General features: G+C 47.1%; 6 protein-coding genes and 2 pseudogenes across 13 annotated transcripts; 4 read left to right on the plus strand and 4 right to left on the minus strand.

Annotated features, from left to right (window-relative positions):
- Positions 1-4,939: 4,939 nt before the first annotated feature.
- On the minus strand, positions 4,940-6,825 carry LOC120681432 (annotated as a pseudogene).
- A 93-nt stretch (positions 6,826-6,918) lies between these two features.
- LOC120681433 (ubiquitin carboxyl-terminal hydrolase 3-like) lies at positions 6,919-16,970 on the minus strand. Of its 6 annotated transcripts, none has more exons than XR_005677869.1 (11): positions 16,817-16,970; positions 16,606-16,737; positions 15,935-15,979; positions 15,702-15,816; positions 15,532-15,590; positions 15,363-15,437; positions 14,575-14,623; positions 14,417-14,493; positions 13,968-14,061; positions 8,687-8,824; positions 6,919-6,957 (listed from the first exon to the last, which is right to left on the minus strand). XR_005677869.1 is itself a non-coding variant. In XM_039962928.1 (10 exons), the coding sequence occupies exons 1-10, from the start codon at positions 16,913-16,915 to the stop codon at positions 6,931-6,933; spliced, it is 777 nt and encodes a 258-aa protein (XP_039818862.1). In that variant the 5' UTR covers positions 16,916-16,970; the 3' UTR covers positions 6,919-6,930. The 6 variants fall into 6 exon arrangements, 4 of the variants coding, with proteins under 4 accessions (XP_039818862.1, XP_039818864.1, XP_039818863.1 ...); XR_005677870.1 differs by having other exon boundaries at positions 6,919-6,962; XM_039962928.1 differs by lacking the exon at positions 8,687-8,824 and having other exon boundaries at positions 6,919-6,962.
- Positions 16,971-17,823: 853 nt separating this feature from the next.
- LOC120682882 (heavy metal-associated isoprenylated plant protein 39-like) lies at positions 17,824-19,608 on the plus strand. The gene is made up of 3 exons (XM_039964907.1): positions 17,824-18,012; positions 18,151-18,232; positions 18,388-19,608. The coding sequence occupies exons 1-3, from the start codon at positions 17,995-17,997 to the stop codon at positions 18,897-18,899; spliced, it is 612 nt and encodes a 203-aa protein (XP_039820841.1). The 5' UTR covers positions 17,824-17,994; the 3' UTR covers positions 18,900-19,608.
- Positions 19,609-31,289: 11,681 nt separating this feature from the next.
- Positions 31,290-32,692, plus strand: LOC120682567 (heavy metal-associated isoprenylated plant protein 39-like). The gene is made up of 3 exons (XM_039964526.1): positions 31,290-31,584; positions 31,711-31,786; positions 31,959-32,692. The coding sequence occupies exons 1-3, from the start codon at positions 31,573-31,575 to the stop codon at positions 32,246-32,248; spliced, it is 378 nt and encodes a 125-aa protein (XP_039820460.1). The 5' UTR covers positions 31,290-31,572; the 3' UTR covers positions 32,249-32,692.
- A 243-nt stretch (positions 32,693-32,935) lies between these two features.
- LOC120681384 lies at positions 32,936-34,257 on the minus strand (annotated as a pseudogene).
- Positions 34,258-34,977: 720 nt separating this feature from the next.
- On the plus strand, positions 34,978-39,957 carry LOC120682487 (actin-related protein 8-like). Its single transcript, XM_039964422.1, has 12 exons — positions 34,978-35,601; positions 35,698-35,783; positions 36,117-36,187; positions 36,355-36,422; positions 37,562-37,623; positions 37,718-37,815; positions 38,182-38,263; positions 38,453-38,595; positions 38,793-38,941; positions 39,022-39,155; positions 39,306-39,424; positions 39,519-39,957. Exons 1-12 carry the CDS (start codon positions 35,252-35,254, stop codon positions 39,609-39,611), a joined length of 1,455 nt encoding a protein of 484 aa, XP_039820356.1. The 5' UTR covers positions 34,978-35,251; the 3' UTR covers positions 39,612-39,957.
- Positions 39,958-40,506: 549 nt separating this feature from the next.
- Positions 40,507-42,657, minus strand: LOC120682489 (ubiquitin-conjugating enzyme E2 28-like). The gene is made up of 5 exons (XM_039964426.1): positions 42,505-42,657; positions 42,325-42,404; positions 41,347-41,474; positions 41,052-41,156; positions 40,507-40,906 (listed from the first exon to the last, which is right to left on the minus strand). Exons 2-5 carry the CDS (start codon positions 42,392-42,394, stop codon positions 40,763-40,765), a joined length of 447 nt encoding a protein of 148 aa, XP_039820360.1. The 5' UTR covers positions 42,395-42,404; positions 42,505-42,657; the 3' UTR covers positions 40,507-40,762.
- A 1,663-nt stretch (positions 42,658-44,320) lies between these two features.
- Positions 44,321-47,920, plus strand: LOC120682488. 3 transcript variants are annotated; one of them, XM_039964424.1, is made up of 7 exons: positions 44,321-44,516; positions 44,603-44,691; positions 44,766-44,976; positions 45,369-45,461; positions 45,856-45,943; positions 46,430-46,724; positions 47,223-47,920. In XM_039964424.1, the coding sequence occupies exons 1-6, from the start codon at positions 44,422-44,424 to the stop codon at positions 46,706-46,708; spliced, it is 855 nt and encodes a 284-aa protein (XP_039820358.1). In that variant the 5' UTR covers positions 44,321-44,421; the 3' UTR covers positions 46,709-46,724; positions 47,223-47,920. The 3 variants fall into 3 exon arrangements, with proteins under 3 accessions (XP_039820358.1, XP_039820359.1, XP_039820357.1); XM_039964425.1 differs by having other exon boundaries at positions 47,329-47,920; XM_039964423.1 differs by having other exon boundaries at positions 46,430-47,810.
- Positions 47,921-51,274: the final 3,354 nt, after the last annotated feature.

The following is a 51,274-nucleotide window of genomic DNA, read 5'->3' on the forward strand; positions in this document are numbered from 1 at the left end:
AGGTACCTGATTTCTGATTTCTTCTCTGGTATTTCCATCCTCTTTTCTCACCCATGTAGTCCGGTCCGGTGCGTGGGCAGGTAGCCATATGAGCATAAAATGCACATTCAAACCTTAGCGCCCACTCCAAATTCTGTTGAATTTTCTGCAGCCAAAACACACCGGCTTTGTTGAATTTTTTTCCAACTGAAAACAGACAACATCCCTGTCCTGAACTACTGGCATATGGAAACTGCCTGAAAGTGACCTTTGTATGTGCCTTGTACCATTACACTTCTCTTTACATCTTTCGTTTCCCTTTCTTATAGTACTCCCTCCGTATCGTTTTAAATGTCGTCCACAGTTCAATAAAAAAGGATCCAAAATAGATGTCGTTTATAGTGTAGGCATGAGTGATTGGTCATTTTTGCCCTCCTCCTCTTCGGCTGCTCCTGGAAAGCCTCCCCTGCCGTGCTTGGATACCTCTGCCGCCTCCCGTCGATTTGATGCTTCCGGCCGCTTCCACCTCTCCCCATCCACCTCTGCCTATCCCATGGCTGCCTCCACTTTATTCCCACGCGTTTCTAGATCCTGCAGCACCCGGCGACGTCGACGATGGGCACCGCCGGAGAGGCAAGCAACGACCAGGCGGAGCATGAGGAGCAGGCCGAGGGCGCTTTTCACGCTGGCGCTGGCGCTGCTCTGTGTGTCTGCGCGCTTCCAGGGCGCCTCAAGCCAGCATCCAGCATCTGAGATTTGGACTCAATTGGAAAGACGAAGCACAGGCTTGGACTCAATTCACTGAGACTTTTGCTTTTATCTTTCTTTGACTTCCTGACAAAATTATGGTTCAAAGGATTTCTGAAATGACATACGAATTGACAACAAAAAGATCAATTGAGCCACACTAGAAACAAAAGAAAGGTCAAGAAAGTTCAGGTTTAGGTTCTTGGTTCAGGTTCAGAAAGTTCAGAGTTTTTTTGGTTCTTGGTTCTGGCTGCAACAGAGAAGAATGCTTATGAAGCTTTGACCTATGAAAGCATCTCTAAATATTGTTTCCTGCAACAACAGACTTTAGGTGTATCAGGTAAAACTGGTAGAGCCCATCAATTAGGCAATTGATACATTAAAATAGACTTGCCACCTATACTGAATCGGCAGCTTGGAGAAAGAATGATTAGCAGTGGCCATAAAATTCCAGTACTTCTAAGTGAAGCACCACTACCAGATCCACTGCACATACCAAAGTAAGGTTCACGTTAAATCTTATTCACATCAAAGCAACAGATATCTAATTCAAAAGCAAGACTTCCAGTTTGACATTATAATTTGAAACAGCTTGCTCATACAGCTAGTAAATACTCCCAAGACCAGTATCAATATAACAATATAATATTGGTAGTGCTCATAACAAATGTTAAAATCACACTTTGCAGTTTAACACTGCCTTTGCCGGTCCCAAGCCCGGATGAGAAAATGTGGAGGGAACTGCAGCTATGGTGCTGAGATTGACATTTCTTGAACTAACTTGTCTTGAAGCATATCTTTGCCATCCTGATCTGAACTGATTCTTCCATCTGATGCAAGCAGCTGCTGAAACATGACATGTATGTGGCGTCATGAGTTTGTTCTTCATTTCGAATGTCCAACAGCACCTGTAAGTAGTTAGTTTCAGCAATAGCAGCTACTCCCATCACAGGAATAACAGAACCTACTCCCATCACAGCAATAGCAGGACCAAAAGTTAGTGAATCGGGCTACAGTCATTCACATCACAACCACGAGTTTCTCTTTCAGCTGCAGTCACTCACATTACAACCACGAGTTTCTCTTTTAGGACTACCATTAATTCAGGAACAGCAGAAGTTAATCCAGGAATAGAAAAAAAATTAAGTTGATAAATTGCACTGTGGCAAAAACATCGAGCCACCAATAGTAGCAGCAGGAATTATTCACAAAATTACACCATAAATGACACAAACTATTTGATAAACTGCGCAAATCATTCTTCATTTAACTGAGCCATAGCAGCTTCGACCAAAGGCGCATCACAACGCAGCTGCAAAGGAAGACACCCTTCTCTTTCAAGCATGCCTTTTCTGATATGTGGCACATCATATTCATTGCCTCCACCAATTTGCATAACTTCTTTCATGCATCCTTGGAGAGTTAAAAAGATTTTGTTTGATTGGCCAACATCATAATTTTCGAAAGCCTGCTTCATAGCATGAAGACATCAGTTCATAATACTGAAAAAGTGGAAGTTACTGAATTTACAAGACAAAACCAATGGTAAAAGAAGTTGATAATTACCGTGTTAACAGCGGCTACAAGTTCTTCGGTTGTTTTAGCAGTTGTTTTGTACTGTATAGACTTAATAGAATTGAAGAAACCAAGATCCAGTACGTTCAAATCTGGTGAATTTGCTGGCTGGCAAACAAGCCTTATGTCAAACCCATCTTGCTTAGCGGCCTCACAAAACTGTCTGTCATTAGGCGAAAGATGAGGCTTAGCATTATCTTGCTGTATATAAATAGGCTTGTTGGCATCTTCATGTGGCCACTTAGCTCGGATAGCTGGCAGAACCTTCTCAATCATGAACTCTCTAATAGTTTCCTTTTTAATCGACTCAATTGGTTTCATTTCTATGGTCCCAGCTGGGCGATTGATACTTGATCTTCTGGCAGGCACATATGTCACAAATGGGAAGCAACCGATTTTTCCATCGAAGGTGCAATTCTTATTAGAGTCAAATCTTGGTCGGCCAAGAACAGTCAAAATCTGAATCTTTGGAATGTAATTCTTGTTCTTGCATGTCCTTGCAAGTTGTCCTTCATCTGCACCTTTATAATATCGCAATGTCTTCCTGGTGATGTAGTACCATTTCTCATCAATAAAGACATAATCAAACAACCCTTTGAACATTGGATCGTGTGGTGCACTCCTTGGGTCAATCATCAATAAACACCACCTTAGACGATCCTTCTTGTTCTTCTCAGTCAAGTACGGCTTTATTGTGTTGGATACACGTTTTATCACACCTTGTTTTTTCATTCTCTGAATCTTGCCCTTACTGACACCTAAGTGTTTAGCCACATCAGCTATTGTTGCGCGACTTGACACAGGAATATCTCGAAGCTTTGAAACATCCACCACTTTCTTCTTTCTACCGCATCGTTTCTTTTCATTACCAACATCAACTACAAGGCCTTGGTCTATACAACTTTTTCCTTTTTTTCCAAATACGTTGGACTGTACGAAGAGGTACCGAGAATTGTATTGACACTTCCTTTGTATCATTGCCCTTCAGATTACCGTTTCTTGCCCTTCCAAGCAAAGTTTCAAATATTACTCTCCGTCTCATGTCATCAAGTACTAGCTTCCTGCGGGCATTCTCTTGAACAAGCTGATCATCCACATTCTCTTGACTAAGTTGAGTGTCCCCATTCTCTTGACTGAGCTGATTATCCCCATTCTCTTCACCAAGCTGATTATCCCCATTCTCTTGAACGAGTGGATTGTCCCCATTCTCTTGACCGAGCTGATTGTCCCCATTATCTTGACCGAGCTGATTGTCCCCATTCTCTTGACCAAGCTGATTATCTCTGTTCTCTTGACTGCTATCTCCTGGTGTCATATTTAAATCAATTTCACCCATCACTCTTTGGCCTTGACCATATGGAGTATCACATGTTGAAGTAGATGGCGATGTCTCATGCCTAACCGATGGGGACCTCAACCATGGTGCCAAAAGTTGGGTCTTTGGCGATAGCATCATTCGGCTCAATGGAAAAGGTGGCATGACCACACAAGGAGATTTTCTCTTCTTGCTCTTTTGTCCTCCTCCCTCTTGAACATTTATGTCCCCTAGTGCAATCCTGCAAGTTGGCACAGTAAATAATCTTGCAAGTTGCTCAGTTGTGCTAGTGTAACTCTAGCACTACTAATGCCAACCAGTGCACATATCCATACAGAGTTCCCAGGTGCAAATTTCACATAATCTACTCCAACGCACAAGAAAGTTCAGGTTTAGGTTCTGTTGGTTCTTGTTTCAGAAAGTTCAGAGTTCTCTTGGTTCTTAGTTCAGGTTCAGAAAATTCAGAGTTCTAAACACAAAAGTTCATAGATACATAATCCAATGCACATGAAGCTCAGAGACTACCTCGGCGAGGGAGAAGTTGAACCTTGGCGCATATGCCGGTGCCTTCCCGACGATGTAGACTGGTGCGACGACGCCGCCGCATCTGCCCGTGTGGCCAAGGCGGCAAGGCGTGATAGGCGGTACTGTAGAGGAAGACCGGATCCACAGATGCTAAGCCATGACGAAGGACCAGCGGCGGCGTAGGGCTCCGACGAGGCCGTGGCATGGAGAAGTTCGGACAGGGCAGCCGTGGGGAGGAGCTCGGATGGGGCGGCCGATTGGAGCAGCTTGGATGAAGCGGCCACGGGGAGCACCTCGGATGGGCCGACCGCGGGGAGCAGCTCCGACGAGCCGGCGGTGGGAGCACCAGGCGACCACTCACCTTGTGGTGCCATTCTCCACCCGACGCAGGCGGCGGCCGCCGGTAGCAGCACGAAACGGATCCGAGCAACAGAAACAGAGGACACTACCGTGGGGCTGATTGGAGCAAGGGTATCGATGGAATTTCACAGGTTTTTTATTTTTCCTATAGCTGTCGGAAACGACATTTAAAACGATACGGAGGGAGTAGCATTTTACGCCTTTCACTTTGGCTTGTCGGCCAATAATTCTGACCACATCTCGAAACTCATAATTGATTGCATTGACAGACACATAGTCTAAGACCAAACAAACTACCTGAAACGCTTAGCAGGATTCCCTTGATCCTCCTTTTTCATGAAAGGGACATGCAGCTATGCAGCATAAAGGCATAAAAGACAAGCTTGCTACACTTTTTCTATCGAGCTCTACCAGAAGTCTGGTACAATACTCCCATACTTCTCACTATTGTTAACCATATATATACTCGTATGTATAGTGAATTACCAATATATACAAAGGTACACAACATGATGGTAAATATGTACAATCCTCCGTAATGGACATCAATGAGGAGAGGAGCTTCACAGTGCATATCCGCAGCAACTGCGTTTTCTATATTATGATTTATGAAAATGTAGCAGCATTGCATCATATAGATACTCCCGTTGAAGATGCAGTTGAAGATACCTAAAATATATCTTAGATAGTTTACACTCTTTTCTGAAGAATGCAATTTAGATATGTTCTGGTGCAGCAGAATTACATTTTTTGTTATTCATCTCTGTCAATCTTGAGGCTCTCAACAAACCTCTTATAATTGTTCATGTTAGATGGCAGGAAGTCAAGGAAGTCCTGGAAGCTGCTTTCCTTGTACATTTCCGGGTGCTTCTCATCGACTAGCTCCTTGGCACAGTGGACTTTTTCATCCATGGAGAGACCATGGATGCTGGCAATAGAAATTCGTGATTCATCAGGATTTAGAATGGCCCGGTGGACAAGAGACTTGAGCTGTCCATTGCTCAAAACTTCCAGGTTGTCCCCGATATGAACGTGGAGGGCTCCAGGGATTGCAGGGACCGCTGTCCAGGTGTTGTCTTCATGGTGCATGACTTCAAGCCCTGCGGAGCTCTGCAGAAGGATGGTTATGAAACCGTAATCGGAATGAGAAGCCAATCCGACCTTGTCACCGCAGAGTGAAAATTGTGGATAGTTATTCAAGGCCAGGAACTGCACTCCATTCTCAAGTTTTTCTTGGAGGTACAGTGGTCCTAACCCGAGACCTTCAAAAATTGCTTCCATAAGTTGCATTGACACTCCTTGTATCTCAGCAGCATAATCCCCCATCTTCTTCCTAGTGAGAAATTTTATTTGAAGAAAAACAATTGGGCCACTGGAGTAGATGGCAGATCAAGATGTGCTGAAGTGAAAGAATTCTGCAGATTACCTGTATGTTGGCGGGTTTATTGGCCAGAATTGGACCCAGTCTTCCAGGGGATTAGCATAGTGCTTCAGGAGTGATCTGGCCGTGCTGATCCCATCCCTTGAGCTTGTGTCATATCTGATAGGTTGTTGGATGTCAGCTGACGCAAACATCTCTTTATGCTCCGTGGAAAGTTCAAAGAACTCTGAGGCAGCTTCGAGGGCGCCCTTCATGACAGACTTTTTCTGATGCCATGGTTTACCACCTGTTAGTGTCAGTAAGATGGTATCAGCATCGACATCCAGCCATCTGAATTTTCTGCTGCATGTGGATTTTTGTTCCTTGATCAGTACTGACTTTCTTTTAACAGTGATTGTAAGCAAGTTGGTCAGGTTGCATCAGCTTTCCAAGTGCAGCTGGAGTTCAGTGCCATTGCCAGCGACAAGTGTTTGGGAGGGCAGAGCAACAAACAACAAGCTTGCACTAACCTGGAAGCATCCCTGCTCGCGGCATGCCAGCACAATCTCCTGGATGACAAGCGCCCTCATTGCCTCGCCAATGCTCAGCCGGTCAATGTTGATCACAGGCAATGTGTGCGACGACAGCCATGACCCACTTGGCAGCTGCAGGTGGCTTGCCATGTATATTGGTGAGAAGCAGGCCAGGCCTCACCCTGAAACTCCAAACTAACAGGTTGACAATGCGTACTCTAATGCTCTTCCTTGAAGTGTTTGTGTTTCCAGTACAGCAAATGTGCATCCCAAGGGTGGTATTTATAGGCCCTGCTGATTACTGAATCTGCAGCCAAAGAAAGCAGAGAAAAAGTATGCAAGCGAAAGAGAGAAGAGAAAAGTACATGAGGCAAGAGGCATCCACATTGCAGGGTTGGGTTGGCACCGAAGAGCCAGCCGAACCAGAGGCAAGTGGGGGGGGGGGGGGGGGGGGGGGGCATCATCAGTTGCAAAGAGGGATGTCCGGTTTTGGCTGCTGAAGCTGACAAAACTGCTCTTTTTTGGGGTGACTTTAGTCATGCCTTTTGGCACCTGCAGGACAACTGAACTGGAGACCTTTTAGTGTATATTTTTATTTTAGAATATAATATATAATTTTATTTTAGAATATAATAACGGAAACATTCAGTACTGCAACACAGACACGCAACCCTTGTTGCGCTAGTGGCTGACCTGGTTCAATGCTACAGTGGCAACTGGGCCAGATGATCATGGCCACTGGCCCCGTGGTCTCTAGTCGCATGTGTTGAGATGGGCTGGATGCATTGCACTGATCGCTGGGGCAGAAGAAAACTCATCCATCCAGGTTCCAGATGCTCAGGCACAGATTTAATGGACAAACCCGTACCATAGAGACTATGATTATGGAGACCTGAAGCACGGATGAATTGGGCATACCGTACCTTGGAGGAGATGATTATAGGGATCTTCTTCACGCATGGGTGGGTGTTTATTAACAGGCTATGAGATTGGGATTTTGCTTTGGTTTTAGTTACTTGGAGCCTCTGCTATCTGTTGAAGTCCTGATTCGCTTATATATTTATTTCTCTAGTTCTACACCACAGCTATAAGCAATGACTCTCATAAGGAATGGTTAAGTGCATGCCTTATGCAAGGCCAGAACAAAGAATTCTTTTATCTAAAAATGTGCCTGATCTCAGGTCATGAAAATCCATAATCTGGTACTGATTCAGTAGTGATTATATACAATTCTGATCTGATTATGATATCTAAAAGGTCGATTACCTGGTAGTATAGCCCAGTATAGTACAGCTAGTATGTAGAACACGTGCCTTAGGACCCAACATGCCAACAAGTGGAGGTGCTTGAGTGAACACACACGACCACAGAAAAGCAACAGGGCCAATGGATAGAGCCTTGATGATCGTCGAAGGCTCACGGCTATATCTTCTCGCCCAGATAATTGCCCTTTTCTGGCAATTGCCGCTAAAAAATGCGACACACAAACACAGGAGCCCTGTGGCTGTGTGGCAACTTCATAAATTCACATAGGCAGTCTGGTCGGCCAGCCAGTGAGTAGTTGATATTTTCACCACCTAGCTCCTATGCTAGCAATTTTATTTTTCCATGACCAAACAGATGGATGTATTCACCTCAGAATCAAATGGATCTAAGTGTGAATGTATCAGGATATTTTTGGTATCCTCTTGCAAACTAATGTCATTTCTACTCCCTCCGTTCCAAATTATAGGTCGTTCTGACTTTTCTAGATACATCAATTTTACTATGTATCTAAATATAGTTTATATCTAAATGCATATCAAAATTTATATATCCAGAAAAAAACGACCTATAATTTGAAACGTAGGGAGTACTAGTCAAGGTCAGCTTGGTCCAGTTATTAGCTGCACAAAGACTAGGGATCTACCTAGGATGCTGAACTGGTTCCCACTGAAAGAGGTGACAACTGGTGGAGGCTGAAGCCTCATCTATGTCTAAAGTTTTAGTACTCTGTAGAATCTGAACCAAAGTAAGGATACATGATTCTCAGACTTCTCAAGCTAAGTTTAGACTGTTTCAGAAGCCTTGATAAAACTAATAATGAACAGAGTCATGCTCTCATGCTAAAATAAGGCTTCTGCGGACTTCATCAAAAGCATAGTGACTAGCTTTGATATCAAAAGCATCACGAGAATAACTCAATTTAGGAGATAACTATTAACCAAAAGCCATTTGCATTCACCGAGATCTGCCAACTAGAGTAAATGTTGCTACAACCAGAAATTTGACTGAGTTTCATCTAAATAGTACCTTTAAGACGGAGAAAGGAGAAAGGAAAGTTCATAGCAGCTCAATCCCTAACACCCATTCTTTTAATTGCATTCTTCTTGTTGGCCCAGTCATGAGAATTTGGTGGAAAGCCCGGAGGTCAGCTTGACCAAAGGGCCGCTTCATTGAATCAAAGCAACAAATCAGTGCATACAAGGGAGAGGGCTGCTGCTTATATAGGCAGAGCCTTCACCTACTCCTCACAAAAGCATAAAGCTTGACACTTCAGCCAAAAGCATCTCACGATCAACTTGAGAGCCAAGGCAACTCACACTGCAGAAAGTAAATGCAGGAAAATAAGATACAAGTGCTAGCTTAATCCTATCAATCTCCCCCTTAAGCCTAGCACTAAACAATCTTCTTCAGGCCAATCCTCTCCCTCATCTCCTGGAACTTGGCCTTGCCCAGAGACTTAGTGAGAATGTCAGCCAGCTGGTCGGCAGTGGGAATGTGGCTGGTCTTGATGCTCCCCTCCTCCAGACAGTCCCTGATAAAATGGAACTTAGTCTTGATGTGCTTGCTCCTGTCGTGGAAGACCGGGTTCTTGGCCAGGGCGAGTGCAGACTTGCTGTCCACCTTTAGCTCCACCACCTCCACTTCTCTGCCCAGGAGCTCCCCGAGCAGCCTTGCAAGCCAGAGTGCTTGTGTTGATGCAGTGGTGGCGGCAATGTACTCAGCTTCACAGCTTGACAAGGCCACCACCTTCTGCTTGACGGACTGCCAGCACACCAAGCAGCTCCTGAGGAAGAACATGGTGCCGCTGGTGCTCTTGCTGGTGTCGACGTCACCGGCCAAGTCGCTGTCGCTGTAGCCGATGAGGCGCACTGTGTTCGGAGCCCTCCCGTAGTCCAGCGTCCCGGCCACATAGCGGAGCACGCGCTTGGCGGCCTGCTAATGCTCCACCGTGGGCCGCTGCATGAATCGGCTCAGGTACCCGACGGCGAACGCCAGGTCCGGCCGAGTATGTACCAGGTACCGCAAGCTCCCCATGAGTCGCCGGTACAGAGTCGCGTCCACCTCCTCTGCGGTGCTCTCCCTGCTGAGCTTCAGTTTCTCCTCCATCAGGGTGGCCGCAGGATTGCAGCCCTGCATGTTCCCGAGCTCGAGGATGTGCTGCGCGTAGTTGGATTGGCACAGCATGATGCCCTTGGCATCCTGGCGGATCTCGACGCCGAGATAGAAGCAGAGGCGGCCGAGATCACTCATCTCGAAGCGATCCTTCATGGCGGCCTTGAAATCCTCCACCCCTCTTCCATCCGCGCCGGTGATGATGAGGTCGTCGACGTAGACGCCGACCAGCAGCAGATCCTCCCCGTTGCCGCGCCTGTACACCGCCGCCTCGTGTGCGCTCTGCTGGAACCCCATCTTCTTCAGCGTGATGTCCAGCTTCGCGTTCCAGGCGCGCGGCGCTTGCCTCAACCCGTACAACGCCTTCTTGAGGCGGTACACCTTCCCTTCTTCTCCGGCGACGGCGAAGCCAGGCGGCTGGCGCACGTACACCTCCTCCTTGAGGTCGCCGTTGAGGAAGGCGGACTTCACGTCCATGTGATGCACCTTCCACCCCTCCTGCGCCGCCAGCGCAAGGAGAACCCGCACTGATTCCATCCTTGCAACCGGCGCGAAAGCATCATCGAAATTGATGCCTTCTTGCTGCACGAAGCCGCGCACCACCAGCCTCGCTTTGTGCTTGGTCACCACCCCCTTCTCATCCTTCTTGAGCTTGAAGACCCACTTCAGAGAGATTGGGCGGTGGCCGGCGGGGAGGTCCACGAGCTCCCAGGTCTTGTTCTTCTCAACAGCCTGGAGCTCCTGCTTCATCGCCGCCTCCCACGCTGGATGGCCCCTGGCCTCCGAATGGTTGGTGGGCTCCCCGGCGTGAGGTGGAGCTAGGCGCAATGGCGGGACGCCATGCCTGGTGGCGACTCGTCCCCGACAATGTTCGTCACCGTGCGGTAGCGCAGGGGCTCGGCGTCATAGTAGGCGTCCAGCCGGTCCTCGTCATCCTCCAGCGGCGTAGCCAGCTCGATTGGAGGGATTGGAGCAGAGGAACCCGCCGCCGGCGTGATCGGGGACGCCTGGAGCAGAGTATCCGCCTCTTCCTCTGCTCCGGCACTGCTCTGCTCCCCAGGAGACAGAACAGAGGACGGCGAACGCGACGCAGCAGGGGTCGAGGCCAGGCCCGATGAAGGCGTGCACGCTCCCCCGGAGCCGAACTCCTCGTCTGCCGGAGCTTTGCCCGCCGCCGGCCTTGATCCAGTCCCACCCGCGACTCTCGTCGAAGACGACGTCGCGCGAGACGCGCACGCGTTGCGTCTCGGGGTCGAGGACGCGGTACGCCATGGCGCCATCAGCGTAGCCGATGAAGATGCCGGGGCAGCTGCGATTGTCGAGCTTCTTGAGCTGCAACAGATCCTTGGTGTAGGCGATGCAGCCAAACGTGCGCAGGTGCTTCACCTGCGGTGCCTTGCTGTGCTAGGCCTCGTAAGGCGTCATGCCCTGCAGCGCCTTGGTCAGAGCCCTGTTCAGCAAGTGAACGGCGGTCACCACCGCTTCTCCCCAGAAGCGCGCTGGCAGGCCTCTCTGCTTCAGCAGAGCCCGCGCCATGGCGACCACGGTCTGGTTCCGGCGCTCCACGACGCCATTCTGCTGCGGCGAGTAGGGGACGCTGTAGTGGCGCTGAATCCCCTCCTCCGCGCAATACGCCGTGAACTCGCCGACGGTGAACTTCCTCCCGTTGTCCGTGCGCAGCGTCCGCAGTTTCTTGCCGCTCTGCTTCTCCACCACGGCCTGCAAATGCTTGATCGCGTCTGCAGTCATGTACTTCGTCGTCAGGAGCGCCACCCACATGTACCGCGTGGCGTCGTCGACCAGCAACAGGAAGTAGCGCCTGCCACCGGGAGTCGCCGGCGAGATGGGGCCACACAGGTCGCCGTGGACGAGCTCCAACGGGTCCTGCGCGCGGTACTGGGCCTCCGACGGGAACAGGGCGCGGGGGTGCTTGGTGATGACGCACGTGTCGCAGAACTGGGCGACGTGGTCGATCTCCGGCAGCCCGCGCGCCATGCCGTGCTTGGACAGCCGGTGCAGAGCGTCGAAGTGGAGGTGGCCGTACCGCTCGTGCCAGCGCCAGGCTTCATCATCCTTGCGGGCGGGAAGGCACAGGGGCTTGGCCGTGTTGATGTCGAGGACGTAGAGGTGGTTGGCGCCGCGCCGTACCTTGACGAGAAGGCGCCAGCGGTGATCCCAGATCCTCAGGATGCCGTGCTCGATCAACACCTTGGATCCTCCTTCATCAAGAAGCCCCAGGCTCATGAAGGAATTGCGCAGCGCCGGGATGTAGTACACCCCGTGGAGCACCCTGTGCTCGCCAGTCTTGGCCTCGAAGATGATGGAGCCGACACCATGAATCTCCACCTTTGACTCATCGCCGAACCTCACCGTGCCTCTGGATGATGTGTCCAGGTCGGTGAACAGCACGCGACGGCCAGTCATATGGTGAGTTGCACCGATGTCCAGGTACCACCCATCAAGCTTCTCGCCGCCACCGGTCTCGCTGTGCAGGAAAGTGTTCGCCTTGGGCTCGTCGATGGCGAGGTTGGTCGACTTGGCGAAAAAGGTCGAAGCTTGCCCCTCGCCGCCGTCCGCATCGAGCTCCGGGAACCCGCACGCGAGGAACAGCGCGTGGTCTTCCTCAACCTCCGACATGTGCGCCGCACCACCACGATCGCGACGAGGTTGGGGGCAATCGCGTGCCCAGTGGCCGGCGCGATTGCAGTTGAGGCAGAGGTCGTCGCAATTCTGCCGCCGATCGCCTCCAGCTCCCACCTTTCCCCCACCTCGATCTGCGCCGCCGCCTTGATCGTCGCCCTTGGCCTTGTTCTTCTTGCCACCACGGGGGCGACGCCGGCGATCACCATCCCTCGACGACCCGGCGCCCTCCTCCTTCTCGAAGGCCCGCCACTGCTCGGCAGTGTACAACAGCTTGCCGGAGGCCGCCTCCGTCTCCGGCGCACGATCACGATCCTGGACTACCTTGAGACGCCCAGTGACACCCTCGATGGTGAGCGTGTCGAGGTCGAGGAGGGTCTCGATGGAGATGACCAGCAACTCGAACTTCTTCGGCACGCACCGGAGGAGCTTCTCCACGTCACGCCTTTCGTCCAGGTCGGTGTCGCCGTTGATCGCCATCTGCTCCTTCAGGTTGGTGAGGCGGAGGGCAAAGTCCTCGACTTGATCCCCCGGCCGAAAGGTGAGACTTTCCCACTCACCTCGGAGCCGCTGCAGAGTGGCGCGCTGGACGCGCTCGCCGCCGACGCCTCGTCGCGATTGCCTCCCAAGCATACTTCGCCGTGGGCTTGTTGGCGATGGATGCCCCCACCTCCGGCGGAACGGTGGCGCAGAGGGCCTCCAGGGCGCGCCGATCCTCGTCGTAGTCCACGTTGCCGTAGCGGACCGCATCCCAGAGTCCCCGCGCCTGGAGCTTCACCTTCATCAGCAGGCTCCAGTCGTGGTAGTTGGCGTGTGTGAATTGCGGCCATCCGCCGCCGGGATCGCGGTACACCTGCACGATCGGAGAGTGCCCGCGACGACCGCGACGGCACTCTGGCGACGGCGAGACGCGACGACGGCGCTCCGGGCTGGGCGATCCTACAAACCCCTCCGCCTCCAGCTTCACCTCCTTGCGCAGCGCCGCCGCCGCAGCAACCGCGGCCTTGGCCGCTTCTGCTGCCTGCGCGGCCGCCACTGCTGCCTCCGCAGCCACAGCCTCCGCGGCTGCCAGACGCTCCTCCAGGGTCGCTGGACCCTCAGCGCCGGCATGCTTGCCGCTGGGAGACTGAGGCTTCTTCCCCTTGGCTGCATCGGCAGCACGCCGAGCACGCTCGCTAGAGGTGGGGACATGGTGGCGGCGGCTAGGCGGAACAGCTAAAACCCTAGGCTCTAGATACCAATTGTTGGCCCAGTCATGAGAATTTGGTGGAAAGCCCGGAGGTCAGCTTGACCAAAGGGCCACTTCATTGAATCAAAGCAACAAATCAGTGCATACAAGGGAGAGGGCTGCTGCTTATATAGGCAGAGCCTTCACCTACTCCTCACAAAAGCATAAAGCTTGACACTTCAGCCAAAAGCATCTCACGATCAACTTGAGAGCCAAGGCAACTCACACTGCAGAAAGTAAATGCAGGAAAATAAGATACAAGTGCTAGCTTAATCCTATCACTTCTCAACCATGTTTTCCACCGGTCACTGGCTTAAGAAGCGGTACCAGCATTATTTTGCTTTCTTGATAGCACCATGAGATTGAAGCTGATGGAATCAGGAATGTTGCGCATGATGCCCTTAATGACAGTTACAGCATCCTGGTACAATACAGTATACAGTTATCATTGTAGGCAGGAAACATATAATTGCAAATTCTGATGACCAACATGAAGGCCACAAGTTTATGTTATCTATTTCGTATGTTCAGATTTATTTAACCTTTATAGTCTAACAATAAATGGATCGCATATGCAAACTTGCAAAGTTTTGAGGCAACCATGATTTGGAGGTTGGAACCATAATATTGAGTAGCATGCACCAACCAATTCAACCCAAAAGCTTAAGCTGATGGGAAGAGGTGGGCAATTCACTTATATTCCAACACATAGTAAAGGAGCACCCAATTTAAGGAAATGCTACAGGAAGTGGAAACAGAACCTAAACTTGCAGTACCTGCAGTAAACTTTTAGAAGAAGATGAGCCATGCTTTATAGGTCCATCCTTCATTCCATCAAGCTCATTAAGTGTTCCTACAAGTCAATTGAGTTCATTTCTTTGATGTGCAAATACATGAAAAACTGACAAATGGACATTAAAAAGTTTGGCCTAACCATTGACAGCCACAAAACAAATGTAGTGCTCTTCCACAACATCACAGAGCTGGCAAAAAGAGACCCAAGTCAATATCAATGAAAAATGGCAACGAAAAAAATCAGAGAAAATATCTCGCTTATTTTTTTCTTTACTTCTTGAAAACTCAATGTGAAACCCGTTGGTAAGCATATACAAAGTACAAACTGTAAGCATACTGTGTATAAAGTACAAACTTGTGTTGATAAGCATAACATGTACAAAGTACAAACTGTAAGCATACTGTGTATAAAGTACAAACTTATTTATTTATCTTCGACTTAAGAGCGCTAATAACCTCCCCCAGACCCCGCACAGTGCGGGAGCCTACGGCACTGGGTACGTCCTTTTTTTTAAGAGTGACAATAATCATGACAATACTTCCTCTATACAGATTGTTTATATTTTTTGAGTCAGTGCCCCAGTAGCATGTATGTTACTAAACTGTTAACGGTTGGGGTTGATTTTGTACTTGGTTCGTTCTTCTCTTTAATAACATATACACCAAGGTGTGAAAAAAACTTTATTTATAAACTAAAATGGCAGGTTTAAGCTCACAGACACTTTTTCTGTCCCGCCCAGCACCCAGAAATTTAAAGTTATACTAACATAACACATGAAAAAGAAGGTTTCAAGGATCAAAGAACTGTATAACTGTATACCCCTATGGACCTATACGCAGATTGCAGAGGATATCTGTTCTTTAATGTCTCCCAGTTTCAAGTTTGAAACCCAGTTCACATACACAAGGAAAGTAGTACGGCAGTACCTCTGTGACACCAGCACTGGCGGCCAATGAGTGAGCCTTTGCCATGGCATCATCCTTCTCAAGAAACAAAGCACGCTGAAAAGCATGGCATGGGGTAAAATGAAAAAACTGTAAGACTGATCAGTGTAACCTGGTAATGAGCACAGATTCTGACGAAACAAACAAGAACCTCGTATGGGTCCATGCTAGCAGTTGATTTGAAGAACACGTCCAAGCATGAATTCTCCACTACAATGGACCAGATAGGTTCCTTCATTTAAGAAACAAGGGGGAGAACAAGAGAGATACCAAGTATATTATAAAGAATTTGGTATGCTAGATATAGTAGTTTGAAGTTACCTAAATTGATTTCTGAATACGAATTTCCAACAGCATGGATTAGAGCGATAGTTCCACAAGCATTTCCCAATGATTCAATCTGTTTAATGAAGTAAACCTGATCATGTGTTTCCTGCTATACAAGATATGAAACAAATATGAGCAATAAGGGAAAAGTGCTGGTTTATGTAAACCATCTGGAGTTTGCCATGATATGAAGAAAACTGGCATCTACAAGGAACATAATCACTCACCTTCTCTCCATAAGATGAGAGTAGGTCTGAAGAGTAACTTGCATCCTGCAGTGGAACAAGATTGCATTTCAACAAAGGACTGAACTTGCCTACTAGCTCAGAAAGTCAGAAAAAAGCAAAGGAAAGTTATGCACAATCCACATTAAAAATTAATACATCTCTATACAAAACAAAACAGTACATCCATAATCGGATGAGTTTTGTTGCACACACATCATGGGAAAACTTGTCTGTGTGTGTACTTATCAGTCATCACTAACATGCCGTGCCAAGACTGCCAGTGTTCAGGGTGATATCATTATCATCTGAGGGTTTATATACTTACAAGCACAAGTTATAGTAAACTTGGTGACAAATCAGGCGACTGCACTCCAGCAAGAGGTGTTGCCTCAATGCCGCATCATTGCTTGCACTCCTGCAATTAGAACACCCCCCCCCCCCCCCCCCCACCCACCCTTCCAAAAAAAAAGGGTATTACATTCAGCACTGGTTTGGGGACTGGCAATGGTGAGGCTTGATGAGTAATCCGGAAACTGCTCATGCTCGCGCTGGTTTGGGTGAACAAACGGATCGGAGCCCTAATTTCCCCAAAATCGAGAGGGAAATAAGTTTCTCGAGCATGTCCGATGTGCCTACTTTCCTGATTCGGGGAGGAAAAATGTCCAACGTACCTGGGGTGGATCAGGGAAGCAGAGAATAACGGCGAGCACGGGCTGGGGCACCATATCCAACGCGTCAGCGTCGATACCGTACACGTCGTGGAACTCCGCCTCGTCCTCCTGTGCGCCCAGCGACCACATGAACTGCGCTCGCGCGCGCGCGGCCGCAACGAGGTCAGGGAGGCGAGAGCGAGACCATCGAATTGGTAGCCACGGATAGTACCTGTACCTGGTTGAAAACTTCGGGGCTCGACTCCAGCGGCGGCCACCGCTCGCCGGCGGAGGCCGGAGCCGAGGCGGCGGGGGACGCCGGCAGCTCCATGGCTGTGTTTTGCGCACGGTGGAGCGTGTAAGTGGGCTCACGGATCTTGAATGGCCATTTGTAATCTGGGCTATTTCGGCCCATATTCACGGGCTTAGGCCGTGTTTAGATCAAAAATCCTAAAATCTAAAATTTTTGTAAATCATCTGCATGGTGTATTAAATATAGTTGAAAAATAAATTGTATTACACAAAAGAACTGTAAATCACGAGACGAATCTAATGAGCCTAATTAGGGCGTGATTAGACACTATATTGCTACAGTAAATCTACAGCAAACATATGCTAATGATGGATTAATTAGACTCATTAGATTCGTCTCGTAGTTTACAGATGAGATATATAATCAGTTTTGTGATTAGTATACATTTAATACTTCAAATGTTGAAAGATTCCCTTCCAAAATCCAAAATGAACTAAACAAACCCTAAGCCTTTCCATTTGAATTGCTACAATACAAGCCAACCTACTACCCTACGGACGCTGGTGTACGGTGAATTCAGTTGTACATTTCCTTCTCCTTAGCATAGGGTGAGTGTACGTGAACGTGAGTCGTAAGTGTTCGAGTTGTATTGTGTAATTTAAAAAAATAAAAGCTAGCCATGTCGACTCATGCCGGCATTCGTCATCTAACTCAATTTGTACGTAGGAGTAGCAAATTAGCAATACCACGTGCAACTGTCCAGTTGCACGTTGTCCTCCGTTAAAAAGGCCGGCCACTCGTGCCCATCATTTGTTAATTGCATGTCATAATAAGGAATCTATACTCTAATGATACATTGCACTACGTGGAGCCTTACTTTAGCAGTATAATAAACTAGCAATGCCAATCAACCAGCTTGATATTAGTATTGCCTGTTGGCCCTGCGAATCCAGGTTTGGGAGTTTTGCATTGGGAAAAAGGTGTGGTGTTCTAGAACGCGAATCCGATCTCTCCACGGGCGAATGGGGAGATTTGGTGTGCAGAATATATAACTGGAGTGCTTGGACGTCGCGGCTGGAAAAAACATTCTGCCCCTGATTTGCATATGTGTGTAGCGGTTGTGGTTCAGATAGGCTGATTGCTTCATCCCGGTTGGAATGGCTATGGCCGCCAAGGTAACCATTTGGGATTTCTTGCTTCGTTACTCTGAAGTGAAGCTGTACAGTTCTCCGGAAGCTTACGGCCGGCTTTACTTTTGGATGCTCGTGGTTGCTTAACGAGATTGCTGATGTGTTGTCCTGCTGCATCCGCAGAAGGTGGTGCTGCTGCTGAGCCTGCACGAGAACGACGCCAAGGAGAAGCGCAAGGTGCTCAAAGCAGTTTCCAATTTCCCCGGTAGTTTCGCGCCCTTCCTTTACCCGCTGAGATTTTTTAAAAAAAAAAAATTGGACGGAATTTCACTGCGCTGTTTTATTTCCTGTTTGTTTTGTACAAGCAAGCCCGAATATGATCTCAGCTCTGCCTCTGACAACGGCAACCTGATCGCGCAGGCCTCGACCTGATCGCCATCGACATGAAGGAGCGCAAACTGACGGTGGTCGGCCTGGTGGATCCGATCGAGCTCGTGACCAAGCTGCGCAAGCTCTGGCACGCGGACATCCTCTCCGTCGGCCCGGCCAAGGACGGCAAAGCAGCAGCCGAGGACCAGAGAGACGGCGGCGTAATGGAAGAGGGCGACAAGCAGGGGCACCAGGAGGTGACGCCGGCCAAGCAGGTGGAGAGGCCCGCCGACGACATGCGCTCGTGGCCTCAGGCGGTGGTCTACCCACCGCGGTACCCGCCCCCCTACCACCAACCCCACCAGTACGTCGCCGGCGGCCACGGCGCGCAGGAGAACCACCCCCACAACGTCGCCGGCGGCCGCGGGGCGCCGGAGAGCCACCCCACCTCCTACGTCGCGCACGGCCACGGCGAACGGGAGCTCCTCCCGAACACCTACCCCTACGCCGCCCGCGGCTACGGGGCGCAGGAGAACCCTCCCAACGGCTGCGCCATCTGCTGATGATGAACTGATCATGAGCATGTCGCGGCTACGGGGCGCAGGAGAACCCTCCCAACGGCTCCCTCGGAAAGAGGCTGGGCGAGCGGGCGGCGCGGTGACGCCGATGGTGCGCGGGTCGCGGCCAGCGCTCAGGAGAACAGAGGAGTCAGGGCCCGCGATTGGGTCGATCGCGGCCGCAGAGATCCGATCCAACGGATGATAACGATCCAGGGTGGACGGTATTTCATTTACCGTCCACCCCGGACGGTATCTCCTTCACCGTCCACCTGGTAGTAGCCGCGCAACGCCAGGCCGGGGCATTGGAGCATCACGGGCGTCCTCCGGGAGCAGAGTCCCACAGGTACGGCCTGGCGGCCGGCTCCGCAGCGTTCAAGCGTCCTCGCCTGCTTCTGTTGCGGCTCACTCGCGGTGTGCGGGCAAAATCGTCGCCGGCGGCGGTCCAGTCCAGAACCCGCCGCCGGCCGGGCGCTCCGCGAGTGCGCATCGCTGGCATGTGGCTCCTCGAGAGAGGCGAGGGATCTCCGTGTCGGGTTGGGTGGCCGCGCAGAGTCTCTGCCACCGCCATCACAGGCCTCAGTCCCTTGGCCGAATGGCCGTACGTGCTAGCGGGCGTCGGATGAACCACGGACGCCAAGTTGCCAATGGAGGGCCAGTAAAAAAAGCGACAATTTGTTGTTTGTGTTTGGTCGACGATCCCCTTTTATGTTTGAAGTGATGAACTCATCGTATCTGCAGCTATCAGAGACTAAAAAAATACAATAGCGGAATGATCCTGTTTGTGCAGGGCCGTCGGAAGCCAAGCGATACAGCATGCGTAGCTCAACGTCGTATCCATGGCCGTCTGCAAACTCTGAAGCTATAACTCTGCAAACTCTGAAGCTATAACAAGATCAGGATCTTGCTGCGGGTCCAACAGTAGATTGCTGAAAACATCTTGAGAATTCAGCATGACTGCAGTGCCGGCTACTCCACATTTGCATATGGCCCGGACTGTCACTCTGTCAGGCGAAGATCCAACAGCAGTTTCAGGCACTGCAGGCAGTACTCATTGTTCGATTACTACATCCTGCTAGTATCCGAACAAGCTGACCGTCTAACTGAAGCAGGGTATCGCCGGTGAGGCCCAACGAGCGCATCTAGCTCGATTGGGAGGTTCCTCCGCGCAGACGGTGGCGACTACATGGCCTTGCCCCGGAAGGGCGCCGCGGCGGACCGGAGGCAGGCCGCCCGGGCACTGCCGTCGCGAACGCGGCCTGGCATGGCGCCGGCGGCGTCCTCGCAACTCTCAGCGTAGGGCTCCATTAGGCCGCCGAGTGTGAAGGCCACGGCCGCCACGCCCCGGCGGATGGAGCATTCAGTCGGCGCCAATGGAGCGCGCTCGGCGCGGCAAGGCCGGCCTGCAGCTACGGGCCGCGCGGGTCGTGGACGGCGCTCTTCAGAACAGAGGCGAAGGCGGGGGCGGGGGCACGGGGCCAGGGATTGGATAAATCAGGGCCGCACACATCCGATCCCACGTACGGAAACGATCCAGGGTGGACGGTATTTCGTTTACCGTCCACCCCGGACGGTATTTCAATCCCCGACCACCCTGATCGTAGCGGCGTGCGCATCAGGCGGCGTCTCGCCGGAGCGTCCACGCCGCATCCGCTTCGATGGCGCCGTACTGGGGAATCCTTCTTCGACCGCGCCGAAGGCCCTCTAGGAACGGTTTGGCTTCCTGGTGCCGCCGCGCCGGGAACATGCTTGCTCGTCTGCTGCTTTGCAACTGGAGCTCGTGGTGCTCGGCCAAACTCGTCGTGCGAGCAGGAACGGCGAGCGGTGATGGCCGCGTGCCGTCGTGTCGTGTGGCGCGTGTAGTTTGCTGCTGAACTCCTCATTCGACATTCGTGATCAAACACAACTCACGGACGGCAAATCAAATGCATGCAGCTGCTCGTCTCGATCTTCCCTTCCGTGTTGCATCGTTGCATAAGCTAGGAGAGAAACGGCCGGGGGCGGTCGGCGTTTCAAACACCATCCACCCTAGATCCTCCGTTTCCCGGCGGCATACTCAGGAGCCCAAAAATCCTGTAAGAATTCGAGAAGACGAGTAATGGATCGCCGGACCATGGTGTGAAATTTCAGACCGTGACATGATCCATGGAGGGAGAAACGAAAACAAGGAGAAATCGCAGGGGTGGACGGTACGTCCACCGCAGGTCACCTGATTTTTCAGCTTGCGTGTGCCTGACGAACCTTGCAACGCCTCCCAATGCCTTCCTTAATCCGTTGAAAGCTAATCCGATGAATCAGTGCGATGGTAGTTGAGGCGCATGCATCCCGGCCGCTATTGATTGTGTCTGCCTGCCATTGCCAATTCGTCATGCGGCGGCCGGCGTTCGTACCGCAGGCGCAGCGCAGCGCAGGGGCTAAACCCGTCGCGGGGCGGGTGCTCCGTGAGACAACGAGAGAGCGCTCGCGCGAGGAGGATGGCATTCCGAGCCCCAGGAAGGTGCGGGCTGGCCGTGCGCGTGCGGGGTCGAATGGCCTGCCGCTTGCGCTAGCGATGGTCGATGGAGCCTGGAGGAGCCATGGCGGCCTCATCGGCGAGTACTTTGCCGGGGCCTGTGGCGCGGCGCGGACGCTTCGGGCCGTTCGGTTCGCCCCCCTGCGGCTGCGGGGAACACTGCTCGCCCCGCCGGTCTGCGCGGCGGCGTGTCCGCTTCGCGCGATAGCCGACACGACAGGTCAGCGCCGCGGCACGGAGGGAGGCCGGTCGACCGCCGGTGTTGGCGGCAAGGCCGGCAGCTACAGATGTGGGTCGTGGACGAGACCGTGTGTGGGCCTTTGGATGTTGAACGGGCCGAGTGCATTTAGAACTGAAAAGCTGACGTCAAGGGAAATTCGCATTCAGCTGTCAGCATGTCATTCTCTTGCAAGAAAAAAACACCTCCACATGTGATGGACCCTAGAAGTTTGACCGGCCACCTCAACGTGTTTGAACGTTTGACCAGTGTGCCCATGAGTGCTCGCTTCTCTCTATTCCTCCAGGTAGTAGAACAAAATCCTTTGTCCGGTGAGGAACATGCTAGTAGCTGCTACCGAGTGCAGCTAGAATCTCAGCCCGTAGCTATCCTGCTCTAATGATCTTGCTTAACACCTCACCTTTCAGCAATCTCTTTCAGCGACGACTCGGATTTCCAGTCTTAGTTAACGCGCGGCCCAAGAAGGGGCATGCAGCAGATAAGACGACGATAATTCTCTCGGGAATTAAGTTCGCGGATGATATTTTACATACGCATACATGCCCCCGGCCTGTGCTTCAATTTTCAAAGCTTTCAGCGTCAGGTGATGAGAGCGATGCAATTGGCAACAGTTCGGTTCGCTATGTTTTCGTACATGGCGGCTACGACTTTTCGCGCAGCCAGAAACTAACAGTCGCTTCTACGACTTGCAATCCAACTGTTTTTTGGGATGATGTGTGCGTATGCCAACTTCTGTCAGTACGTAGATGTTCGTTTTGTTCTTCAGAGTCGAAGCAGAGGCGGCTACGAGTGAACGCATACGGGCGCCAGTGGCGGTCGATTCGTCTCGTCGCCAAGCTGCGCTCCTCCGTTAAAAAAGAAAAGGTGCTTGATCGGCGAGCTCTCTCTCCATGTCCTAACCTGCCGGATTAAGAGTTTAAGACCTAACCCATTGTTAATTGCAGGCCATGATCCGGCGATCTTTATTATTTGCTCCAATTATTACAGCCTTTCTTTCACTGAGCTTTCAATAGCAGTAATTAATCAACCGGCTTTTAGTTCTCGCCCTAGTGGCGGCTGCCGATCCACGGCTATATATATATTGCACACTGGACTATACTGTCACTGCAGACGTAATCACCTAGCTAATTGAGTGGATTAATATAATAGATCATGCGTGCACTTATCCTGCGTGTCACTGGCCTGAGTACAAACAAGGCCGAGCGAGCGTGCCTATTCGTTAGAGCTGGTCGACGCTAGATCATGTGTTTAATATGCGACTGGATCGTCAGTGGACTACAGCCCTTGCTTGGGCAAGCTACTAGCAGGACCATATCGTGCCAGCATTTGACCACTGTTATTAATAAGAAATCTAACAGCTAGATTGTTCTAGAGGCCGATTCCAATTTGCCCTTGGAAGCGTAACCAACCAACCCAGCAGCGACAGAGAAATCCTGACCTGATGCGGGCTTTCCAAAAGGCGACGCCTTTGGAGTATCTTACTCCGTACCCGGTGTCTCGAGCTTTTGAACATACACCTGACCTGATGTCCTGATCCGGGAAAGGTTCAACGCAACACGCGCGATCTGAATTCTGATGCTGCACCTGGGTCCTGGGAGGTTGTTTCAGCGGTGGATGTGGGCATATCCTTGAACCGTACCGTTGCTTCCTCCTAGCTAGCTAAACGGATGGATGGTTGAGGCAGCCAGGCACAAGGCACTATACCGGGGTATCTATTTCTAGCATATGCGACTGCGACCTCGCCTGTCAGGTTTTTCTTGATATTTGATATTATTTTGTTCGGATGGATTTTACTCCAATCTAAAAGAACGCTCTTTGTAAGATAAGATTTGAAGCCTAAACAAATATTTATTTTGGGATGGAGAAAGTATTCGTTATTGTTTTTTCGCACAAGGCGGCTGCGATGTTTCAGTTTTCGCACACGAGAATAATTAATCGACTCCACGACTTGTATAGGGGAAAGCTATAGTTTGCTCGAGTGTTACTGGCGCTCCTATCACTCGATTTTTGCCACCGTCCAATATCTGAGTTGTTTTGCCTCAACTCGTCTGATCTGCCTTGTTGATGATTTTTGTTTTTGCCGGCGGGCTTTTTGTGGGCCCAGTTTGTCAGCTTCTTTATTTAACTTTTTGGGAAGCGCACCCATTTTCTTATCACACGGATTGAGTTTCTTGAGACCGGGCGCTTTTCGCTTTCCCCATTTCGTCTTCTCGTCGGCTCCGTCCAGGCGATTCTTCCGAATCCACCTAGTGAGGTGCCGATTCCTCTCTTGCTTTTTGGTTCTGCTTGTTTGATTTTCATGTTACTTGCATGTGCTGTGCTTTTTGCTGGGGATCAGAGTTGTTTGGAGGCGTGTGGGTGGTGAGTGAGGGTTGTTTGCGACACTGATTTTGTTGATATTTCTGAGGATTTCTTCAGCATTTTTCTGATCCCCGCGTTGTTCCCCATTCATCATCTGCTCTGGTTGCGTTGATTCCGCCCCGTGTTGTTCCCGTATTTCTAGCATTGATTCCACCCCATGTTTCGATATGCTGTTTTAAGTTGATTCAGCTTGAACAACCAGCTCTATTCGGTTTGTGTAGCATTCTCTGTTGTCTGTAGCTGTTGCTATGTAGTCTGATATTTTCTCGATCTAAATTGATCTGTTATGAATTTTTTGGTGTTACCGATCCGCCTAATCTGCATGGTCACCCACTTGAATTATAGTTGGATTTGAATGCTTAGAGTTAGCTCGTTTGTGATTTATTATTTGGATAGTTCCTTTTCCCCTTTGTGTGAGTCACGGAATGAGCCCATGTGAGTGTTGGACATTTTGGGGAATGCATTTACTTTCTGAGTTACATCATGTTTACATTTCGTTATCTGCTGAGCGTATGAGTGCTAGGTGAGGCAAAATTGCGTAGTATTTAGATTATTTTCCTTTGTTATACTCATATATTTGGTGATTAGCTGGAAATGTACTTTATCTGTATGTTGCGCCCTGCTATCCTGTAATTTTATTTTTTCAAATCAATAGTCATGTCTGGAACCCATTTGTGTATGAACCATTCAATAAATAAAATGTATGATCACATGCATCTTTACAATATACAAACTATTTTTTATCATCGTAACTAAAATGTTCATCTAATAGATTTATAGAAATTGCTTTTCATCACAACTGACATGTTCATCTAACACATTTACAGCTTCTTTGTACTACATTTATATACCCATCGCAACTGTAATATGTACAAATTTCAGCTGTAATTTTAATATAACTGATCTGTAAATTTAAAGTATGCCATTTTAAGATGTTTTTTTTGCAATCTACAAACCACCCATCCTATAATGTGTGCTTCTCCAAGAATTATTAGGCCCTCTCTAACTGTCCCTCCCTCAGATTTTTTTGTTTTCAATGTATCTGAATCAGCAGTAGTTTTTTTCTGTGTGTTTTCAGATAATCCAATGATTTCCAAGTTTTTGATTCAGGCGAGGGGGGGATCTACTGATCACCAATGTGTTTTTTTTTTCAAATGACCCAATTTATTATGCTTTGTAATCTGAAGAACTATTTATTAGAAGTCATCAAATCAGCATTCTCAAAGTATCAATTTGCTAATGCTCATCCCGTTGGTTGTTGGCGGGCAAGTTGATGTCTGTTTAACTGAACTATAATTACACTTTCTTTCTATTATATTTATATGCCCCGCTCAACCGTAATTTTGTGCAAACTGAACTGTAAGTTCATTCAATGATTATTGGGCCTTTGCATCGTTTTGGCTTCTCTATTTTCTGGGCCTCCCTCTTTTATTTATCCATGGATTGGGCCTGTTTGTTTTTCTTTAATTTTTTTTGGAATTCAAAGAGTCACCCATCAACAGTACCCCCACTAATGCCCCCGTCTTCTCTCCTACTGGTGGGCGAGAGAATTTACTACTGCCTCCTCTGCTCCCTCTTAACCCCCCCCCCCCTCATTTTTTTCTTGTTATCGGTGATCTCTCCTCTTGTGATCTTTCTGTTCTCCATCTTCCCAAGGATTCTTATCTTTGGCTCCACGGACTTTTTGGAGGTTGCAGTTTTTATTCATCTCTCTACCTCTTTTGTACTATGAATATCTGTGTGTTTTTGTGTTTTTAGGTGGAATGTTCCACTTTTCTGTTCACTCTATTCTGTTCAATATTTTTTAGAGTTCCATTGTAATTTCTTTCAGGTTGAACTATAGTATAGTTGATACAACATGATGGTGTGATTAATTTTTGCATTGGTGTGGTTAATGTTTTTTTTTGGATTATGTACATGTAGCTTGATTTGTTCATCATATTTTAAGTTTTATATCACATGTGTTGTCCTTACAACCTGTCAAGTAAGATATGTTTGACAGACTATATATCATTTGCTTGAGTTCTTTGGTGCTGATATAGGTTGTAGGTTATCTTCATTCATCATGGCCATGTATATTGGGGGGTAATTACATTTGTTGGCAATTAAAATTACAGACCCAGTAGTATTGTAATTTATAAACAAATAGACTGTAATTTATATTATCTTCAACTATAATAAAGTTGAAACAGATCATTTATGCATTATACATCTTGTGATTTGAATGATTATAGTAAATATTTGATTTATTTGTTATTCACATGTCATTTTATTTTGCCATATGTGTTTCTTTTACATTTCCGTACTATTTGCATATGTAGGATTTCATTTACAAACCAGGAGAGAATTTTGTAATTGGACTGAATATAGTATATATTTGCTAAATTTGTTTTTTTCATATGTCATTTATTTTGCATATGTAAGGTTTTATTTACACACCTTTATCTCAGTTTGGCTCAACAAATTAGCAGCTCAGCATTTCAGCTTGAATTGTCATCCTATTCTGTGCTTTTGTGCATGTCGACATAGGAGCAACAGCTCACTCTTTTTAGCGTCTCATTTTTCCTTTTTGCCATCTCGTGCATTGGCTAATCATTGCATTGGATTAGTTTATTCACTTGTGCTAATTCTTCTTAAATTTGTGCTATCTTTTTTATATATGGAAATATAAGTAATGTAATCCTTATGTATATTGGAAAATTTTAAATCTTAAACTATGAAATCAAGTTAGTTATTATATAGATATTTATAATTGTATTTTAGTACTTACAGTTCAATCATATAAAATTTACAATGACTTCAAATTGTAATTCATATGTAATGGTGGTGTAACATGTTCATATATTTGCAAGGACTATGAGATCCCCCTGGTTTGATATTAGGGACAATTTCATTTCTTAACTTAGTTATAGTAAAAGTTCTTGTTGTATATCTACTTCCCATTTGGATCAGCCTAGTTTTGTCCCCTACTTAAATTTAGAAGCCTAACTTAGTTAGTGTAAGCCTAGTTTTTTTATTGGTGTTAGGCCCCTTGTTTTGGCTTCCACTCTATATGGCCTTTTTGTCTTTGGTTCTTCAAATGAGAGATAGGTACCTGTCAGAACATTTTACCACTTCAAAGGTATATGCTTATATCAAAATTATATGGTTCTCCTAAAAATTGTATTTTCATTAAAAGAAAAATGGTTGAAATAGATGCTCTCCTCTAATAAATATGGTTAATTTAAGTGCCTCTAACATTTTAATTTCACTTATTGATAATTTTTCTAGTCAATATGCATTTCGTATAAAATTAATTGTCCTTGGCCCATGATTAGTTGAAATTTTCATATATGTGTTGTGTCATTCAATCCAAACTATTTTTGGCAATTGACTGAACATAAAAACAATGTTATCATTATATTTGCAAATTTGTCATTTGCATCTTATGGGTTTTGAACTTTCAATCAAGCCAAACTATGTATACTTTGACTGCCATAGAAATAATCTTAACTTCTATCATCTGTACATTCAGGATTCACTTAGGACCCAAGTTATGTTTATGACTATATGAATATGTATATTTGTCATTTGAATATGTGGGGTTTCACACATTTAGATAAACTATTTGTTATTTGACTAACCATAGAAATATTTTGAGTATTGGAGTTTTTTTCATTTGATATTTGTATTTTTTGGATTTTAGTTAAGACCCAATCTATTTTTTTTGGCAGGCCATAAAAATGGTTTGAATTTTTTTGTTCATTGCATCTGTATGGATTGACTTGGGACCCAAATTTAGTGTTTTGACTGCCATATTAAAAAGTTCTAAATATATTTCATTTTCCTCGGAGCACGTATTACCCAAAGACAATAGAATAATATGAAAAAAAATCATATTTGTTAATTGTTACTTGCATGTTTCTTTCTCAAGTTATGTTTTGTCTCTATCTTTTTCATTTATTTTGTTCCAGTGCTACTCGTACCATCATTTGAATTCTAACAACCATATTCATTAAATACATTCCAATTTCAAAATTGCTCTAGTACTTACAGTTTCTGGATTATAAAATTCCAATACTTAGTATATTGTAATTCCTATTGAATCAAGGTGTAAGCCTTATGATTTGGTATTTTTAGATTAAAAAGTTGTGACCTTGGTGGTTATTATGGAGATTATGTATAATATTGATCCAAGTGAAATTTTTATCCTTTTGTGTATACATGACTCCGGACATATTATATGTTTATCTTCAACTTAAGATAATTCATTATTATATATATTTATATGTAATGACTTCAAAATTATTTGAAGATAGTTTGTGCTCGAGGACTATCGTCTATGACTCTGCATGTCAGGATTTGTTCATTATGTATCCTGTGTTTCTGTACTGATAGCTTATTCAGGTTGGACAAGGCCAGTGAACTTTGATTATCTAGTGAAGACCTTTTCTGCTGCCATTTGAGTGTGACTGGTCAACAATGAAGGCTTGTCAGGACATTCTAGTTGATGGAGTATCTGCTCAAGTATGGTTCTATGGAACCTTTTTTCTGAATTATATATATCAACTATGAAGACTTGTCAGGACATGTTAGTTGATTGAGTGTCGTATTGATACAGTGTGCTTGTGGTGCTGCACTTTGTGAATACATAAGAAATCTGGTGTTAGGGGATATCTGTTACATTGTTTGTAATCTAGTGCTGTGAGGTTAAACACTTATGAGCTCATGTCTATTTGATCATGCTCTGCGAAACATGAATACAACTATTGTATATGCTTCTCTGTCCATGTGATTTGTGGTTGATTAAATTTCAGAATATTTGTCTCATTGGATGTCTGAGATATGAAATCTAAAATCTAAGTGTCACAACTACAATATACTAGGCGAGATGAGAGGACCAGCTGCACGTACCATTAGTATATATGGTGGTTCTAAAATCAGGTGCTAGCTTCCTGAGAAACACTCGATTTTTAACCTAAGTGCATTGATATGCCCAGGCAAACCAAAATGCTCGGGTGTTCAATCCTTCCAAAACACCCGAGTTACAGATAGACAGATCCCTTGTATAATGTAATTAAGCTAGCGCTGCCCCGGCCGAAAGCGTATGTCAACTCCTTACTGCTCCTGCCTAGGACCAATGCGTATGTGCAATTCCTTTAGCTACGACTTTGCTAGTACGCATTGGAGATCCGTCTATCTGGCTGGCTAGTTGCTTCTTTTTTTAACAAACAGGCAGGATGGAACCACGGCCGCGAACCCACTGCACGGCTGTTGTATGCACACTGATCACGTGGCGCAGTGTATTAAGTATTAACCCAACACATCACGCACTTATCCTGTATGGCAGTACAGACGGATGTGGACTCGAATCTGGAAGGCGACTTTTTATTTTTGAAAGATTCAATCTGGAAGGAGACTGTGCCCAGCTACTTAGTAGTAGTGTTGGAGCTGGTCAATGTTTGACTAGTCAGCGCTGGAATCGTAGTACTACTAGGGTGTCATCAACTCTCATTTGACCGGGGCGATTGACCCTATTGTGTCATCAACTGACCCATTCCAATTTTTCTTCTTCTAGAAGTAGCTAGAAGCGACTGCAGAGCTTGCATATGGAGGAACAACGGACATCCGATCTTCTCATTTGAAAAACTCCACTAGACCGGAATTAGTACTCCTAGAACTACTAGCTAAGCTAGGAGGGGGCAGTGGCCGCGCGAACGCGTTGCCGCCAACAACTTGACGATGCAGGCAGAGATTGATCCTTGGCCCCCAAGGTGTTTACAGGATCATCATCCCTGTCATGTCGCGTCCCCATCCCAAGTGGCCAATTGTAGAGGTCCTGTTCGGCGTGTCAACCGAGGACGAATCACAAAAGCCGTTCATGAACTCCACGCGGCGAGGAGAATCGCCTGAACTCACAGGCTGCTGCTTTTCGACGTTCTGCAGGTTAAACCTTTCAAAGGGGCGAAAAAGCCTGAACACCTTTTGGAAGAGGAATTTTCAGATCGGTTCTTCTCTTGTGCCGAGACTTTTCAGATCAGACAGCTGATCCGGGCAAGGATCTGTTGGAAAGGCGTCGGAAAGCTTGTTGTGACGAACGAACGCACTACGAGGCTGGGCAGAGAGAGGAGGAGGCAGCGCGCGATCCGACGCCGCTTGGGCCACGTGACGATATCTGCAGCGAAATTTCCTTGCAAACGTTGCTTGCTTCATGATGAGAGAACGGGTGGATGCAAGAGAGGGGAGACGACGACCGACCCCAAGTCAACCCGGCGGCACGTGCATCCAAATTCACTAATTCAACATGGAGACAGACAGGCAGATAGAGAGAGTATGATTTGTGTTCAAGCCATCGTACACTGGCTATAGTGAACTAGTGACAGCACAATCAAGGTCGATCTTCCCGGAAGCTCAAGGAAAGGTAGTGGAGGTTAATTTGTGCTCGGAGACAAGCACTGCCAATCACTCGATCGAGTTAACTGCTGCTGTCCCGTAACAGGCACATTCAGAACCCCTTTAAAAGAAAGAAAAAAAAACGTGCACTGAAAACCCGCAATTCTTTCTTCCCTCAGCACTAGAGCTTGCACAGTTGCACTAACATGTCAAGTCCTGCTACTGTAGCAACATCTTACTACGTATTAGGCGAGGCAGGCGTCACTCTTCGCTTCCACTAACAGCTAGTATTAGTAGCTGGCAACAGCGCTGCCACTGATCGCAAGTCAGTCAAGATGGTGGCGGTGCTGCCGATCGAGCCCGGAAGAGGACGAGAAGACTCGGCAATTCGGCACGGGAGGTCGTCGCGGGGCCCCCTCCAACTCCAAGCGGGTGGCTCGCCTGCCTGCGATCTCTTTGGCGGCACGCGGTCCCGGCGCGTTCCACACGGCACGGCCTCCGGGCCTCGGCTCCCCTCTGCTGTCCTGGCCTCTCGCCATCCACCCGCCCCACCCCAAAGCAGGCAAGCACCCAACCCCGGGACGACGCCTGCGGACGGAAAACGATTTGAAGAAGAAAAAAAGAATCATTCCCCACGACGTCATCAATTCAACTCGCTTAACGGCTTAACCCACCGCCGGTCCCGTCCGCGCGTCGCCACACGATCCGATCGCCCCCCAGCCCAGCTGCCTCCGTCGCGGCTTCCTCGGACGGACCCTTCTGGGCTTCTGGCCTTCCAGGCTTTCCGCTTCGCGTTCTTGTCGCCCTAGTCGTCAGTGCGCGACCGGGACTGCTCGACGCGGCAGTGCCGGCTGCCGGGTCGTGACGTCCGCCCCCGCCTCGGCGGCTCGGCCGGCCTATAAATCCACTCGCCTTCCAGCTCCCTTGCCGCCCCGCATTGAACTCGCCCCCGGTTCGTTCCGGCGCTTGCCCATCGGACTCACCGCCGAGACAGAGCCCCACGCCATCCCCAGACCCCCAGCTTCTCTCTCAGCGCCCTCCGCTTGTCGCGTTGCGGACTCGGCACACGCCGGCCCGCCCAGGCCCGGATATAGAGCGAACAGAGCCTCTGAGACAACCGGCCAGATCGACATCCAAGCGGTTGCTTGGTTCGGCAAGGGAGAAGGATCAGTCCCCAGTTGGTTTTGTAGCCGGCCATGGCTGCCAAGGTAACCGCTTGGGAATTCTTCACTCGATTCGATTCTTGCATCTCTTTCCACCAAAAGATCTAGCCTTTTGGATTCCCCATGCCCGATTGCGATTCTCAACTGTATCCTTGTCTGTCCCTGCTGCAGAAGGTGGTGCTGAAGCTGGACCTGCACGACAACAAGGATAAGCAGAAAGTGCTCAAAGCGGTCTCCACTCTCCACGGTCCGTACTCATCACTGGCCTCCTTCCTTTGTTTTCATCGGCTCCACTCCGCTCTGCTTCTTCTGAGCCGTGGAGAATTGCAAGTTGGAAGAGAATTTCAGTTTTGTGTAACCCATGGATGTCCGGGATCTGAATTCTGACGGATCGGAAGCTCAACTCTGAATTGCTGCAGGTATTGACTCGATCTCCGCGGACATGAAGGACTCTAAGCTGACGGTGATCGGGCTCGTCGACCCCGTCGACGTCGTGGCCAAGCTGCGCAAGGTCGGGGCCGCCCACATCCTCTCCGTCGGCCCGGCCAAGGAGGAGAAGAAGGACGGCAAGAAGGACGGCGACAAGAAGGACGGCGATAAGAAGGCCGTGGTGTACCCGCCGCCGTGGTACGCCGCGCAGTACCCCTACTACCCCCACTACGGCGTCCGCAGCGCCGAGGAGGACCCCAACTCCTGCGTCATCTGCTGATGGCGACGCCGACGCCGATCCCCGGCCCGGCCGGTTTTTGTAAATTCCTAGTTGGCCTGCCTGCCTACCTCGAGCTCCAGCGTCAGTGATCGCCGGGCGGGACCGGGGTGCGGTGGTTGGCCGCTGTGCTCTGCTCTACCCCTGGGTTGGTTGGCCCGTCCGCAGGTCGTTATATTATGATGATGACGATGGCCGGAGCAATTACGCAGGCGATCCAGGAGTAGTTGGTGTGATTTCAGGCTGCAGCGCCATTGCCGATGATCAGCGAGTTGTGTAGTGTTCATATCATTAATCATAGCATATTGTATCTGGGTTTTGTCCTTGCTATTTGGGTTTGAGGCATGAAACTATAAACATATACAAAGGTTAACTGAACATACACTAAATTCCATCTGTTCTGATGTATGAAGTCGAGTAAATAAAGGAGCTGAACTGTTTGTTGGACTTGGTCCGCGAGGTTCACGTGTGAGCAAGACCAGTGCTCCTGAATCATCTAGAAATGTCTAACCCATCTTTCAAATTTGACCGTAAAGAGCCCAGCTTTCATCGACGACGGTTCAACCCCTTCAAGGGCTGAACATGCCAGCTCACTATAGAAGTCATTACCTATATTTAAAAGTAAATACTTTTTTATTCCTATGGTAGGCACGACACAAAGACTAGGAAGAAGAGAACAACGACGGAATGCTACACAGCCTTGGTAACGAAGCTGCATACATAAATGAGTGAAGGTTCCATGAGTAAATGAATTGTTCCATTTAACGAAGCTAGCATGAGCCATTGCTAGATATTGTTTGGGAAATTTGTCTGTGGCATATCCTCAAATCGTGAATTTGTACACAGCACACTCCACTCTTTGAAATTGTGCACAGCACACTCCATTCTTTGATTTTTGTCTCCAACACACCGCAGCACATAAAAAGACTTCTTTGCCCTTGCAAAAACCGGGCCCACCCGTCAGCTCTCTCCCTCTCCTCCTTCCTCCTCCGCCTCATGGCGCCCGCCCGGACCGCCTCCACCTGCAGCGCCTCTGACCCGCCCACCACGGCCACCAGCGCGCCCGCCGCGTGCTCCGCCGCGCACCCGGACATGGCGCGCACCAGCGCCGCCACTGCCGCCAGCCCGCCCCCGGCCCCGGCGACCACGGCGTCGCGGCCGCCCTCGGCGCGGCACAGCCGCTCCACGGCCGCCAGCGCGCGCTCGGGCTCCCCGGCGGCGCCGCCCTCCGCCACGCGCCGGGCGAGCGCGGACGCGGGGCCGGCGGCCACCGCGCGGGGCCGGTTCTCCTTGGCCAGGCAGAGCGCGAAGAGGCCCCGGATCCCGACGCGGACGGCGCGCGCGTTGGCCTTCTCCCCGGCGGCCTCGACGACGGTGCCCGCGTTGACCCTGGCCTCGAGCGGGCCGGCGGCGGCGAGGAGCTTGCCGAGCCTAGCGACCTGGTCCTCCCGGGCCACGACCTCGACGGCCTCGGCCTCCCCGAGACCGACGAGCGCGAGCACGGCCATGGCCTCGGCCTGGAGCTCGTCGGCTTCCCCGGAGGCGAAGGCGGCGTCGAGGGAGCGCCCTGGCGAGCGTCCGGAGCCTGTGGAGCGCGGGGAGGCCCGGGCCCTGGGCAACGAGGGAGCGGACGAGGTCTGGGTCGGCGGGCTGCTTGGGCGTGGGGATGCGCTTGACGCCCATGGAGCGGTGTGCGACGCACCACTCCTGGATGAGGCGGAGGAGGAAGGAGGAGAGGGAGAGAGCTGACGGGGGGCCCGGTTTTTGCAAGGGCAAAGAAGTCTTTTTATGTGCTGCGGTGTGTTGGAGACAAAAATCAAAGATTGGAGTGTGCTGTGCACAATTTCAAAGAGTGGAGTGTGCTGTACACAAATTCACCATTTGGAGATGTGCCACAGACAAATTTCCCATATTGTTTTGTGTTGCGATTAAAAGTTAGCTTAAAAAAAAAAGGTTAGCTCAACCAGCGGGGAATCCTTGAGTGTTGCGTCGGAAGCTGACTGTGAGACCATTGGTGGGCACAAGTACATATGGAGATACTTATCCCGTGAGGAGGAAGGCAAGGAAGCTAGCCTAAAATTGTTGGTGTGTTAGTTATGCGGTGGGCAACGGCCGATTAGACGCAAACAAAACTGAACACCAAATAAATCAAAGCAATCTGAAACCTCACCCTCACCACTCAGTTCGCGCCATCGCGCCTTTCTATTTATTGGCGGTGTTTGGTTTGTAAAGTGAATTTTTTGCGCATGTTTTCCGAGAAAAAAAATTCGCATGCATGAAATACTAAAAGAAGTCTATTTGTAAAATCTTTTCAGAGATGTGTGTAACTTTTCGAGACGAATCTAATGACGATAATTAATTGATTATTTACTACAGTAGTGCTACAGTAACCATTCTCTAATTACGCGGTCAAAGACCTCATTAGATTCGTCACGAGATTTACAGGGGGTTGTGGATGTGATTTTATAATTAGACTTTATTTAATACTCTAAATTAGTGATTAAAAAATTAAAAAAAATTCGCGAAAATTTTTACACGCCAAAACCAAACACGGCCAAGCGGTGCCATCGTGGCGGATCACAGAACCCGTCTCGACCGGATGAGTCTCCTCTGCAGTAACTGCAGAGAGACTCGACCGGGACAACGCAAGCGACCCTGGCTGGCCCCAGTGGGTAGTGGCACGAGCGGCCGAGCCGTGTGTACCATACAGGTAGCAGGGGCAGCTCAGCGATCGGACCAAGGCAAGGCGCACGCGGACATGCGCCGTGACGGTTATCCCTGAGCGCAGCGCACGCTCGCCCCCCGCTTGTCCGGTTCAGCTCCCCTTCCCGGCCGTCCGTTCCAGAGCTTCTGGTGGCTTCCGCCTCATCGACGGCATCCGCACATGTAGGCGCCACAGATCCGACCCGCCCCCGCCCCTGTCCGCGAGGCCGGCGAGGGAGCCAAGCTACCAAACCCCATCCACCCTCCCGCCACCGGCACGACCCCAATCCAGTGCCCAGGGCGATGCTGCTCCGCAGGGTGTGGGGATCCGTGCTCGCGCGCGCGGCGCCGGGGCCCAGCCCGGCGCCTCCAGGCTCCCGGCGGGGCCGCCGCGCGCAGCCGCCCGCCGAGCAGTACTGCGCGTCGCTGTCGCTCGGCGCGCTCGACGCCGTCCCGACCGACGTGGTCGCCCAGATCCTGCGCCTGCTCGGCCCCGTCGAGGCCGCGCGCTCCACCGCCGTCTGCCGCGCCTGGCGCATCCTCGCCTCCGACAACGGCCTGTGGGCCTTCTTCCTGCGCCTCGGCCCCGAGCCATGGGACCTCGTCGTCTTCGCCGAGACGCACCTCGCCGCCGGCCCCGATTCGCACCCGTGGTCCGTGCCGCCTCGCCACTCGCTACTTCTCACAGAGCTTAATTATGACCTGCGCTCAACCTCGGTATCGCAGCTGACATCGCTCTGCATTTCTAGGCTGTACTTCGATAACACGCCGCAGCTCTCGTTCAAACAGATTTACGGCCTCCGAGCGGTGGTCCCGGGTACTCTCATAGTGGATGGTAAGACATAACACGTCCTTGACATCTCCAATTTTACTTACATGGCCAATCCTTGCTTAATCGAAACAAATATTAGACAAATTCTGAAGACAAGTTAGCACTCAACAGTGGTATAGTTGCTGAAATGGACTACTTTCTATATCTATATAATGAAATGGATGGTTTTATTGTTTGTGGGGGCAGCTTCAGTTACTAGGCAAACTTATAATAGTAGAGTATGGGTTTATCACAGAAGCAACAGGATATTGAGGATGTACTGCATTATATATCTGTATAAGATAGCCATTATAGTCTCACTTCTTGGTATGCCCTCTGTTGTTTCTTTAATTGAAGGTGGATCTGGGTATTGCAAGTACGGCTGGAGCAAGTATGCTGCTCCTTCTGGGCGTTGTGCGACATTCTTGGTAAGCTGTGGCGACCAGCGGCCAGGGCCACGTCTTAAAAGGCATAAGACGCCTGTGAACATTACGATTACCAGTGCTAACCTACAAAGCTCAAGATTGATGTTTACTTATCTTCAGAGCAAAAAGATATGTCATTAATTTCTATGCCTGTTGGGATTACTATGCAGGAATTTGGTAACATTGAATCACCTATGTATGCGAGGCTTCGTCACTTCTTCTCTACGATCTATACGAGGTCTGGAACTAGATCTTGTTTTCACAATTCAACATAGCATGTTTATTTTGAACTATAAACAGATTTTCCATGGCTACAGAAAATTTGGCCAATGATGTCCTTTTCTTTTGTTACAAGGGAATTTTACTGATGATACTAGTGGTTGTTGGGTGAACATATATTGAACACGTTTTTCTATGTTTATGGGAATTTAGACTTAGTAGGCTGCCTACTGTCAAAGTGATTGCACCATCTCTAGCTTTGAGATCAACATATACTCCCTCCGTCCCAAAAAAACAAGTCACTCTAGGATTCAAAATTTGTCCCAAAAAACAAGTCATCTTACCCTATTTAGAAAGTGCATGGGCATGTGCATGCAAGAATCAATTATTGTCAAATATGGATAATAAATGGGGGCAAACATGGTCATTTTACCTTCTTGTTAATTTGTCCTAGAATTGCTAGGATGACTTTTTTGTTTTTTGGGACGGAGGGAGTATGTCGATGAGTATTCTAGGATGTGTGCAGTTGCGGAGCCACACCCCGGGCTGCCAGGGCTATAGCCCGGCTCCTGGTCTCAAAAATCAGTGCACAAAGCTATGAAAAGATGTAGGGAAAATGGAACTATAACAGGATTGAAACTAACTATTCTGACTGTGTTAGCCCTGGCCCTAGCCAATCTCTGGCTCCGCTTCTCGATGTGTGCTCATTTATATTTTAGCTTGCACACATGCCGTTGGCTATTCATGTTCCAAGTCCATCCTACTGTCAAAGTGATTGCACCATCTCTAGCTTTGAGATCAGCAGAACACTAGCACATGCTAGGAGATAACGCTTTGAAATTTTTTATTTATTTATTATCGTGTATTGTAGAAAAACTGTATGGGAGTGATATTTTGATTTTCAAGTATTTAATCTTCCTACACAAAATTCTAATCTTCCTCTGATATTTGAATATTAGTGTCTGTTGTATTCTCTTACCCAAAAGAAGCTGACCGGTGAAAGATAAAAGTCATACCAAGTTATTGTTGTCCTGATTTGGTTTGAAATCCTAAGGAGCTAGAGTTTCATTAAAAAAAATCTTATTGGGTGATGTTTATTACTAAAATCTTTCTCTGGACATATTCATTGTGTAATATGTCCAATTCTGACTTTCACAGGATGCAAGTAAAGCCTTCCACTCAACCAGTTATTGTTGTCCTTCCACTGTGTCATACCGATGGTTTGTATTCTTATAGTCCTACTTGGCCCAACTATCTAGTTCACGGTTCTGCATTTTGACCATATTACTTGACCCAGCTTTATATTTATCACAGATACCGAGTCTGCTAGGGCCTCAAGAAAGCAATACAAGGAGACGATATACTCTGTCTTGTTTGATATGAATGTTCCTGCTGTTTGCGCTGTTGATCAAGTATGCATTAATAAATTCTTTTATTATTGGTTACACCAAATGGATACATTTTTCAAATTTCACCTTGTGTTTTCTATTTAATCAAATCATCGCTCAGATCCTGAATGTATTTGGCTTCTCGGATTTAGCTTTCATATAAATTAGTAAATTCATGTAATCGCACCGTACCTGAGAGTTTTGTATAAAATGATCCATACAACGCTGCAAGATGTTGTAGACATACACTGCCTTTCTTCGATGGCTTAAGTGTCCAAAATTGTTTGATCTTCAATTATTTGTACTTCTTATGCACTTAATGTGGCATGCATATAACTATCCTGGAGGAAACTTTTGTAAGCAATGAGCTCAGTAGCATTTGCTTTCCAGGCAGTTTTATCTTTGTATGCTTCTAAAAGGACCTCCGGAATCGTTGTCCACATTGGATTCAATACCACTTCTGTTGTTCCTAGTAAGTAATTATTCATATATTTTCCTTTCTTTATGTAAGATCCAATGCTGGTGATATTACTACTGTTTTTCAAGTATTTACTTATTTTTTTCCATGAGTATGGGAACATTAGTCATGCCATTTGCATCTTTCTGTTGCACATACTAATGTCATCACATTTTAGATTCTGATGTACTATGTTTGCAACAGTTTTTGAAGGCAGGGTAATGTATGAGATAGGTGTTGAAACTGTGGGGCAAGGAGCCCTTAAACTCACTGGATTTCTTAAGGAGTTAATGCTCCAAAGAAACATATCTTGTGAGTCACTGTATACTGTCCGGACCATCAAGGAGGTAAAGTTTGTTTATGACACAATAGTTGAAGTTATTTGGTGTTCAGGCATTCGTCCTACAATCTGATCTGATGACAACACACAAGATAACTGTGTGTGGAGCCTATTACCTATAGAATACCAATTTAAACATCATTGTCACAGAATGGAGATGATCTCTGACATATGTTCTTACCTCTCTTTCTCTCTTATATGAAGAAACTTTGCTACGTAGCAGCTGATTATGAAGCTGAACTACGTAAAGATACGCAAGCTTCTTGTGAGGTTGACGGTGAAGGGTGGTTCACTCTGTCAACTGAGAGATTCAAGACTGCAGAAATTCTATTTCAGCCCCATATGGGAGGAATGTATGTAATTTTCAGATATCGCTTGATGCATACTTTCATTACGCAGTTGTCGTTGCTCAATGTTGACCTTGCCCATGCAGGCGTGCTATGGGCTTGCATAAAGCAGTAGCTCTATGTATGGATCACTGCTACAATTCAGAAGTAGTTGGTGATGACAGCTGGTACAAGACAATTCTTTTATCTGGTGGATCGTCATGTTTACCTGGTTTACCAGGTATTTTTCCTATGGATTCTGGTGCAATATGTTTTCTAGATGTTCATCAGTATTCAGTATTGAATCAAACATGGATTGATGGTGGATTATGCTGTTTATTCCGGATTTTGTTTATTCTTTGGCGACTAATGGATACCTGTAATGCAACAGAGAGGCTGGAGAAAGAGCTTCGTCAACTTCTTCCACCTTACATCTCTGAAGGAATAAGAGTAGTTCCTCCTCCATTTGGCATTGATTCTGCCTGGTTTGGTGCAAAGATGATCAGCAATGTAAGGACATGGAACCTTGAATTTTGTTTCTGTAATTCACTGAATTCATTGCTGATGTTATTTTCTCTTCTACAAATGATCGGTTGAACTTTAGGTGAGTACTTTCACTGAGGCATGGTGTGTGAAGAAGAAGCAGTTCCGCCAGAAGATACGCAGGAATGGTCCATTGTTTGTGAATGCTTGGTAATAAGTATCCCATATACAGTTATGATTGCACAGCAATCAGCAACAAGTCGTGATTGAGAAATAAACATGGAGTTTCCATGGAGCTATCCTCTATGGGTTCACAGCATCCAGTTCAGGCTCCATTATTAAGTATGAGTAATTACATATATCATGTACATGGATTATGAGCAAAAGCACCATAGATTATTGTTGTTATAGCATGTTTTTGTGAGTTTACTGTTAATAGAGAATGTTCGAGGAAACAATTCTTTCGCTATTGGATTTAAGTCGTCTTTGTAATTATTCAAGTTTGAGTTTGGTACAGTAATAAATGTTGTCATATATTATAGACCAATTTTGTTTTGTAATTGAAATACCCCATTCGTTTATAAAAAGCATTAGACGTCTAGGGTGTCATACGTGAGAAGAAACAGTTTGTCCTAAATATATTATATGAAAAATAGGGGATGTTCTAAATATATTATATGAAAAATAGGGGATCGTGTCCTATTATTAGGTCAGTCTTAATGAAAGTTTTATAAAAGGTTTCAGAATATTAATTATCATCAATTTTGTAGACATGGTAAGAAGAGAGAAAAATGTAGTTTCATAAAATGTGAAAAGAATTTTATCACTATTAAACTCATCTCATCTAGCACAGTTATGTACCGTACCGTAGTGAGGCGCGGACAGAACAGATGCTACTGGCCCTTAGCATAAATTATCGACATGCGTCAAAAATATTTCTGTTGCGAATGTCTACACCAATTTGCTCCCGTGTTCACTGTGTATTCTCGTGCCTAATTAGCTTTCAGTCTTTCACACTTCCTTCACGAACAAATTGACAGTGGGCTACCAAAACAGTTGCCGACTCCCATCCGGGTTCGTCCAGGTGAATTATAGCAGATTAATAAATATATGCAACGCAAACACCGGACACAACAAAACCATATAAATATGATTAACGAAGCAACATCAGATAACGGATCGGTCAGGTAGAACAAACTACCAGACTCAAACGGACTTCACAAGGTAATACATATGAGTTCAACAGGACACAGTAGCCCTCAAAAGTCCATTCATACTTGGTTGGGGGGGGGGGGGGGGGTGACTTGGCTGGTTATTTAGGTGATAACAGTTTCAGGGTTGCGCACATTCACCAATTGGCCTTTCTTAGCCCATGGCATACTTCTGCGTCCAGGAGCGAGCAGTTGACTCATACTTGGCCCTATCAGTCTTGTACATGTGAGCAATCTCAGGCACAAGCGGATCATCGGGGTTCGGGTCTGTGAGCAGCGAACAGATCGAGAGGAGCACCTGTTAACACAGAACAGAAAAAAGATCAGGAAGATGGTCACTATCTGAATATACTGTTCTCAGTGAGCATTGCTCAAATCAAGGAAAATGGGTGCAAGGATGTGAAAACTGGAAATAATATATAAACAGAATTTGGTTTATTCACCTTTGATATGGTCAAAGCAGGGCTCCATTGTTCCTTGAGAATGTCGAGGCAAATGCTGCCATTGCTGTTAATGTTCGGGTGGAACACCTTGGTGCGAAATGACACCTGAAAATTAGTGTATCATTTGAACATTAGAAACCAATATTTGGTTCAAATCATCTGTTCTTTAAAGATGTACAGCTGTAGGTCTAGGGATAAGAGTATCCATCCAATGGAGAACTACTATGGGATTTGTATCCATCCAATGAATAATTACTATGGGACTTGTATTGGAAATGAGATTTAGATAAATTACCTTCGGTGGTTTGAAAGGATAATCAGGTGGGAAATGAATGTTCACCAAGAATACCCCACCAGCAAAGGGGCTGTCCGAAGGCCCCATGATAGTGGCTTGCCAATGGAACATGTCCTCACCAACAGGACCTGCAATACAACCAGTGAGTGCACCCTCAATGAACTGAATACTAGCCAGACAAACTACTCATTTCTTTGTGCAGATTATTCAAATGAACATGTAGCACAAAAAAGAGGATGGAGCAAGCAACATTCAACAATAGATACAATTTAAAGATTGAACTTGCACAATAGCATCCACCAGATATGCTATGGCCAAATCATACCAAATAAAGACATCAATAATGCCTATGAGGCTGAAAGCATACACAAAAAATGCTGGACTATTCCATCACAACCTTCTTCTAATGGGTCTCCCTGTTGCACTCACATCAGTGCTATGAACCTAATAATGACATGGTCTACAACTTGTAACAGACATCCTTTTGAGTTTACAGTACAATTTTCAGATTACTGAAACATACTTTAATTCAATGTGGTATAACTGTAGTTGGAGAACAGATGGGTGTAATTAGATCAAATTGACAGACATATGGAGAGAATAAGCAGCAGTTCCATCTGATTTCAAATTTAACAGGAAAAGGAATCACAGATAATAGAACCTATAAGGGCTTGTCGCACTCATGGAGCCACAGTCAAATACTTTTCAATCAACAGCACAGAACATAACAAACGTAATCAGATAGCCAAATTAGAGTTCATGAAGACGCTCGACAAAATAAGCCAGCAAACCATGGCAGCCACATCATTCTAGCAGTCTAGCTCTAGTACATAGCAGCAATAAAGTAGCTATCATTGTAGCTGCATCAATCGTAACCCGACGAAACACAAATCAGCTCTAGTACACACGGACAACGCGTTCATCACAGCACAATTCGGCAAGATCTGGACAAAAACATCGCGTTAGAGAGCAAATCACCTGCGCTGCAGGAAGTGGGCGGGTCCTTCTGCAGGTCCTTCAACTCCTTCAGGATCCTCTTCGACGCCATGGATCAAACCCTAAATCCCCAAAATCCACAGATCAAATCAAACCTAGGGTAGGGGCTTCACAGATCGAACCGATCGAATAAAAGGAGAGGCCTCAGGGGTACCCGCGTACCGATCGATGACGGGGGGGTCAGGCGGGGTGGCGCGGGGTCGGTGCCGCGGCCGCCTCCCTCTCTTCTTCGAGGCGCGCGGCGGCGACGGCGTGTCGCGGGGGGGCTCGGCCACAAACGGGAGGAAGCGAGGAGTCGGGAAGCCCGTGGGGAAGCCCGTGGGGACATTTTATAGGGCGACGGGGGGGACATGGACCGTCCGATGGGGGATCCGCGGGCGCCGACGCCTCGCGTGATGCTTACGCTGGACGCGCACAGGGCTTCACCTTTCGGTGCTTTTCTGGGTTTCTTTTGCGCAGGAAAAGAGGGAAAAATCATTGCCATGTTTAGGTGATTGGTGAGGCGTTAGATAGGGTGTGTTGGAATGACACACTTTATTGCACAGGGATGTACTTGGCTCTACCCATACATCAATTGTATTTGGAAGCCTTATTATTCTAGATATATTGTAGTATTACATTGTAGTATTAACTATTAAGAGTGTATCTACTTCGCATCCGAATGCCGTCACGCTAAGAGTTCACCGCACACCACTCGTTTAGGCCGTTGTTTGCTTTTGTGATTGTATTGTTGGCGCGGTATACTTATCAGACGCGCCACCTTTTATTATATTTCGTGACTATATAGTTGGCGTGCCATACTTATTATAGCCACTTTATTTTGCAAAGCATATATTTCTCTTACAAAAAGTAAGCCACAAGTTTTGGCTGTCAAAAGGGGTGGAGCCAGTGTGGGGCAGGGCGGGCTCAAGCCCCCTACCCCCGGTAACTCCATTGGAGTAAAGATGAAGGAGGAAAAGAGAGAGGAAAGGAGAAAAAAAAAAGAGTGAGGAAGTGGAAGGAGTGCACCTAGATGCTGGGGCTCACTCCGCCACTGGGTGTCAATCTAGATATGCCGCAAGTTTTGGCGATCAATCTAGCTGTGCGAGCAAAATTGTGGATGGACACTAGCCAAAAACCCAAAACACACCCTTATTATTATTATTATTATTTGATCGATATCTTCTTTAACTTTTTTAACTTAACAATCTCCTTTAACTTTATGAAGTGTTCTTCTTGTTATAATTGCATAATCCCTCAATGCTCGTCGTTCTCGCTTCCCAAGAAATGACTTTGATTAATTTATGTAAAAGAATATTAATATTTATAATACATAATTGATATCATTAGATAGATATTTGAATCTAATTTTTTAATAAATTTATTTGGAGATGCAAATTGTGCACATATTTTCTACAAAGCTCGTCAAAGTTGTGGCACGAAAACCAAAAACGATGGTTAAAAGGGACAGAGGGAGTATTTACTAGATCGCATGTTCTTAAGATCCGGTGATCACTTTATTGACATCCAAATATAATCAAACATTATTATACTACATTGGTTGATAACGTGCCTTTCCGTATACTATATTTCCCTTTGGGCAAAATCTTGGTGGTAAAAACTATAGACCGCATCTTCATGGACTAAGAGATGAAAAGTAATAGCAATAACAAAATTTAAAATAGATAATCAATTGTCAATTCAGAGAAGCTCCTAGATTAATACTTTGACTTCAAGAGTTACTACAGAAAAGCAAATGACTTTGAAAGAGATGTCAAGATCATGACTTGGATTTTCTAGAATAAAATTGAAATCATACTTGAGCTAACCCAAACTCTCGTACTTGCTCCTACCTTCCAGCAGGTTTCATAAGGTTACTTTCATTTCTAAGCCCAAATTATACTAGCAAGTACTCTCAACTCCCAATTATGAACAAGGTAGGCCATTATATAAAAAAGGATGGGTTAACCCGTCATTTTAAAAAAGTTTCAGCGGTGAACTGTAAAAGTGGCCCTGAAGGATCAGGGGTGATGCTCCGGCCTCCGGTGCCGCTGTCACGCTCTGCGGCCGCAGCAGAAGTACTAGCCACAACGCTAGGGGATGTCGGCCCTAGCGGCTAGCCGCCGTCTCCTCCATCTCCGGCCGTGGCTAGAGCTATGCCTGCGGTCCCGTCCCCTGACATCCCGCTCCTCCTGGTATCTCTCCATCTTTCCCCATGCTGCCGGTCCAAACCCTATCGATTTATCAGCCCCAAATTGACAAATGCTTCCTTCTTTTGCAGGGCGAAGGGGATGGCTCGTTTCCGGCGCGAGCCTCCGCGCCGGAACCTCGTGAGCTGCCGACAAGGTGCTTTCGAAGAGGGGAATGCAGGTGAGACTTGAGCTGCAGAACTCAGAAGTAGTTTTGAACAGTCGTGTGGATATAACCTTAATTGTTTGGTCCAGTGATGGATAAGGCTATACGGAGTCCGGACGAACAACTCAGTCATTGCAAGGATGGGAATGGCACAGCCCTGGATCCCATTGGAAAGAACTTTGCCAATGAGTTTGCTCAGCTTTCATTGGAAGAGGAGGCGAGTGATGACTTGGTGTGCGGAATTAGTGAAAGCGTGGTGCGAGATGTGGGGAAGGCTGCAATTGAATTGCTTGCTGCCAGGTGAGGCCTGATAGATGATGTCTGCCAATTGTCCTCCTAGATATGTTCAAGAAATCTCCCTGAAACTCTGCTCAATAGCAATATGTCGCCCTAATTATTTTTGTGCCATTTTAATCTGCAGTATGAATCGTTCATCAAGTCTAGATGAATAATCTTCAGATCACTTGTAAAACTGGAGCTGATGATGTAATACTGCAGTTAATGGTTGTGTCACTGCCACCAGTGTGTTACCCTGCATCTTCTCAATTTCAAATATCATGTATTTGCCTTAGCTTCGTAGTCTAATGGAAATTGTGATATATGCATTTATGTCAATGAATTTTACTCTTTTTTTAAGTCTTGTTTCCACTGTTGAATGAATACTGAAGTATGACTTGTTTTTTTTTGGGCAGAGCATTCACAGTTTCTGAGCTTAGGAAGAAACTAAAAAGTAAGAAGTATCCAGTTGATGCAGTTGATACTGTGGTTGCTGATTTCAAATCAAGGTAAGACTGTTTCTATTGATTACAGTCATACTAGTAGACACATTACTCTTCACTTTGATCAAATGACCAATAATTGTGACGGCACAATCTTTATCCATCTTTACAAACCGCATAGCGTAATCCTAGTCCTAGATCTGGACTTCAACCAACAAGGCAACAATCCAATTACTTCTTGTTCTGGATGGGGAATCCCCAAATTTTGTAAAGGGCCTTCATATGTTTTATGCCAGAACTTAAGTGTTAGATCTAACCAATACTTTTGGACAATATAGCAAGGCAGTAGGCATTACCACATCATTCTAAGGACGTGTTTCTCTTTGCTACACCTATGCTCATATTATACAAACCGCATAGCGTAAACGTATGCTCATATTTTCATATTTTATTTATGAAGGGGTTTGTTGAATGATGGTTCTTATGCTGAATCATTTTCGCGATCCCGGTGGATATCATCAACATGGGGTCCAAGGAGAATAAAACAGGCTAGTATTTTTTTCTCTGACTTCCCTTTCTGTTGTTCTAAATAAACAGTCGACACTTGTAGCCCTGTTTTATTATGAACCTATTTTAAATAAACAGTCAACACTTGTAGCCCTGTTTTATTATGAACCTATTTGCTATGAGGTAATACACATATATCCTTGGTATGAATCTATTTCTTTTTTGAAAGCTATGCAGCGGGGGAAGCCCCTGCTTATCTTTTTTTTATGACCTGTTAGTAGTGAATTCCTTTGAGCTGTCATCATATATTCCTGGGGCAAGATAAAGAATAATTTCCATACCTAAAAGTTCAACGAGGTGAAAGAAAAGCTCCTTCACAAACAAAGTTTATATTCTGATGCCTTCTGAAAGTAAATTTGTGATGCCTGTTTTCACTCTTAATGTTATTTAATTTTAAGCTTTGTGTCTCTCTTGTGAAATTCGTACATAAACTATTTGTAATTTGACATCACCCGCTCTAAAATTAGGCACTTCGCCAAAAGGGTGTGCCAGAGGCAGAAGTAGATCAGGCAACAAGAAGAGTGTTCCAGGATGGTCACGGCCATGGTAAAGAGGCAAAATACGGCATATCCGAAGCTTCCATGGATCATCTGTTTGCTCAGGCATCCAAACAGTGGCAGCGTGGGCAAAACTTGACCTTGGAGAATCGCCGTGGGCGCATTGTGAGGTGGCTTCAGTACCGAGGGTTCAACTGGGCTGTGACCAATGCCATTGTCAAGAAGCTGGAGGCTCAGCACCCGCCTTGACCCTTCTCCATTGCAAGTTAGTATGTTATTTTTGTCTAAGGTTTAATTGGGGATGTAGTAACTGCTCTATCTGATTAGTTTATGATAAGCATGCCCAGCCAACAATCTGAAGAATACAAGATCATTGCTTTAACACCTTAATTCAGATATTTAGTTTGGGAAATCGGAATGTGAAAATCTGACAAAATGGATATCAATGAACACTTAAAGTGAGAGTTCAGGTGGGTGCTCTACCCCTCCGTTGAACTGCCAGAAAATGGTTCTCATATTTATATGGACACAGGGAGCAAGTTTTATCCACGAAAAGGTGGGAAAAAAAATGCAAAGTATCACAGGGAGCAAGTGTTATCCATGACACAGGGAACACAAGCAAAAAAAAGTAGGACATTGATTAATTTTCTTATGCAAAGTACATTGACAGCATTATCAGTCAGAACGCAGAAGAAAAATAAAAGCTCCAGTGGCATTAAGGATTGCATAACTATTCAATACGTATTTGATCATTGTTCCACAGATCAGGAGGAACAGAAGACAGATTTTAATGCTTCATTACTGTTGCGACAGTCTGACGGATCATTTCAAGAATCCATTTTTCTCCTTCACCTCTTATTATGCATCAGCGGTGCTGGTACCTCCGGATGGGCTGGAGGTGTTTGGCGCGTCTGCGGGAGAATCGGCTGGGCTGGATGCTGATGCCGACCCGCTTGGCGCCTCCAAGCTCGACGTGGAGGAGCTGGCACCCTCGGCGAAGGGTGCCATGGCCACAGCGGCGAGGAGGATCAAGACGAGCACGAGAGCACGGGCCATGGCAGAGAGTCTTGGTGTAAAGGCTTCGGCGGTTGTGAACTGTGGCGCTTGTGTTTCGGTGCTGGTCACTGCGTTTTGTGTTCTTGGCATGGCGATTCTGGTTGCTTTATACGTGAGACTGGTGCCTATTTTTGGGTGGCGAGTTGGGGTCGCGTTGCGCTGGCATGTCTCGGGCTTTTGCACCTGGCTCGTCGCGGTGCTTGCCGACCCGGCCGCTTTTAGAATCAACCGGTGTATCCTGACATGTGGCGACCTTTTTCCTCCATGCTTGTGGTTTGCTGTTCTTATTCTGCCAGACTGCCAGTCTCGTAGTGTAGCTAGTACAGCCTAGAAGCATTCGGGGTCTTTCTTATTCGTCACTGAATAGAAGTAGAAATGTTGAATGGTTTGGACTTGTTCAGTTGATACTTGGTGAGTCTGGTGGGCTTGCATAAAATTTAGGCCAGCTGTGTTTGAGAGCACTGGAGAGTGGAGAATACTATCCGGAGTTGCCAGCCATGGATCAACAGTTTGCTATGGCGTCACAAACTCTCAGTAGTGGCAGCTTAACCCGGACTGATTTCAGGAGTTTGCAACCGGTTTACGTTTTGTTCCTTTTTTTGGGGGGTGCTACGATCATTCCATCATCGCTGTGTCATGAACAGGGATGCAAAAGGGATGTCAGTCTTGCTTTCTCTTGGTCATTGGGGCGATCCAAAATTTGTTAAGTTGAACTAAACCAGATTTGAAAGAAGGAAATGTGATGGAAATGAATTAATTGATAGAACTACTCATTTTTTAAGTAACCAAACTACCCGATGGTGCCACCACTGCCAAGGCTTGTTCTACCTGTTTACACAAGCAAACGATCAATTTCCGTATTCATTGCAGTGGACCTTTTTTTTTTAAAAAAAACAAACTTATTATGCTCCCCAAAAGGAGAAAAACTAGGGGTGTCAATTGGTGACTTTTAGGTGTCCTTCCAATCCTTTTTAGTTCAAAATTTTGTACTAATTCTCTAAAACGAGATATCAATTTGGTGAATTAGTACAAAATTTTGAACTAAAGAGGATTGGAGGTGCAACTAAATGTCACCAATTTGCACCCCTAAGAAAAAACTTGATCCGAAAAACTGCTGTGCGCGTGTTGCGAGACAGCTTGAGTGCACGGCTTTGTCAGGCAGCTGGAGACTCATCAGACATCACCCTCTCCAACCTTCTGCTTTTCAAGTTGGTAATACACTGTTATTATTTGTGGTTTATGAAGACATGGTTGTCTAAAACCGGAGACAAGGCTATCGCTTCGATATCCCTATTCAAGTGGTGTTGTGCCCATTAAGAAGGTGAGAAAGTCATACAGAACCTGAAGAACACAAAGACTAAAAGTCTGAAACTGTCTCCACACCAAAATGGCGCAGGAAAACACACGTACAAAAAAGGGTAACGGGTTACATTATGCAGTTTAAGAACGACAACTCAGAAAGTCTCAGAATCAACTCTGCAACTGCTCTTTTATGTTAAAGGCTTTGATCTCTTCAGTGATCTTTTCCAGTACTTGAGAGACTGAATGTTATTCAAGGTTGCAAATGCACTCGTTTCAAGGTTGTTTTTCCTCTCCTATCTTTGATTGGTACTGCACTTACACAGATACTTCGAAGTTCTAGCTAGTTACAAATTGAACAAGAAAGTATAGTACTATTGGCCACCGCAACACATGTATAATTAATAACAGATAATCGTAGCAAAGCTTTAGATCAGAAACACATTTATTATTCCACAGGGATGAAAAACTGAACATACAAAGGCCTTGTTTAATTTCCAAAAAATTTCGTACAGTGCCAGTCACATCGAATCTTCGGAAACATGTATAGAACATTAAATACAGTTGAAAAAATAATTAATTATACAGTTCAACCGTAAACGATAAGATGAATCTTTTAAGTCTAATTAGTTTATGATTGGACATTAATTGCCAAATAACAACGAAAGTGCTACGGTATCCAAACTCAAAATTTTTCACCAACTTTTACAGCCAAAAAGAAAGATTGCACATCATCATAAGATTATCAATCACAATACAGGAAATAAAAACAACGTTTGTTGCTGCGGCAACGGATGATCTCCAGACTCCATTTCACACCTTGGTCTCCTACGCGTCAGAAGTGCTGGGTCCGTCGGACGAGCTGGTGGCGCTTGGCGCATCTGCGGGAGCATCGGAGGGGCTGGGCGCTGACGCCGACTCGCTTAGCGCCTCCGAGCTCGACGAGGAGGAGCTGGAGGCCGCCTCGGCGAGCGGTGCCACGGCCACGGCGGCGAGGAGGATCACGATCAGCGCGAGAGCACGGGCCATTGTCGTGGGAGCTATTTGCACTTTTGCAGTGCCTTTGTTGCTGTGGCGTTCTCGTTTGGTTGCTGCTGTGGTGGTGGTGGCTGATTCTAGTGGTTTTATACGTGAGAGACGGTGGTTATTTTTGGATCTCGTATGTCTAGAGATGCGTTGCGTTGGCGTGTCACTGGCTGTGGCACACGTGGCGGCACTTCCCAATGGGGGGCTGCTTATTTTTAGGTATCGACCAATGAAGATGACAATTGTAAGTTATGCTCAATTCTCAGTTTCACCGTGTTCGGCAGGCTGGAGCTGGAGTGCTATGAGAGAAAAACATTGTTCGGCAGGCTGGAGCTGGAGGAATGTGAGAAAGAAATACTGTAGCAGCCCAACAGTCGAACTCGGTGTTTATGGTTTCTTGGAGAACACTGTCCTTTGTTTTTGTTTTTTTTGAAAAAAAGAAGAACATTGTCCTACTCCTACCTAGTCACCTGTATCTTTGCAAGGATAAATGATTGAAGCTACATTGGGGGATTCTGCTATTGCCATATCAGCTTAAGGCCCTGTTCGCTTCTCTTTTCCCGGCTTATTTCGGCTTGTTTTGGCTTATTTCTTCTCACATGGTACTATTAAATCAGCCGGAATCAGCCGGCTTTTAAATCAGCCGAACAGCCCCTAACTGTTGTACCCTTAGGTTAGGACTTTCTTTTACTACTTCTAGTTCTAATGAAAATGCGGAGCATCAAGGCCCGTTTGGTTTCCTAGAATGTTAGGAAATCAACACTTTGACCGCTAATTACGGTGTCAAACTAAGTCAGTTTACAAAATCAACTCTAAAACCCCTGCGCTAGGAAACCTGAAGAATATAATGAGGCCTTTGACCACGTAATTAGAGGATTATTACTGTAGCACCACCGTAGCAATCATCGATTAATTACCGTCATCAGATTCATCGCGAAAAGTTACACCCATCCCTGAAAAGGTTTTGCAAATAAACTTTATTTAGTATTTTATGCATGCAAGATTCTTTTCTCGGTTTGCATGTTCTAGAAAATGCTAGAAGGAAACAAAACAGGGGTTACTGGAACAACGAACGATAGATCATGTCTCGCTAGATTGCAGCAAGTACACCAGGATTGTTACTGCTGCGACGGATCATTTAATTTGAAGAGTCCAATTCGCGCCTTCGCCTTATGCGTCAGCCGAGCTGGGTCCGCCGCATCGGACGGCCCGGGCGCTGTCGCCGCCGACCCGGCTTCAGAGGAGCTCGGGGTGCTGGAGGCCGCCACGGCGAGCGGTGCCACCATCACTGCGGCGAGGAGGATCACGACGAGCGCGAGGGCACGAGCCATTGGCTGCAGCCGCGCGTGCGCTGGCGTGTCCTGGGCGCCGGCACGTCGCGGTCGCGGCGATTGCTAATGGGGGCCTCGCCGGTTTTAGCCACTTCGGCCGGAG

The sequence above is a fragment of the Panicum virgatum genome, chromosome 7N, assembly GCF_016808335.1.
Source record: "Panicum virgatum strain AP13 chromosome 7N, P.virgatum_v5, whole genome shotgun sequence".
Classification (NCBI taxonomy): domain Eukaryota; kingdom Viridiplantae; phylum Streptophyta; class Magnoliopsida; order Poales; family Poaceae; genus Panicum; species Panicum virgatum.

What these genes read in the sequence shown, in the direction of transcription:
- LOC120682489 (XM_039964426.1), bottom strand. Translation starts at nt 42,394, where the DNA reads ATGGCGTCGAAGAGGATCCTGAAGGAGTTGAAGGACCTGCAGAAGGAC. An exon ending in ATCCTTTCAAACCACCGAAG is followed by an intron (nt 41,157 to 41,346) that starts GTAATTTATCTA and finishes ACTAATTTTCAG; the next exon opens with GTGTCATTTCGCACCAAGGT. An exon ending in CTGCTTTGACCATATCAAAG is followed by an intron (nt 40,907 to 41,051) that starts GTGAATAAACCA and finishes CTGTGTTAACAG; the next exon opens with GTGCTCCTCTCGATCTGTTC.
- LOC120681433 (XM_039962928.1), bottom strand. Translation starts at nt 16,915, where the DNA reads ATGGAGCTGCCGGCGTCCCCCGCCGCCTCGGCTCCGGCCTCCGCCGGC. An exon ending in AAGTTTTCAACCAGGTACAG is followed by an intron (nt 16,738 to 16,816) that starts GTACTATCCGTG and finishes GCGCGAGCGCAG; the next exon opens with TTCATGTGGTCGCTGGGCGC. An exon ending in CTTCTAAAAGTTTACTGCAG is followed by an intron (nt 14,062 to 14,416) that starts GTACTGCAAGTT and finishes GTATTGTACCAG; the next exon opens with GATGCTGTAACTGTCATTAA.
- LOC120682567 (XM_039964526.1), top strand. An exon ending in AGCGGTCTCCACTCTCCACG is followed by an intron (nt 31,787 to 31,958) that starts GTCCGTACTCAT and finishes GAATTGCTGCAG; the next exon opens with GTATTGACTCGATCTCCGCG.
- LOC120682487 (XM_039964422.1), top strand. Translation starts at nt 35,252, where the DNA reads ATGCTGCTCCGCAGGGTGTGGGGATCCGTGCTCGCGCGCGCGGCGCCG. An exon ending in GGGTACTCTCATAGTGGATG is followed by an intron (nt 35,784 to 36,116) that starts GTAAGACATAAC and finishes CTTTAATTGAAG; the next exon opens with GTGGATCTGGGTATTGCAAG. An exon ending in TACCACTTCTGTTGTTCCTA is followed by an intron (nt 38,264 to 38,452) that starts GTAAGTAATTAT and finishes TGTTTGCAACAG; the next exon opens with TTTTTGAAGGCAGGGTAATG.
- LOC120682882 (XM_039964907.1), top strand. An exon ending in AGCAGTTTCCAATTTCCCCG is followed by an intron (nt 18,233 to 18,387) that starts GTAGTTTCGCGC and finishes CTGATCGCGCAG; the next exon opens with GCCTCGACCTGATCGCCATC.
- LOC120682488 (XM_039964424.1), top strand. Translation starts at nt 44,422, where the DNA reads ATGTCGGCCCTAGCGGCTAGCCGCCGTCTCCTCCATCTCCGGCCGTGG. An exon ending in TTTCGAAGAGGGGAATGCAG is followed by an intron (nt 44,692 to 44,765) that starts GTGAGACTTGAG and finishes TGTTTGGTCCAG; the next exon opens with TGATGGATAAGGCTATACGG. An exon ending in GTCCAAGGAGAATAAAACAG is followed by an intron (nt 45,944 to 46,429) that starts GCTAGTATTTTT and finishes CTCTAAAATTAG; the next exon opens with GCACTTCGCCAAAAGGGTGT.